At 35.9% G+C, this 72,089-nt stretch overlaps 2 protein-coding genes across 2 annotated transcripts in view; both read left to right on the top strand.

The window, feature by feature from the left end:
• Positions 1–5,516, top strand: part of LOC149169604 (NAC domain-containing protein 18-like) — a 51,996-nt gene extending 46,480 nt beyond the window's left edge. Inside the window, exon 3 of the mRNA XM_089428745.1 lies at positions 5,120–5,516. Coding sequence (XP_089284871.1) covers positions 5,120–5,236 — 117 coding nt within the window. The 3' untranslated portion in view covers positions 5,237–5,516. The remainder of the gene's footprint in view (positions 1–5,119) is intronic.
• A 17,631-nt stretch (positions 5,517–23,147) lies between these two features.
• Positions 23,148–55,792, top strand: LOC149169603 (pentatricopeptide repeat-containing protein At1g80550, mitochondrial-like). Its single transcript, XM_089425269.1, has 2 exons — positions 23,148–23,240; positions 55,178–55,792. Exons 1-2 carry the CDS (start codon positions 23,148–23,150, stop codon positions 55,790–55,792), a joined length of 708 nt encoding a protein of 235 aa, XP_089281395.1.
• Positions 55,793–72,089: the final 16,297 nt, after the last annotated feature.

The raw sequence follows: 72,089 nt of genomic DNA, 5'->3' as shown, positions 1-72,089 counted from the left end.
CAGCGGAGAAAGTAAGCAAGCTTATAAAGACAGCCCTCGGCAAGGAAGAAGGGAGACGACTATCAGACTTAATGCTTGTAGTTATTCTTAAGTAATCATTATTAGAAATACAATGCCCGCTTAATGCGAGCAAGGAAGACCTACTTTGGTCGAGACGGGCTTAACGCCCTCCTCTCGCTCGTAACCTCGGCCGAGTCCCTCACCTCTTTGGGAAGGTGAGCAATAAATCCCTCACCATCGGTTGGACTTCTCAGCTTGGTTACTCGACTAGGCGGGAAACAGTCATTGTCGGGAGATCATCGATAGCCGCCGGTCAGTGCCATACGAGATATGTCATTCTGCCTTCGCAGAGCAGCAATATCTGTGGCCCTTCCCACTTTGAGGTTCTGGGTGGGCGAATAGATAGGAAATGCTTGAATGAACTACCCTTTCACTTTGATTAAGTTCCCTACCTACTCTCACAGCCAGCATTGTTGTTTTCCCTGCCGACTAGAACAGCCAGCCAAGAATGGTGGTGGGAGGTGCATATCCTACTATCCCCATCATGCTCACTAAACCCTGAATGCTGTGCAGAAGTCCGTAGCCCCTACCCATCATGCTTACTAAAACCTGCATGCAATCGTGCCCGGGAAGTCTGCACTGCTAACGCGAAATATAAGTCTGGAGCGCTAACGTGAAAGAACGGAACTTGCTGGAGTGCGCTGGAGATAGAAAGAGAGTTACCACTGGAGGAGCATAGGGCGAGATAGTGACTGCTGGAGCGTAGAGCTCGCTGGAGATAGTGACCGCAGTCCGCGTTGTAAAGAAACCCGCGTTTACACCCTACGAAACTCAGCAGACCAACCCTGGCTGGACTGGACCGAAGAGCTAAAGCAGACCAACCCCGCCCGATACATCAAGCATGCATGCATCCTGCCTTGCTAAGACACCTGGGAGCTTGCATTGCTATCACTTACCTACCTGCTTGCTATAACTTACCTGCTTGCTATAACCTCCCTACCTACTCTCACAGCCAGCAAGGCTATCTTACAATGGATTTGATCGACGAAATCACTGATCGAATAGTTCATAGTGGGACCTAGCGAAGCGAGCCCACTGAAGTAAGTGTCAGACCTTATTTATGCGCCCCCGCCCGCGACTTGACCGTGGTAAAGTCTCAGCCCCCAACAGAAAGGTTCATTGGAAAAACACTTTGGAAATAAAGTGGTTCAACGCTGTTTCCCCGTGGTTCTGCGTTTCATGGTGGGCTTGAGTTCCCTCACTGACTAACGGTGAAGTAAGCACACCATCCGCGGAATGTGTATCAATGAAGATAGAATGGATTCTACTCCATTATCATCTAACGGGGCAGCCTTGTGGCTGTTTGATCTCACTTATGATTGGTCCAGGGGCATACCCAAGGGACGATATCTAGGGTGCTCCCCTAGGGGCCTCCTGCTGTGTGCACTTTGAGGCGTGAAAGCACTCTCTCATCGAGGATTCTGAAATGGAACGGCCCCGTTACTCGCGTGTAGGCCCGGAATGAAATGGACTCGTAGGAGGCTTTACCTATCCACTATATTCGCTTCAGGTGCCAGGTTAAATAGAGAGTTAGCTCAGAACGATCCACTGTCTCGCGGCTTCAAGTTCTTAGACACCAGGTAGCCTGGCCCCCTATAAGTATTGTATTTATCTTACAGAAGTGGTTTTATCATCGACGATCATGGGAGTGAGTGGAGCCCATGAACGGAATCAGACCGATCGATGTGTCGAAACAGGTGAATGCTCGTACTTGGATCCGCATCCTACTTCTATTATTTATGGTATGGTGTAGCGCGCACTCCCCTATCCCTTTATCCGGTAAGGGATAAATCCTGTACGGAGGACGGAGATGAGACGGAGGACGGAGATGGAGATTTATTTCAATATAGGTAGATTATACCTTTTGTTGAAAATACGATATAATTAGGCCATTCTAGAGCCTTCCTGATTCTAGCTACCTTCGGTAGTTGGAGTTCGGTGCAGTTGGAGCAAGGGGTGCCTCCTTAATTAGGTTACTGGAAGTAGACAGTTGGAGCAAGGGGTGCCTCCTTAATTAGGTTACTGGAAGTATACAGTTGGAGCAAGGGGTGCCTCCTTAATTAGGTTATTGGAGTAGAAGACACTTTGAGCAAGGGGTGCCTCCTTAATTAGGTTATTGGAGTAGAAGACAGTTGGAGCGTACGTGGCCTTATAATTTGACCTATTGCTGAGTAGAAGATTAAAATTTGATCTATAGCAACATAGAATCCAATTTTATGAGGTAACCCAGATGTTAGAATGTCATGGTTCAAATCGGCTTGACCCTTCCAAACTGAGGTAGCCACAAAATACGATGTTGAAATATTATGTGGTCCGAGGGGAGCTTTAAATGACACCCAACCACACGGCTGTCCAAATGAGTTAAACTATACCGTAGGTTATCCATATTCTCCTTACTGTTTAAGCATTATGTTAGGATGTAAAGATTAATCAGCAGCTTGACCCTTCCTAACGGAGGTTGCCACAATTGCTATTACTGACTGTAATGTGGTCCCGAGGGAGCTGCCATTACACCCAACCACACGGCTGTCCAAATACTTAAAATTGACCAGATGATATGGTTATTTCAAGGTATACTATAGAAAAGGTATAATCTATCTACTCAAACTTTAAGGGTGCCTTAAACGATCTAATTTGGCCATTCTAGAGTCTTCCTAGACCTTGATGGACAAAATAACATATCATTTTAAAAATAATGTTAGAATGTTAAGGATACATTACAACTTTGACCCTTCCTAACGGAGGTTGCCACATTTCAATACCTGTAAGACTGTAATGTGGTCCCGAGGGGAGCTGACATAACACCCAACCACACGGCTGTCCAAATACTTAAAAACTGATATGCGGTTTTCCATCAAGGTGATGGAAGACTCTAGAATGACCAAATTAGATGCTTTTTTTATAAAAGGTATAATCTATCTACTCCAACTTTAAGGGTGCCTTAAACGATATAATTTGGCCATTCTAGAATGTCCTAATTATATCCTTCAAGACTTTTTGACCAGTCTGGGAGTTGGGGAAGAATATGAGCTTAAAGTCATCAGACTTTTTGAGATCCCAAGCTTTTCAGGTTGTGAGCTGCCCCATACCCTGCCCTTTGTCCTTTGACCTTTGTCCTTTGTCCTTCTGTTGATTTAAGCTGACCTTTGGTCTTCTGTTGATTTAAGCTGACCTTTGGTCTTCTGTTGATTTAAGCTGACCTTTGGTCTTTGATCTTTGATCTTGGGTCGATGGTCTTTGGTCTTGGGTCGATGGTGATCTACCCTAAAGGGTGGTTCCATGGGGTATATGCTTTTGTAAGGGTTTTTGTGTTGCAACTTGTTGTAGTTAAAATGGTTTTTTAACTGTATATTTGGATTCAGCACCCTTGAAAACCCCTGGGACGCTTTCATTGTGCAGAAACTAGCTATCAAACTTGCGATTCCAATAAATTCCTGCCGGATTTCGACTGGAAAAACCCGCTGGAAAAACTTTCAAAAAATCGCGTTATAGACTATTTCGCAACTAATTGTATCTACTCATGATTTACCCCATTTTGAAGGTGGTGACTATAAAAAGAAGTTGCGTTACAGCGGTCACTCTCTTTGACTTCAACTCACCGCTCACTAACTTCCACTCATGCTCTTGAAAAAGGAAAATGACTTCTTTTTAATGATTTTTAAAAGGCTTTAATCTCAATTGCAACTTAATTTTGAATACCACCCAGGTTTAATACGTTCTTTGGAAAGTAAAAAAAATTGAAAATTTTGAATACCATTTTAATACAAATGTATAATATGTTATGGAGAAAGTAAAGAAAAAAATGAAAGATACTATAATTTTTTATAGCATTAATTTGTTTTTCCCAAATGTAGATTCATTAATGTATCTCATTGTCTCTTTTATTTATATATATATAATTCCATTTTTTAATTCTAATAATTTTGGGTAAGATTTAACAATTTTATGCTCATTTGAAGTAATATTATACTGCCTTTTTTTTCTCTGTTATTTAATTTAGTCCAAAATAGTGTTTAACATAATTATGCTTTAAATAAAGTAAATATTTGTTTTTATAATAGTAAAACATAAATAAATACTTGCTTATGACTATGATGATATAATATTGTAAAGGTAAATACTTTTGTTAGGATAATGATAGAATAGATTGTATTGAACATGACATGATAGATTGTTTTGTTTTTTATTTTGAAAATATAATTTATAAATTTGTTTTATTGACTAGTTTTAAAAGAAGTTTTTTTTTAACCATTTTATTGTTTTCTGATTTCGAAAATATAATTGTTTTAATTTATAACTGTTTTCATGATATAAAAAGTTTTCTATCTTTGTTTAAAATATTCTAGAAATTATAGAACATTAATGAAGATTTTCACAATATTTTAGAATATGCAATTCAATTAAAATGACTTTTAAAGTTGTTTTTCAATTTAATCTACACTAAGTCATTACACGATCTAGAAGATTCTAGAAATATATGTCACATAAGCTAATATTTTCAAAAAATTTCACAATGTACAATCACTTTAAGTTGACAATTCCTTAATCAAAGTAGTGTGTTAATTTATAATTATTTTTGTGACAATAAATACCTTTTCATTCTTAATTTTTAATTGTTTTGGGGACTAAAAAGTTTTTCATTTCTCTTTCAAATTTTAGAATATTCTAGAAATTATAAAATATTAGTGAACTTTTTTATTTTTCTTTCAAATTCTAAAATATTCTAGAAATTATAGAACATTAGTGAAGTTTTTTATTTCTCTTTCAGATTCTAGTATATTCTAGAAATTATAAAATATTAAAAAAAATCAATTTAGTGTAGATTTCCAAAATATTTTTGCATGTGCAATCTAATTAATAGCCATCAGAAAGTTCAGAATACTGTAAATATTTAAAAAATTTATAAGGCATAAGCCCAGATTTTCAAAATATTTCATATTGCAATTCCATAATTAGAGTTGGGTGTGTTTATTTATAATTAAACCTGCATATCCAATAACATTTATAGAAGTTAATTTAAGTTTTCTGGCTAATTAATTTGCTCTTTCCTTTGTATCAGTTGGACGATTGGGTGCTGTGCCGATTGTTTCAGAAACTGAATCATTCTCCGGGGATGGTCTCGTGCTCACAGCTGGAGGTCCCGTCATCGTCAGCTACTGACGTGCAGCGCACCTGACAAAAACCAGCAATGCCAAAATTCGGTTCCTTTTCGAGGCTGCCTCTGAACGAGAGACCGTCTTTGGAGAACTTACCGAGCCATGCCACGTCAGATGCCAACAACGCAGCCGTGTCTTCTGCGGAGTCCGCATCCTCGCTCCAGCTAGTTCCCCACCCGCTAAATTCCTCGGAGAGCGGCAGCGTCAATGAATTGGTCTGCGCAAAGCCTACACATTACAACCATGTGTAAATAAATCCACTTTAATACAGTGAATAATTATTTTTAAGAATTCATTGAAGATTTTCTCTATATATTCGAAGACTACAAAATTGCAAAAATTATTGAGGCAAATATAGGTGACAAGTTGAAATTGGCATTTTGAAACCAAATATAGTGTTAGGGTCAAAGTTTGAGAACCATCTCACTTTTCCTTAAAAAGTAGGAACCTTTTTCAAGAATTCCCTAATAATTAATTAAGTTTGAAAATTGAATAACAAAAAGAACTTTTGGAGCATAGGTAATACTTCATAGAGTTTTGTCTAATTTGAATAGATCTATTAGTAAAAGTCTAATGTAGGTGCTAGCCTCGATTGTTAGCTCAATTGGTCGATTTTATGTCGCTAAAACACTTCACTAATGGGAGGTTAGGAGGTCAATTCTCCTCGTTGCCTTCAAGGTTATTAGCAACGGGATGTGATCCCTTCAGGTGGATTTTCCTGGACATTTTTGCGAGAGAGAGAGAGAGAGACTAATGTAGGTGGTAAAAAATTATTTAATTTGTAAATACTGTAGATGATTCATGAAACAAGACGCAGTGGCACATCTTCTAATTTCTCCACAATAAACACATTAAGAGAGGAGGGTTGAAAGTAGCTATCCTTGAAATAAACATGTTATGAAAGAACCAATCTTTGAGGATGAAGGTGTTCCATGGCTATTTCTCTTTCACATAAGGCATAAAACTAAAGTGTGTCTTTGCATGTGTTATAGTCAAACAACATATAATGGCTATCAAGTGGTTTATCTTCAAACAAAATCCATTGCTAGTCTATACGGATACCTTGCATGAGCTCTAGTTTATGCTTTGTGTACACGAAAAAATCGATAGAATTCATTCATAAGATAAAGGATCTCACATAATTCATTCATAACGAAAAGATTTCCTATGAGAGACTTGCATCATTTGGGAACTTCTTGTGATTAGCACAACCCTCTCAAAATTAAGGCCACAAAAATAATTTTCTTGACATTAGGAATTTCATCAAGGACTTTTATTGTAGGTAATTCATCAAACATTTTTTCTACCATAGCCTGATTTTATCCTACACATGGCATGCATACTTATGAAGCTGGGAAATCTCATTGGTGGTAGTCATAGTCCACAAGGAAATATTATTTTGACTAACTCTCACACTTTCCATTGTACCACAAGTCTCATTATCCTTGTCAAATTGTTTGTTATCATAGCCTATAGAGTATTAATCCTAAGTTGATACCAATACATGATTCACACCTTGGATGTTAGCGCAAGCCAACTTTCATCCATGGGTACATGTAAGGTACTCCCACTTGGGCTCTACTGATGTTTTAATTAGTGAAAATCTTCCTTGGAGGTTAGCTGGATTCACAAAAAACATTGTTGTATAAATGTTAGAAATATTTGACCATGTTGAAGATATAGAATAACAAGAGGGCATTCCACGTGTTATCAAATTAGATTTCCTAGAGGGGTGGTTGAACTAGAATGCCTATGCATTCTCCATCAAGTGCTTCTTACCACAATCAATGGGCCTTTATATTAGTTCAACTTCATTTTTTAAGGTTCATCCTACACCATTCAATGTTCACATCTAATTTTTTTATGATAAAATGTTCATCTAAACGAAAGGGTTGACTAGTTCCTACTTTTAGTTGCCTGGTGATCAGGTGCTCAAAAATTTTCTCAAAATTCAAAGTTCTCGGATTGGTGTAGAACCTGAACGAATGTGTAGCGCTCGTCACCTTGAATCTGAGGCAACTCATTTCATGCTAAACAGACTCTGTATGCTCCCAGGAACATGTTATGTTCGTTTTTCCAAACATGCGAATTTTAAAAAAATATGCAGTCAACCCAGTCAGGAGTCCATACTACTGACATGGCGCTGACTGGGCATGCCTACATGGCAAAGTGACTGTGCTTATGATTGGGGTCCTTTGGCTAATCAAGTGACGCCAAGTGTTAGGATGTTATTTGGTTCATTGGCGTTGATGTGTCAGTTTCTGGTTGTTGGGTTGGTGGCCAACTACAAGCTGCCACATGGCCCAACCAGAGGCCACCACGTGGCAGCCCGAGGGCCACCAAAAATTGGTTAAGGGGCCAAGCGGACCGGGCGGGGGTTGAACATAGCATAAAGGTTTTATTTATGGAATTATGGGGTTGCCGGTGGGGCTAACCACCAGGCCTCTGCGCGACGGTCTCCAAACAGTTTCATGTGAATGCCGCGGGTGGGGTAAACCGCCAAGCCTCCACCCAACGGTCTCCAAACCGATGGTCCCCAAGCTTTCAATGTGTGTTAGTTCCAGTCTTTGCAGCCTGTCACCAGAGATCAACATGAGCTCTTACTATGTCTGGTTTTGTTAGATGTTTTGCACATGATGTTCAGCACAAAACATGTCACAAGTGTGTCCATAAGAAGAAACCCAGAAAAATATTTCCAACGGTATATCACGCTTCCATAACCGGTTTCTAGATTAGAAGATATGATCGAAATGAATGAGTGATTCTTGGTTATGCATGTTTTGAGGTCAGTTGCTGCACACAATGAAAAGTTTAGTACAAAATCAGTTTGTGAAATCATGGTAAGGAATTTTTCAAAAGTGAAAGAGGTTTTAGTTCATCACATACCAAATAACAAAAACCTCCTTCATTTTATTCACAGGTGCTACTATGTGGGAGATATACAGTGATATTTGGAGCCTACATTAAAACAAAGAAAATTTTTCATATTTTTTACTGTTTGAGTCATTTTAGTGCAGGGCCATTTTACAACAGATGGAAAGTAATTTTGAAAAAACCAAAGAGGTTTTTGTTAAGAACACGCCATATAACAAAAACCTCTTTCAGTCTATTCACAGGTGTCACGAATTGGGATATGTGACTAGATCTTTACAACTCATTTTCACATATTTAAATTTTTAATGATTTTGTTGTTTTAGAGATGATTTTGTGGAACAGATTGCGAGCAATTGGAAACGAATTTCCCAAATTTGAGAGAGGTTTTTCTCCAGCATGACGTTATCTACAAAAACCTCTTTCTAGTTTTTAACAGGTGCTACGGTTTAGGAGATACGAGTTCATCTTCAACACCTATTTTCAGAAGTTTGGCCCAAGTTTAATGTAACTGATTCTATTTTGAAGAAAATGGTTGAGCTCAATCCCTCAGTACAAGGATGAGAAAATGTATATATTTTATGGATTTCATAGTGTAGGGGTTGGAATTTGGCAGAAGGTTGGACTCTTGAGAAAGAAAAGAACTTGATTGTACACTCATAATTTCATTTTGGCTAAGGAATTGAGACCAGGATTTGCAACACTCTTTGCGATCCATGTGGCAATTTGTCTTGGTACAGTGCTTTTCTCTGTAATTGTGAATTTTCTTTACGTGTTATGTATGCCATTCTTTATCTTGTTTCTTCTGAACTAAACAAACAAGAGTGCAAGTAGAATCCATTGAAATTGCAGTGCTCTACTTGAAGTTTGCTTTAGTTATTTGATGTTTTCAGCTGTTTGGGGAGGATCCATGATTGATCTTGCCATCTTCAGGTCCTCACCTGTCTAATCCTTCCATTTCATTCAATTTCAAGTGCCAAAAACAATTGCCTAGCTTGCCCTATTGAGATCTCTGTAAGACTGAGCCTCAATCCCCACACCCAAAATTGGCCTTTCCGTCTGAGCCAACAAGATCATCATTTTATTCAACCAAATTGTCTTGCACATATACCTAGCCTAAGATCAGAAGATATTTCAGTCATATCAAGCCCTCATCGATTATAATTTGCTGAGATTGACCCGGAGAGAGCTCTCTCCTGACCTGGTAGGGCTAGCTACCAGGCTGAGCGTGGTTTGATGTTGGCCCTGGATCCTACCTTTTCAGCCTGAGGTAAATCTAGGCACTAACATAGTGGCAACCATAATGGGGAAGATATTGTTTGTTTGTTAGTGTTCTTCATTTTATAAACTACAGGCGGAGTCTGAAGATTATCTAGGTAGCCTTCAAAATGCTTTTGCTTTGCATTAGCGCAAGTAGATAAAAGCTAGTTCAGTCAATCTCCGATCTAGTCTTATAAACGGAACATCTGAATTGCAAATTGCCCCAGTAAAATTTTGTAATCAAGTTCAGATCTAATTGCTGATGGTGGACAACAGTCAGACACATATGAAGGCTGAAATCATCTACCTGGCGACTCCACTGTTCGAAGTCCCAAGTTTCAAAGTATTGATGGTGGCTCCACTGGCTAAATGAAGGACTCAGATGTTGCTTCTATTTGTTCAAGGTATTCATGTATCGATTTTTCTAATCTTCCTGGTTTTCCTAATCAATTACCAAAGGATGCATACATTTTGAGTAATGGCCCTAAATTCAATGGAGAAGATCTGACTTTGACTCTAGAACATATAGAAAATCTTAAAACATTTGTGGACATTCTTAGAGTTAAAAAAGAAGATGTCTTCATCAGATTGTTTTTTGATTCGTTTCAAGGCAAATGTAGAAAATGGATTGAAGGTTTTCCTATCAGATCTATTAAGTCATTTGCAGATTTTTGGCATATCTTTCTTGAAACATGGATGGAGAAAGAGGAAGAATTCAAAATAGAGGTACCCTCTATTCAAGGTTTTAGAGAATGGGAAGATATGTGCATGGATGATGAGGTAGATGAGAACTTTGCTTCATCTCTTTCTTCTTATCTGAAATCCTGTCGATGCAACCATGAAGTTAAGCTCATTTTTTTGCAAGAGTTTGCCATCAAAATTGAAGGAGATCTAATTGAATTGGAGACCCAAATACAGTCCCAAGATCTAGACTGTCGAGTCCCATTCTTTGGGGACCTTTTTCAGCAGAAGGCTCTTTGCTGTGTACACAAATGTTAATGAATGAATTAATTAACATTATTTAACATAATGGATTGAAGTTCTCAGTGCTAAAACCTGGCTCGTTGTTGGAGAAAAGTTAATTCCACGTTCCAATTATCAAGTGCAATCTTTACATTTCTCCCTCTATATATAACCCTTAGTGTTTTTTGAACTCACTATGTGATAATTAAAAGGAAGGGTTATTTTTCTTCTTTATCACCTCATATATAACCTCTACAAAAAGGTGTTGTATTGTATAATATGTTGATATCACCTTGATAACACATAATTCCACATACCCAACATTGTTGTACACTATAAACACATAATACCTTATCCCTGTAACTTGTTATAAGGCATAACTTATGAGAATCAATATATATCTTAGCCCCTCACTAGCATATTACATGTGATATTTTATTTACATATCAGCATAAAGGTGCTCATACTTAGTTTACAAAATTTATATTAATAGTTTTCGTTGTTCTCTCACGATTCTTGATCCTTCAATCTAGTTGGTAACAACTATAGTTTCATTAATGACCATCCCTCATATCCATGTGGAGTTGGTCTCACTGGAATTCTCAACATCGTAGAGCTTTTATTAGAAAAGATGGTCGAGATTTCTTGACTAGGGGTTAGAAAAATTACCCCACCCCACCCTGTCTTCACCACCTCATTAATTTTGTGTCTGTTTAAGAAAGAGTATGTATTTGCACTGAGCACAAACCCTACTATACATTTGACTTATTTTGGTTAATTGGCTATCTTTTCACTAGTGAACCCCTTCAAGCTTTGCAAAGCTTTGTTGCAGAGAGGTGTCCACGTAATTTAGTAGTAAAAATTTAGGTATGAATCTTATTCATGTGTCTTCTAGCTCAATTTGATTGCTTTTACGATGCATATTTTTACTTTCCCATCTTTAATCTCTCATCTTTACAATTTTTCTAGGGTCGACCCATTTCCTTTTAAAGAATGTGGCATGGATTCTAAAATAACCTTTGATACCACTTTGTAGCCACTATTGGAAACTATTCAAGGTTTCCATCAGGGATTCGAGGTAAGTCTTTGGTATATTGACAGAACTATTGTTATTAACATATCTTTCTCTTAACCTACCACAACTTTCTTCTAATTGAAAACCTTCATTTTCTTTTGAAATATTACCCATGGAAATGCCTCTTGTCCTCGGCTATCATAGGTAAGGGATACCCCAAGCCCCAATATTTTATTATCTCTTTGGTAACATGTCTCTTTATGAGTTCCACTAACAAACCCTAGTCTCTCTGAACTCAAGTATGCTAGAATTTTGCATTGGCTTATCATGTGAGAGGGTTTACCAAGACTTTGCACTTTATTTTTCTTTGAATTCAAGCCTAAAAGCTAGGTTCTAAATTCTTATTTCCACTTGCCACAAGATTATCTACAACCAAGCCACAATTTCCATTCTCGTGTGATATGGCATACTTAAAAATTTCTAGGCTTATGTTATTTCTTTGGCCGCTTGTATATAGAGTATGGTTGCATAATGTTTGGAATATTAAATTGAAGGTGGTTACAACCCTCCATGGTTGCATGGAAAATTACATTAATCAAAAGAGTACTATTTGATATTCGATTATTGTATACATTCTCATTTGTCTAAAATGCTACAAGGTTAGAATTACATAACAATTATAGAGCAATTTCTTGTTTTTCTTTAGTTAAGTTGGAACTTGTCCTTCGACATGAGTCTGTATATTTTTTTTTGTTGCTTCATTATTGGAATAAGTAATGAGTTAAACACTTTTTGTTTCCTAAGAAATTTCTCCTTGGAAAATTAATGTAATAATTACCTCACTCCTGCCTGTTTACTCTTATTCACAAAATATATACAATACATATTTTGTTTCTAGCTTACTTATTCATTCATGAAAAATGTTTCTTTCTACAACATATACATATATTTTTTACATTAATGGATGTTGATTGCCTTTATTTCTCTTTTCTTTATATTACTGAGCATGCACAATTAGAAAAGCTTGATACAATTTTATTTTGGTAGCTTTCTTTTGCATCATCTTAGCACAATATATTTTCTAATGCATGGAGTACTTACATGTATATCTATATAGTATAGCCAATGTATAAGTAGTTTACAATGTTTATAATCTATATGTATTTATATATTCTCTTATTTGTCTAGCCCATGGCACCAATGGCACCTATAACCCAGAAATATTGCTAGTCCCTATGACCTATCTATTTAACCACAAAGTTCTACTTACCTCTAAGTTGAACTACTTTTCTAGGTATTCCTTGAACTACTTTTCGAGGTATTCCTTAAGAATTATGTCAAAGACTTCCAAGTTCCTCCCAACCTTTAACTTTCCTCTGCAAGTAGTTCCCCTCAATTTTTCCCTCCAAATGTCAAGTAAACCGAGAGGATTTATTGAGGTATTTCCTCCTACCCTATGCAACATCCTTCAATCCATTTTTCTAGGGTTAGATAGATATTGTCTTTATCTCCCACAATATTTATAATAGAATCCACCACATGGTATTTCTCTTCCACCCTACAACTATTGAGGTGGTTTGGATTACCTTTCTTTCTTTTTTCTATGAAAGTCTCAATTCTTCTTTCCCCATTGGAAAAAATAGTAAGTTCATACTAGTCATACATACCCACACACAAAACTAGAATAAGAGAGTTATCACTTTTATTTTTCTTTTTCTCCTCCCTTCTTTTATTGGAGAAACCAATTTGTTAATTTCTTACTCTAACTGCTATAGGTTAATCTCTCATGTTAGGATCTAAGATAATCCTGAGAGAATTTAACTCTTTTAACATGATCCCATTAATTATTTTCTTCATGTTAGAAAATAAATCAAATATCTAACACATGCTGAGTATTGCATCTCCCCTCCCCTTAAAATGGGACACCGTCATGGATCTTCATTCAACATCAACAACTAAATAAACAAGATAAGACTTCTTCATTTCTTCTTCCATGTCTTAGGTGGCATCTTCAGGACCAAAGTGCTCTCATTTCCCTTTAACCTAGATAGTGACTTAATTCGAGAGTATAATATCCCTCTGGTCCAAAAATTACAGCGGTTCAAACTATACCACACATTAGCCAATTACATGAGTTAGATCATGTACATATTTCTTTAAAACATATACATGAAATACATTGTGAGTTTTAATATAAGATGGAAATGCTAGTTGATAAACTATTGGCCCAACTCTCACTAATATTTCAAAATGTCAACAAAATCAAGGGCCTAACTTAGAATAGTTCCCCAAATTTAAGGAACTATTTTTGGGTCTCACTTAGACTTATACATGTTCTCCTACTTGGAGCTCTTTGATTGTCCTCTTTAAATTTGCATAGCTTTTTTTACGGATCACGGGATGCTTTTAAATTCTCTCTAGTTTTTTTAACCATATCTTCCATATCCTTTGTTTGATATCACCCTAACATGAGTCTGTCTTTTGGTCAACACAAGTTTGGAGGAATATGAGACTTCCTCCCATATAATACTTCAAAATGGCTCATCATAAGAGAATCTTGATACCCATTATTGTAGGAAAATTCCACTAAGTGTAAATAGTACCCCCATCTATATGGTTGATTCATGACATAGATTCGGAACATGTCATCCATCACCTAACTAACTTTTTTTGTTTATCCATCCATTAGAGGGTACCCATTCTCGCAAAACAGGGCCTTTCAAAAGTTTGTAGTAAACTTTGGATCCCTATTTGATATTATTGTTCTATATATGGAAAATATTTTTCATAAACATTTATGCCACTTAGGAGGCCTTGTAAGTGGACTATACTAGAATAAAGTGTGCACTTTTTTCGTTTTTCCACTACTACCATGACTGAGTCATGCTGCTTCTTGTTCCTCAAAAAAGGGTTAATAAAGTCTAGCATTACCACTTCCCACTTCCACTCAAGTCTAGCATTACCACTTCCCACTTCCACTCAGGTATGGGTAAAGGATTCAACAATATTGTGGGTGTTGATGTTCTACTTTCACCACATTCTTGACATCTAAGTATTTTGCTATATTCATTTTCATTCCATTGAATGCATTACAATGTTAATAGCTAAGTTAGATAATCACAACTGTTCAAATTCATTGCATAAGTTTTTATACAATGTTAATAGCTAAGATTACTTAATTGCAAGATGAAATTAGAGGCCACTTCGCCCTTAAAAATTCTTCAATAATGCTCAAATTATTGTACCAAACAGTAGAAGACAGTGTTGAGAGATTGGAAATACAAATATGCAAAAGCACCGAAATGCGGACTGCGCCCTACCCTCGCATTCCAAAGTACCAATAGTGGATTGCAGGACAATGCAAGCAAACAGAATAGTAGATAAACGAACCATCACATTAAATATATCCCAATCATCCAGCAAACTCCAAGAGTGGTCTGAAAATAGATTCCTGGACAATGTAAACAAACAGAGCCATCATTGAATACTTATAATCAAATTTTGATGGTTTACTGTAAATGTGCCACTACCCGTATTGATATCCATAACCATATGGGTATCCATTATTAGGTCCATGTCCATATGCGACTCCTTGCTGCTGCGGTGGTTGTGTCACCATCACCATATTGGTGTTAAATCCATGTCCATTTGAGGCCCCTTGCTGCTGCTGTGGTTGTGTCATCATCGCCATATTGTTGTTTGTACCGATTCCAACGTTGATACTGGGATTTGAACTCGTTCCAACATTAGTGTTTGTACCAACACTTGGTGCTGGTTGATTTTCCATTTCAGATATGTTTCTCAATAACAGCTTTATCTTAAAAGTTTACTTTGAACTACCTTCTTGAAACCAAGGTTTTAGAGTTGAGCCTGAGTAATAACAATGATTAGTGTAAGCTTAATCAATGCAGTTTAAGGAAACACCTATTCAAAATATGCCACCCATGTACTATCGGAAAGAGAAAGACACAGTATTGTTTAAGAAATACTGCCAAGGAAGCGAAAATAAATAAATAGAAAATAGTCTCCATACCTGCAACGTTATTGCGTTAACGGAGAGTCTGTGAAGTGATGAGTATGTCGTTCACTACAATAAAACCTTCTGACCGAAAATGCGAATAGCTCTGAGCGTCAGTAAGTGAAATCGAACTTTCCTGGCTGGAATTGTCAATAATCATCTATCAAAAGTCTCCGTTTATATCTACAATGTATTCGAGATTGAAGATTATTCCAATTTCCACACATACATTTTGTGTCGGCTTAAAAGGAAATATTCAATATCATCAAAAATTTCGGGCCGGAACGTTTTTTTTATTCCGATATTGGTGGTCATTTTAAAGAAATATTTAATCTAAATTTCCCTCACCTTTGGTTAATTTTTCATTAAAAAAAATTTAAGTCTTTTGGTACTTAAGAAAGAGCTGATTAAAATTTTTCCAAACTAATTTGTAATAAAAACAATTAGTATAAGTTTCTCAGTGGAACATTGTGCTTTAGGTTTACATGACAAGCACCAACTATTTAAGCTCCATTACGTTAAAATTAATATAAATTGCAAAGTCAACATTGGTAACCTAAATCAATGTTAAGATTTAAATCAATATTAAGGTTTCACAATTAAAAGTGTTTGGGTAAATATGTTAGTTTTTTTTCTTCTGAATAAGACTACTCTTATATTGATACAAAATATTTTTACAAAGAGGCAGCGGCCTCAAGAGGTCTAGCTCTGGAAGGCGGCTTACTCACATTACAATTCTGAAAATTGACTCAAGAAAATTAGCAGAAGACCAACTAGAACTCGGACCATGACTGGTATATAGAGACAGGAACCACATTGTCCAAAAAAATAGACTAACTGGAGTACCGAAACTGCTTGACTGAGCTGATACATATGACCCGAACTGAAAACTTAGTCAAAAAACAACTAAACCTTTAGCCTTGAACAGACACGGAAACTGCAATAGAGAATGACAACCTGATTATGCATTTTGAGCGGTGGAAGGAACTTCTTCCACAATCCGACATCCAAAAATGGAGGAATCATCATCATCTGAGGGATTGCCCTCTTCTCTTGGCGAACCACCTTCAATTAGAACACTCGAACGCGCCAGAGTTGGCTTATCCTAGGAGGCATAACCACTTGGGACTTTGTTTTGCTGGCTATGATACTGAGAGGTACCTGGCAACTCTTCCACCCTCGATTCTGTAGTCACATTTGGAGTTGCCGACACCAAGCCAACTGCGCCTTCGCTCAGCTGAATAGTAACCAAAGCAATGAAAGAGTGATTGCTAAGAGTGCAGGGGATTTGAAAGCGGGCTATATGAGCATGAGAATGGAGGGAGTTCGACAGTAAGGCCTGGTTCCCCCGACCTCGAGCACAACCTCGCCTAGTGGCTGGATGGCTTTCTGTGCCGAAACCTGATGAGTAAGAAGAAGTATCCGAGGAAGAGGAAGATGCCTGGCAAATGGGTCGGCCATGGGAGCCTCCCCTTCTGCAACCCATTCTTTGGCGCAGAATAGGCATGCTGATCAGAACAAAAGGAATAGTGCAAGCAGCAAATATTTGCGGACCAGGAGAGACTGGAAGGGGGAGAGTAATCACGCTCGAAGGAGACCTAAAAAAGCAGGAGGACAAACGACAAATGAAAATGTTGGTAGGACTTTGGAAAACTAGGAGTTCCAGCTAACAATCTACCCCGTGTTCCTGAGCACAATGGGTCCTTGGATTAACCCAAGAGCAGAGCACTGTAGCTACGAGGAGACCAGACATTCATAGAGGAGGAACATAGCTAAATTGGAGGAGCGCCATAAAATAAGAGCAAAGATGCCAGTATAGAATGTCGCGCTGCATTAACGCAAAAATGAATAAGCTTACCAGGAGATTGAAGTCTGACAGCGAGTGAGGCCAGATGGCATTAAATGTGCTCCACGCGCCGGCCCATCCCGCCGTCTTTGTACCCCTAACTGTACTGTTCACCCGCATCCGAGAGGGATAGATCTTGTTGCACCAGAAGAGTGCAGTCTTGTTTAAGTTTCTCATCATTAGAACTGCTCAGTGGACCAGAGAAGAAAGGGAGTTGCTGATCAGACCCTTGATTTGCCAATCTATCCGCTACCTTGTTGGCTGATCGCCGAACATGCTGGAAGGTAACGCTGCGAGGAGACTTGAGCCATTCTTCAATTTGCTCCAGTCTACTTAGGAGTCGCCAGCTAGAAGCGATCTTTCCAGCTGATGTGCCTGATTGGATCCGAGTAGCTGCCTCAATTAAGATTTGTGAGTCCCCTTCTACCACCAGAGGGAAAAAAAATTCAGTTACTGCAGTGTGGGTGCCCTTCCATAAGCCTTCAAGTCCGGCAGCATTGTTGGTATCTCTTCCTAGCGACCCATGATATATATGCAGAACCGAGCCCTCAGCATTTTTGAAAATGCCACCATAACTAGCCGGCCTCGGATTTCCCTTGGTAGCACCGTAGAAATTTAACTTAATAAACTGGGAGGCAAGAGGAGACTAGAATTGGGGGGAATCAGAATGAATGGAGGGATTGAGATTGGCATGAGCGGAGAAAGTGAGGTTCAGATTCCAATTTTCCAGAATGAGGCATTCCTGAGGAGAGGCTGGCAAATCCGAATTTTTCCATTGTTTCAGAGCAAGAGTTTCTTGAAGGTTCTGTTTGAGAAGAAGCCAAAGGGAGTCCAGGGGCGAATGGAGATTTTTAAAGATCCTATTGTTTCTCTCCTTCCAGATGATCCAATAGACGAAGCCCGGAAGAAGGTTCCAGAGGGAGTTGAGGACTAGACTTTGGAAGGGATGTTGAGGCCAGTTCCTGATTGTATTTGTGATGTCTCCCACTCGTCTGCCCATTCTCCTATTGCACTATGCAATTCTCTCCTAGAGTTCTACTGCTAACGGACAGGTATCCAAAAGATGCAAGATGGTCTCTAAGTGGAGGTTGCAATTGGGACATCTGGAAGGCCTAATAAAACCTCGCTTTTGAAGATTGTCCCAAGTGAGGATCCGATGTTTGCTTAAAAGCCACAGGAAAGTAGAGACTTTTGGCCAAATGCTTGGTTGCTAGACCTTATCCCATAGCTGGTCCTTAATTATCTGCGCTGGATGATAGAGAAGTTGGTATGCTTCCTTGGTGGTGAATGTCCCTTTTGTAGTGTATCCCCATCGAGTTTTGTCCCTCTGATCCGAGACCTTAATTTTCCTTAGTTTGAGCTCTTGATCAATCTCTTCAAAGGTTTCCTCTTGCTAGTTGGCTTGCCAAGTATCTACTGATCTCCATAGTTTAAATCCATGAGGGGATTGCTACTACCAAAATTGATAAACATGGGTTTGATCATTGTGCTACATGGTAGCCTGCCATTTGGGTTTGTGGAAGAGAGCAGCTAGTTTGGGAAGCTGCTACTAGGAGTCTTCCCAAAATCTTGCTATGGTGCCTGAATGTATTTCCCAAAAGCTATGCGCTTTCTGGCTACATTCCAAATTAACGATCCAGGGGTGGTGATTCTTATACAGATGAGCTCCTCCAGGGGACTTCCTGGAGCATATTTGGCTTGCCAGATACGAGCCCAAGGAGAGTGCGGATTGGAGACCCATTTCCACCAGATTCGGGCACCCATGGTGTTATTACTGTGAAGGGGATCCCTTAGACCAAGCCCACGAGCTGACTTCGGAAGACAAACTTCAATCCATTTGACGAGTGCCCATTTTCTATTGAGACCTGAGGAGCCCCATAAGAAATTTCTCTGAAGATTGTGAATTCTCTTAAGAACCCATTTGGGAGCTGCCAATATGGAGAATAAATACAGAGGCATGGCTTGGAGAACGAATTTAATAAGAATGAGCCTGATGGCAATATTGAGAGAGCAGAAGGTCCAGGAGGAGAGCCTGGTTTCTAGATTGTCAAGGAGGGCTCTCCAGGAGGCATGTTTGATGGCTGAGTCTATTAGGGGAGCTCCAAGGTATTTCAAGGGAAGCACAGCTATAGGATAACCCAAGATCCTGGCTATATTCTTCTGAGTGAGAATGGGGGTGTGGAAGAAGAAGAGTTGGGATTTGGAGGCATTGATGGAGGTGCCTGAAGCTTCTAAGAAGATACTAAGCAGGGCTAGGAGGGCAGAGGCCTCTTGAACTGATGGATGGCCAAAAAGCATAGTGTCATCAACAAACTGTTGGTGAGAGATGGGAGATTGACCATGAAGAACAATGCCCTTTAACAAGTGAGAAGAGATAGCAGAATGAAGGAGACGACTGGGACCTTCGGCCATGAGTACAAAAAGGAACGGAGAGAGAGGGTCACCTTGACGAATACCCCGGGAAGGTCGAAAAGGCGAGGAAGGAGAACCATTCAGAAGGATGGAGTAACAAGGGGAGGTAATAAGATTCATGAGCCAACGCATCCATGTAGCACTGAATCCAAAGGCTAAAAGCATTTGATTAATATAGTTCCAACTGAGTTTATCGAAAGCTTTAGAAAGATCTAGCTTGAGAATCATACCTGGCTTTTTAAGAACGTTGAGAGAATGAATCACTTCATGTGAAAGAATGATACCATCCAGAATCTGGCACCCTTCTACATAGCATGTCTGGTCTGGAGAGATGAGGAGAGGGAGAAGAGGTTTGAGCCTATTTTCCAAGACTTTTGAAATGAGTTTGTAGATTATATTACATAGAGCGATGGGCCTGTATTTGTCCGGAGTGCTGGATTCTTCCACCTTAGGCACTAGCGCTATGAAGGTCGTATTGAGGGAGGGGAGGATCCAGTGCATCGATCTTGCTTCTTCCACAAGTTCCCAAACCTCTGTTTTGATGTGCTCCCAGAAGGCGTGGAAAAAATTGGCTGTAAAGCCATCAGGTCCCGGCGCTTTTCCATCCTTCAGTTGGGCCAACACATCCTCCACTTCCTGCATAGAGATTGGTTGGAGTAACATATTGTTGTGGTCCTCTGTGATGATCTTTGGAATATGATGCATGATAGAACATATTGCATGAGTTCTGTAGCCTGGAGGCTCTCTAAGAATGTCCTGAAAGTACTCTTTTAATTCTTGTTCCATTTCTTCATGCACTTCCAGATGCTCTCCTCACCTATTGTTTATGAAGGCAATGTAATTGTGCATTCTCCTTTGAACTGTGGTCCTGTGAAAGAATTTGGTATTTTTCTCTCCATCCTTGAGCCATCTGAGCCTGGATTTTTGACGCCACAGTGTCTCTTCTTGTTTCCAACGTGTTTCAATCTTGGTTAGGAGTGACTTCTCTTGTTGCGCATAGTCTTCAATTCTTCCTTCAGAGATGATGCATTGTTGCAATGTGTATTTGCTTCTCTAGCATTTTCTGATGATTGAAAATATTTCCAAACTGTGAGCAATTCTAGGATTTGAGCGCTTGTTTGAGATGTTTTAAATTTTACTGGAACAGGAACATCTTGGCTCCTGCTGGAGGATTGAAAGATTTCCATGCATCGATCACAACATCTTTGAAGTTGGGATGTGAAAACCAAAATGATTTGAAGCGAAAGGATCTATTACTCCTAACACCCGGACGCGACCATTGTAACATTATGGGCCAGTGATCAGAACCCACTTGAGGCATGATGGAGGCATGAAAGTCCCCCCCCATATGAATAGCGTTGTCCGACATGAGAAATCAATCCAGTCTGGAGGCTATCTGCTGTGAACCGCTTCTTTTATTGGTCCATGTATATGTGTCATTGGAAGTCTGTAGGTCCATTAACTAGTTTCTGTAAATGAAGTCTTTGAAGCCATTACTGTCTTCATCCAGCCTCGATCATCCACCAGAATTTTCCTCCAAAGTGGTAATGATATTGAAATCCCCACCACAGATCCAAAGGGGGAAGCACCTGCTAGAGTTGAGCTCTGAAATGGTATGAAGCAGATCCAATTTTTTTGTATTTCTTGTGGAAAATACACATTAGATAGATTTCTATGGATATTGGTCCCGATTAGGTGGAAGGTAGTCTGAATGAAGAAGTGAGAGGCATGGAAGTCATGAAGGTAGATCACTTGAGGATTCCATATGATTGCGAGCCCTCCAGCAGCTCCAGAAGCATCCACCAAGACTGAACGACACCCCGGCCAGGCTTTATTTAGTATTTTTTCCAGAACTGTACTATTGCATTTTGTTTCTTGAAGGTAAATTAATGAAGGCTTGTCTTGTAGGATCATATTTTTAATCATTCTGTGTTTTGCGGGGCCATTAAGCCCTCGCACATTCCATGAGACTAGCTTCATGGGGAACAATGGGGTAGAGTTTTGAAAAACTTGGTCAGCTTGGGGAATCTTCCAGAGTCCACCACCATTTCTCCAATAATGATAGTCCTCTGCAGATCCATTTTGTGTCCACGCTTCTTCGTCTCCTTTAGATTTTTTTTTCCATCCCAAGGACTGCCAGCCTGAATATCAAGATATTTGTTGTGTTGTGCTCTGGTTAAAACTTCTTCGAGTCTTTCAATTTCCCGAGGGGGTATAGCACCAAATTCCTTCTGTTTGCACGCTACCTCCAGCCTGAGAATGTCCAGACCTGCCAGATCTACACTTTCTGATTTCTCCTCCATGTGTATCGGTGTATTCTGTTCTTCCTCCTTTGATTGATGTTGCATGCTTAGAGCTAGAGCTACATCTATCTCCATGTTGGAAGATTGTAGGGCTATATCTTTATCTTTATTTGCAGAGGAGGTGGAGACGGGGATGATGATGGGTTCGGAGGCCGAGAGGGGATCTGAAGATTTGGGTGTAGGAGGGGGAGACGAAGGAGATGGATCTGAGGGGGGGATTGAGAGGTTGTCCTCCATGTTATTTTGGGAAGTCAGGATTTCAAAACTGTTCCGAGTTACGGGTTTCTTGAGATTTTCAGGATTAACTAGGGATTTCTTAGCATGTCTTCTTCTACTTGAAATTTTTGTAAAACCCTCAGCATCTTTTCTTGCCTCTGTGACAGGGGTTTTTGATTGCAGATTCATAGGGAAATCCCTGAAAAGGTGGCCATGTTCATGGCACTTCCTACAATGAAAGGGAACATGCTCGTAGTCTACTGTTTGAACCCATTCAAAATCATCATGAAATAAGCTTACCAATTCCGTTAGATCTTTGGCTAGATGCATGTGAACATAGATCCTGGCATATGAGGTATATCTTTGGCATTTTGTTTCCTCAATGACCTTGATGAAGACCCCCAGGCTATTACCTATGTCCTTTAGGGTTTCCTCGTTCCAGTATTCCAGGGGAAGAGAGTACATTCAGATCCATACTGGAGCCCAGTTGAAGTCTTCCTTATCTGGATTGAACCTCTCAATCCATTCCCGCAGGTACAGGCCGACAGAGTTGAAAAAGTACGGGCCACCCTCGAAGATACGCGTTTTGTCCTCCAGACAATTGAAGGTAGCGGTGAAGAAGCCTTTAGGTCTGAGCTGCAGGGTAACTTGACCTTTAGGCTTCCACTTGGAGGCAATCCAACCTTGCAAGGCTTTTTCAGTAGGCCAGAATCCAAGAAACTTGCCTATGAGGGCATGATCCCTCATATATTGGATCTGGCTATTGATGCGATGACTAGGGAGATCTATTTTGATTCTTTCAGCAGATTTGGGGATGCATGTTGCAGAGGACGCTTTGGGTCTTGACGTCGAGGCATTATGGTCAGAACCTTTATCTTTGGCGGTTGATGGGCTAGCATCAAAGTCACCGTCACTATTTACGGTAGGATCAGTATCATTCTCTGCTAGTGGAGCAGAACCGGGATAGGCCTGACTTGATGTGCTTGCCGACTTGTCAGGAGAGGGATCAGAGGGGGGAGAGGGGGTCATGCCCGCCCCTCCGGAAAGCGGATTCATGAAGGCGGTGTCAACAGAGACTCCAGTTTCACGAGACAGAGAGCGCCTTGGGGGAGGATACCAGGTATTGCAGGAACCCTAGCTGCGTCATTCGGCCTTGAGCTCCCAGGTAAATATGTTAGTTACTAATTAATTAATTATTTATTTATTTTTAATTTTTGGGTATGTTTTGGATATTAAATTAAAAAGTGACTTGGTAAATTAAATGGTATGAAGATATAGTTAATTGGTTTTCGTGAATTTTATATAAATTTAATATTTAATAAATTAATGTTAAGGTTATTATAAAATTAATATTAATGATAAAGTTATTATTAAATAAAATGTAAAGTTAATATTTGTAAAACAATTTTGTTTAAATTAATATTAAATTTTATTAGATTAAATTTTCTACTTTAATTAATTAGTATAAGATGTTTTGTTTTCACTAGATTAAGATTATTTTTTTTTATAAAATAATTGTGTTTTAGTATATTTTCTTTTATTATCATAACTCTAGTAGAATATTTATTTTTATTTTCTTGCTTTCATCAAAGTTAAAGTGTGTGCATTTCATTTAGATTTTATCTCATAAGTAGAATCTTATTGCATTCATAGACTTTCATATTTTAAGATTTAATTGCTTTCTAGATTAAGACTCCATTATCATTTAACATTGTATTTCATTTGAATTATTTGATCAATCATTTTTAATAGACTAGAATCTTCCTTTTGGAGCTTGAAAGTTGATCTCCTAGCATATATAGTGTAGTGTACCTCACAAGTCTTGAAACTTATATTGACATTTTATTGTAAGTAATTTAAGGAACAATTAAATTACCCAACACACGATTCACCAAAATCATGAATAGAGTACACCTTTTTTTACCAAGCTTCTTTTCATATAATGTTGAAATATATCTAATATAAATAGATTTATTCTTTCCTTGCAACATTCTTCACTTGCCTCCATCATCAAGGCATTCCAATGACTTTATGTAACAATCATGTGTTGTCTTCATCTTCTACCTCATGCTAATAACTTCTTGTTCTATCTCTTTTAGCATATGAGGTATGAGAGTTAACTTATTCATTAAATCATCCTAGCTAATGGGTGTATTACACTTTCTACCATATAGAGCTTCAAAGGGGCTCATATTTATTGATTCTTGATATCCATTGTTATATGAAAATTCAACTAAAGGTAAAATTTCCTCCCACTTCTTTGGCTGATGCATAACACACATTCTCAGCATGCCCTCTAATACTTTATTCACTCTCTTACTTTTCCCATCCATCTAAGGATGGTACGTTGTATTGAATTCCAATTGAGTTCCAAAACCAATCAATAGTGCTTTCCGAAATATGGATATGAATTTGGCATCCCAATATGAGATTATTGTCTTAGGTATGTTATGTAGCCCAAATATTTCTTTCATTAATATTTGCACAATATCAATGGCCTTGTGGGTGGTTTTATGGCTTTAAAGTGACCTTCCTCTCTTAACTTGTCGACCACCACCATGATGAAACCATGTTTTCTTGGCATCTTTGGGAGTCCTTTGATTGATTAGATGGACATGACTTCCCACTTCCACTCCACGACTTCCTTTTTCATACCAAACCAATAATACGTCTTCTTAATAGTGGTAATCATATTCTAATATCTTGGATGACCTAATTACAGTCTTTTATAAAAATCATCCAAAATGAGCTTCTTCAAGTTGTCTATTCTGGGTATATTCCATCAATCTTTGAATTCTAGCATCCCATCATCTGTGAGTGTGCAGTTCTTACTCAAAGGTAAAGTTGGCTCTTTTCACAAACAATCTTGTACATACTGGAAATGTTCCTCATGTACCAAATCTTCCTTGACATTTTCTTGATGCTAAATTTATAGGAGCTTATGGCTACCAAGTGGTTTAATTATGGACTTCTTCTAAGTGCATCATCCACCATGTTCCCCTTACCCTTGCACTTGATCTTGAAGTCAAATTCCTGATGAGAGTTAACCATATGTCTTATGTCATATTCAATTCGATCAATTTGAGGGTGCTCGTGTGATAAGGTGTCTTAGAGACTAGCACCAAACCAAGAATTAGATTGATATAGATAGAAATGTCTCTCCTAAGAGGTAACCTAGGTATTTCATCTGAAAATACATCATTGTACTACTCTAAAATGGGATGATTCTCAAGTTCAGTTTTGTTGTCCTCTACTACACTATTGACCCAAATCATGAATAAAGTACACTCTTTATTACTAAACTTCTTTGCATGTAATGTTGAAATATGTCTATTAGAAATAGGTTTATTATTTAATTTGAACACTCTTCACTCGCCTTCATCATCAAGGAATTTTAATGACTTATTGTAACAATCCACCTTAGTCTTATGGCTTGCTATTCAGTCCATAACAATTAATAAATTATATAAAACTAAAGGAAGGATGTTGAGTTTCATTGTTGTAGTCATGCCATCTAATTCGAAGTGGCATGACTCCATTATTTCCCTTACTTTCTTCTTGGCTCTATCACTTGGTTCTAGAGCATGGTATTCCTATTGTCTATCACACACATAATTTTGGGCTGGAACTCCCCCTCCAAATCCACTTATATCACATACCAATCAAGCACATGCTTATAATCATGTACATACTTTTTCAATAAGGATATGTGGAACACATTGTGTGCCTTTATGGTAGGCGTAATAGCTAGTCTATTAGCCATTGGTTCCACCTGCTCCAAAATATGAAATGGTCCACAAAACTTGGGTGCTAGCTTAGAGTAGGACCCCATTTTCAGTGAGCTTGTCCTTGGTTTAATTAAAATATACATGTGATATCTCACTTGAAATTCCCTATGTGTTTTTTTGACCTACATAGGTCTTATCTTTATCCTATGTTTCCTTCATCTTTTTCCTCATACTAATAACTTCTTGTTCCATCTCTTTTAGCATATCAAGTATGAGAGTTAGCATTTTCATTTGATCATCCCATCTAATGGGTGTATAATACTTTCTACCATATAAAGGGCTCATCTTAAATGACTCTTGATATCCACTATTATATGAAAATTCAACTAAAGGGAGAATTTCTTCCAACTTATTTGGTTGGCGTAGAACATACATTCTCAACATGTCCTCCAATACTCTATCCACTCTCTTGGTTTTCCCATCCATCTAATGGTGGTATGCATTACTAAATTCCAATTGAGTTCCAAATCCATTGGATAGTTCTTTCCAAAAGTTGGATGTGAATTTGCATCCTCATCTAAGATTATTTTGTTAGGCATGTTATGCAGCCTAAGTATTTCCTTCATGAAGGTATGCAGAATGTCAATGGCCTTATGGGTGGACTTAATGGGTTTGAAGTGAGTTTCGCTCCTCAGCTTCTCTACCACCACCATAATGACATCATGTTGTCTTGGCACCTTTGGGACTCTCGTGATGCATTCCATGGATATGACTTCCCACTTCCACTTTAGGATTGGGATTGATTATAAGTATCTTTGTATGTATACATTCCACCTTAACTCGTTGATACTCCAAACACTTTGAAATGTATTCCACAACTTCCTTTCTCATACCCAACCAATAATATATCTTATTAACATTGATAATCATTTTCTGATATCGAGGATGACATCATTACAATATTTTATAAAAATGGTCCATAATGAGCTTCTTCAAGTTGTCCATGCAAGGTATATACCATCAATATTTGAATTTTAGCATCCCATCATCTGTGAGTGTGTACTTCTTTCTTAAAGGTAATTTGACTCTTTTTACAAACAATCTTGTACATATTGGAAGTGCTTATCTTGTACCATATATTCCTTGATCATTTTGTTAATGCTAAGGTTGCAAGAACTTATGGCTTCCAAGTGGCTTACTTCTAGACTTATGTTAAGCATGTCAACCACCTTTTCCTCCTTATGCTTGGTGTACTTGATCTCAAAGTAAAATTCACTAATGAGGGTTAACTATCTAGCTCATATTGCATTAAATTTAGGTGGTTGAATAAATATTGTAGTTCCATAATGGTCTGAAATCAACACAAAATTTTGCCCTATTAAGAAATGCCTCCAATTTTTTAATGCATGAATGTTGGTTGTGAGTTCTATGTAATGGGTGACATAATTTATTTGACAGTCATTTAACTTACTTGATTCATAGCAAGTTACATGTCCCTCCTACATTATTACTCCAACCAATCCTTCCTTACAAGCATTTGTGCAAACTAAAATGTCTTTCTTCGAATCAACAATCTTTAGGATGGGTGCATGCTTAAGTAGATACTTCAGTTGTTGGAAGCTAGTTACGCCCTCTAATTTCCATTGAAAATTGACCCCTTTTCTAAATAGAGATGTGATTGGATGTCCAATTTTTAGAAATTCCTAGATGAATCTCCGATAATATTCTTCCATTCCCATAAATGGTCTAGCTTCTATTACATTCATGAGGGTGGGTCATTCCATGATGGCCTTGATTTTCTTGGGGCCCACATCCACTCCTTCTGAGATCATGTGACCTAAATATTGAACATGAGTCTTAAAGAACTCACACTTACTGAGCTTGGAATATAAATTTTGTTCCGTCATTAAATGTAATTACTCCTTCAAGTGCTCTTCCTGCTCGTATCTAGGTATTGAGTGGACCAGAATATCATCCACAAATACTAAAACAAATGTGTTCAGGTATTGGTTGAGCACATTGTTCATTAGGCACATAAATGTGGGTAGTGCATTTGGAAGTCTAAATGGAACCACCACAAGCTCATAGTTCTTGTATCTTGTTCTAAATGTTGTCATATGAATATATTCATCCTTTATCCTATCTAGGTGATAGCTAAACCTTAAGTAAATTTTTGAAAACATGGTAGCTTTTATTAGCTAGTTAAATAATTCATCAATTATTGGAAGTTGATATTTATCCTTTATTGTTTCTTTATTCAACTATTGGTAATTTATGCATAGCCATAATGTACCATCCTTCTTCATAACAAATATAAATGGTGCTCCCCAAGGTGACACACTAGGTATGATGTAACCCTTATTGAATAGCTCCTTTACATGTAATTTCAATTCCATCAATTCAAGGATGATCATGTGATAAGGTGTCTTAGAGACTAGCACCAAGCTAGGAACTAGATCAATAGAGATATCGATGTCTCTCCTAGATGGTAACCTTGGTATTTCATCTAGAAGTACATCATTGTACTGTTTTAAAATGGGATGATTCTCAAGTTTAGTTTTTTTTTCCTCTAATACACTATTCGCCCGAATCATGAATAGAGTACACCCTTTTTACTGCACTTATTTTCATGTAATATTGAAATTTGTCTAATAGAAATAGGTTTGTTCTTTCCTTGCAACATTCTTCACTCGCCTTCATAATCAAGGAATTCCAATGACTTATTGCAAGAATCCACCTTAGTATTGTGGCATGTTATTCAGTACATACTAATTAATACATCATGTGAACCCAATGGAAGGATGTTGAGGTTCATTGTTGTATCCATGCCATCGAATTCTAAGTGGCATGACTCCACTAACTCTATTACTTTCTTCCTCCCCCCATGGTAAGCTAAACCGTCCATGACTTGGTAATTTTTTCTTTTACATGGTGTAATATTTTACAACTTCAGGGCTAATATAGCTAAGGATATATCCTTGATTAATTAAAATTGAAATTAAATGGTTAATGATTTTACCTTCCATCTCCATCACTAAGGCCTAATGATCTACTTGTTGATTTTCTAATGTAGCATGAATCTAACAAATACTCTATGTCACATCGTTAACCATAATTTCCTCTTCCACATTGTTTAACCTTTTTCATTCTACTTCTATGGTTAAGGGAAATCCCTTAATCGGTGGTTCCCTCCATAGTTCTAAAAATGAAGTTTCTTGTACCTCTTAGATATTTCTCTTGTCGGTTTGGACAACTTATCTATGTTACTGGGATGTGTCCATTGGAATTCAAATTTCACATGAGTTGTTAATTTTCTTGTTTTTCCCATTTGTCTAGATGCTTGATGGGTTTTAATCATTTCCCTTTAAAGTTTCCCCAATATTTTTTCTTATAATTTATTTTGTTCTCTGTCTTGTGTTTGGATTATTTGTAGTAGTAACTAGTCTTCCAAATAGTATCTCACAATGTTTTTGGTTCATGAAAATTGAGTTGACCTCTAAATGATTAAGGCAACCCACTGAGTTATCATTGTGTTTTTACGATTTATTCCTTGATATAAGGTATATACCTTAGTAGTTCTAAAAATTTATGTGTATGCTCATTTGCAGATGTTGACCAAACTTGAGTTCATGAAGCTCTTTGACCTTAGCATCATAATACCTCACTGATATATAGTTCTCCCATAAATATTTTTCAAATTCACTCCATGATGACTCCCTTCCTCAAATGGCATTAATGATGCTTAAGTATTGTCGCCATATATTTTCCTTTCCTTTTAATTTGAATATTTATACCTTAGCCTTCATGTTTTCAGAGCAGTTGTGTACTCTAAAATACTTCTTCATTTGCAACAACTAGGCTTCTGCATCTTCGTATTTCTTATTCCATTCATTGAAGGTGGGGGGATATTCTTTCTTAAATTCCACTAGTATTTGAATTTTGTCATTCCTTCCATGTCAATAATATATCTGAGTTGTCATTCTTTTATAATTGATCAAGGTTGTATGCTCTTCTCTCTAGGGTGTTCAATGGACTTTCTCCACTCAAAGTATCTTCACTAGATTTCTTGTGCCTTTTTTATTTAGTATCTCCCACTCTATTAGCTCCAAACTCATGCTTATCTATTTCAATGTGGCTTTGCCTAGATTTGTGTTTGTCCGAGTAGCTAGCACCAGGTTCATATGATTTGTTTCTCTATATGTATGAAAATCTCTATGAGATCATAACATTCACTTTTGCTTGCTTCTTTTGAGCTCTCATGATTCTTTCATTATCTTCCTTGAAAATTCTTAACTCATCCTTCATACTTTGAAGGCTTTCCATCCAATTAAGAGAGTATTCCTCTACCCTCTTCCTCTTGGATTCCTCCTCTTGATAATATGCGGCTCTATCTATAGTGTATTACACCATCTTATTGCTCATATTTTAATTTATGGTTGGGATGTGTGTTGCCTTATTGATCTCTCCTCTCCCTATGTTATTACACTCATGCAATCATCAATCAAATCTGATATAATATATGAGCATGCTAATAGAGCATTCATTCATATAATAATCATGACTGAATTTTCTATGATATATTTAATTTTTATCTGTGAATCATTAATTTTTAAGGACCATTCAATCGAAGTGTTGAACCCAAGATCTGATACACATCTGATACCACTTTGTATCAATACCTACCACTCTCTTACAATGATAGGGGTCATGGAAGGGTGTTATTGACATTATTAAATCAATGTTTCAACATCGAACAATGTATTGGTCATAAATATGCCATAATTTTCTAAAGACTTGTGGAATTGAATCATCAAGTAATTAACATCATTGAAAAACTCTCATCGAGTTGGGCACTTTGAAAGTGACAATTATATGACAATCTATCTTTATTAATGTGGTTATGTTAACCCCTAGCATTTCACATGGTTCCTCATTTTAATTTTGGTTTCCTTGTGGCTAAATGATTCTATTATATTAAACTCATCAACGGTACACACACACACACACACACACACACACACATATGAGAACACATATAGTGGAAGATAAAGTTGATTCTCTCCAAGGAATTCTTTATGACCATAAACTCAACACGACAAGCCTCTCGGATCATGCTATGGATGTCTCTGCCAAACCTGATATCAACCTCAACAAGCCAACTCTAGAATAAGATTTAATTTCATGTTTTCTTTTGGGTTTCAGCTTTTTGTGTCTATATTTTGTAGTGAACAATAAAGTCTAGTCTTGTAATGCCTAGCCACTGTTACCAAAGGTGTGGCATAACTTCTTCTCTTTATCTAGTTAGGTGTTATATGTAAACAAGTTGATAGATGGTGTCCTATTTGGATTCGGTGTGATAGTCAGTTGGACTATGTGGATTTCGAAGTTGTACTCCCTGTGTACTTGCTGCAACCAGGTGCATAATTACTAATATAATTACTCATTTATGTTTAAAAATAAAAATAAAAAATTATAATTATTATTTTTATGTTCCCTGGCCAATAGATAGAGGAGGGGGAAAGGATGTAATTTCCCCACCTGAGCAATAGGTAGGGGGACGTGAAAGAATTCCCCCTGAAAAATGTCGAGAGCCATGCCTTACCACATTAAAATTGACTTGGGCTTGATGACAGGAAAAGTAACGAAGAATGATTGTACTATGATGGATGCAAAGAGGATGGACCATTCACGGGGAGTGCAAGCACGAATGCGTAGAGGTGATATAGTGGATAGAGGAGTTGTCCTGAGTAATAGATTTCAACTACCTAGGACATTAATATTGACAAAAATTCATTATAGGAGGTGATGTCAAACAAGGGAAAGATAAGACATAACTCATGTGAGGGTGGGGGGGTCATTTATGCGAGGCATATTGATAATTATTATAATGGCAGATGTTATAGCTTGGAGTGCTCCAGTGGGAATATGGTTACTTGAGAATGGTCAGGAGGAATTTAAATATGTTAAGAAGAATGACTTTGAGGCTAATTATAGTATGCAAAGGTTTTTCTCATTCATGAATGTTGAGACTGAAATGGAAGCATCAAATCTCGGGGTGAAGTATAAGGATGGCCAATCTTACCTTTAGAGGAAGAAAGGAACTCGAGGAACACTCTAAGATGGATTTGGCATGCTCTTATCTAAGAAATTTGCAGAAGAAGTGAGGAAAGGGACGTTGTATCGGTGGCTTAGGCACACATCTTGCAACACTTTCATGTCCCCTCTAACTAATCTCTATTCAAAATTCAAGTTTCTCTTTGTTGTGACCGTTTATAACACTAGTAGAAAATCACTAATTAAGTACTAAAAAAACGACTATCTTTCGGTCGATGACCAATAGTAGGTAATTTACAGTATCTTATAACGCGACCAACTTTTAGTCGTTTTTAGCTTAGTCATTAATTGGTTGTCTCAATTTTATTATCTAGTAGTATATTTAGTCATTAATTTAGATATTAATTTAGTCATTAATTTGGTTGTTAATATAGTCATGAATGTTGTCATTACTTTAGTCATTGATTTGGTCATTGATTTAATCATTGATTTGGTCATTAATTGTCACAATTAATGACCAAATATACAAAAAATATATTACTAAAATATCAACTGGGAAAACCAATTAACGACCAAAATGTTGGTCGTGTTATAAGATACTGTAAATTAGATACTAATAGTCATATATATGAAAATTTTAGTCATCGTTTGAAACCAATTAATGACCAAAGATATATGACTAAATTTTAGTCATGTTATAAGATACTGTAAATTAGCTACTAATAGTCGTATATATGCAAAATTTAGTTGTCATTTGTGATCACAGATTTATCATTTTCATTAGTCATTTATATTTTTCGGTAGTATCATATTCATTATATAAATTACTACTTTAGTAGTTTATATTCATTTCATTTATTTTCATTGACAACTGTTATAAGCAACTAATTTAGTTTTATATTCATTTTATGTGTTCATCATTAATAAACATAATCTACTAATTTAGTAATTTTAGATTGATTTTATGTTTTCATTATTAATTAGCATAATTAATTAGTATGATTTTGCAACTAAATTAGAAAAAATGGCATACAATGTACATGTTCATATAATTTGAAAACGCAAAGTTACATATTTTTATTTTTTTTTATGCTAAAGGAAAAAACCTGTGAGCAATTTATGAAACCAACGTTTCGGACTAGCTAGGTGAGTCCATCATCAGGGCAATGAGATCTATATTTTGAGAAGAGAGAGTCGAGAAAATTATGAAGCTATTAATAGATGAATAGAAAGATATCTTTTAGCTTATGATGTCGGCCTGATTGATTTACACTTATTAATTAATTAATTAATTAATTTTTAATTAGTTTTTATTTATTTATTTATTTATTTATTTTATATATATATATATATATATATATATATATATATATATATATATATATATATCAAAATTAAATTAAATTATTTAATAAATTTTATTTAATAGACAGTTTGATATTAATTATATTTTATTATTATTATTATTATTATTATTATTTTATTTTATTTTTATTTATTTTTTAATTGGTTTTAATTAATTAATTAATTTATTTTTATTTAATGTTTTTATTATTATTATTATTTTTTAATTAATTAATTTATTATTATAAATATTATTTATATCCTCTCTTTTTATTTGATTATTTTTTTTATTTTTTCCTTCCTTCTCTTTAATACAATTAACTCATTATTCTTATTATTAGTTATTTATCAGTGATTTTATTATTGTTATACATATTATTATTACTAATAATATCATCATCATTATTATTATTATTATAATTAATATTATAATTATTATTCCTATTATAATTATTATTCTTATTCTTTATGATTATCAAAATTGTTATTATAAAGATATTATAATTATATATTTTTTATGTTATTTAAATTATGTGATATGTTATATAAATGAGTTATTTGTTCTGAAATAATTTAAATTGAAGAAATTATTATTTGCATTTATTTATTTAATTAATTATATAAATTTTGAATTGTCAAATGTTGTCACAAGGGAGTATTAGATTAGTTTAAAGTTTTTTTCATTTTATTTAATAAGGGTTTCCAGGTACTACTTAGTTTAAGACCATCATCCCTATTCATATTATTGGAGGATTTCTCAATTTCAATTGCCTCTTTAATTCTTCTTTTTAAATAATGGTCTTCCTTATGGATTAATTTAGCTTGTTCCATACATATATAGTGAGAAGAGGAACAAGCGTGCTCTGCTAGACCTGATTTATCCGACCTATTTCTAGTAATATCATTAATGTGTTCTTTTAATCTTACTCCAAAGGATCTCCCTGTTTCACCTATATAAACTTTACCGCAAGAACAGGGAATTGGATAAACTCCTTTGTGATTTTTTGGGTGTATTGAGTCCTTAGCAGACTCAAGCATGTTTTTTATGGTGTTAGGGGGCGTGAAAGCAACCATAATGTTATGCTTAGCGAGAACTCTGGCAATTTTATCTGTGGTTCCTTTAATATAGGGTAAGGAGATTCTAGGGTTTTCAAGAGATTTTCTTTTTTGTTTATTGGTTATGGAATCTTTAATTATTTTATGGATAGTGTGATTTTGATAGCCATTGTTTAAAAAGACTTCATGGAGATGGATAAGTTCTTCTTCTAAATGTTCAGGGTCAGAGATTCTAGAGGCTCTAGTGGCTAGGGTTTTGATGACACCAACTTTTTGCTTCGGATGGTGGTGGGAGTTTGAATGAAGATACCTGTCAGTGTGTGTCTGCTTTCTGAAGACCTGGTGGCTTAGCTTGCCATTTTTCTTGGTAAGGAGGACATCTAAGAAGGGGAGCTGGTTGTCTTTTTCAATTTCAATGGTGAATTTTATGTGTTTAGAGAGGCTATTTATATGAGATAAAAATTCCTTCAGCTTGTCCAAACCATGGCTCCATTTAGCAAAAATGTCATCTACATATCGTTTCCATTCTTCAGGGGTAAAGGGGAAAGACCTAAGGGCCATTTGCTCAAAGTGTTCCATGTAAAGATTGGCAATCAATGGTGATAATGGAGAACCCATTGCAACGCCATGAGTTTGCTCATAGATTTTTCCCTTAAAACTGAAGTATGAAGATTTAAGGCAAATGCTTATTAGTTCCACTGTTTCAAGGTCTGTAATTTTCTTCAAAACTTCTAAGGCTTCATCCACTGGAATCATAGTGTAGAGAGACACTACGTCAAAGCTAACCATTAGGTCATTGTCATTAAATTCTAGGTTTTTGATCCATTCTATGAAGGAAGCGGAATCTTTGATGTAAGAGGGAGTGTTACCGGATAAAGGTCTAAGTTTTCTCGCTAGATATTTAGCTAACCAATAAGTGGGATATCCTATAGTGTTTACTATAGGTCTTAATGGAACACCAGTTTTTGTTGGAAATAATACTGAGAGGGGGGGTGAATCAGTATTATCTAGCAATTTACCAAATCTTCCTTATTTGATTCTTTTGAAATATTCTTGTATATCAGTACCATAAAACAATGAGCATGAATAAAGAAAATAGACAGTCACACCAAAGAACACAAGATGTAAGGTGGAAACCCAATGCGGGAGAAAAACCACCTGCTGCAATATGTCTCTATCTTCTTTCAAGAAATTCTTTTTACAATGATCTTGTACTGGTGCAGTCCTTTACCAGCACGCAGGCTGCAACCTGCAGAGAGCTACAACTCTCTCTCGTTTTCCAGACTCTCCTGGAAGGGAGCTACAACCCCCTACTTCTTTTCATGAAGAATCAAATGATCAACAAGTATACAACAGATACAGTCTACGACAGATATCAGATCAGTAATTACAGAAACAACCCAGAACACCTTATGAACAGAAATATACAGTCAACAGATCATCTTAAGACAGGGACGCATATTTTCTTTCTGTGGCCTGCGACTGGACGCAGTGTACCTTATGCTGTTCTGCGTGCAGACGCACTGTTCCTCTTTGCTTTTCTGCGACCGACGCACACAGAAACACTATCGCGCCGCGTCTTTCGCTTCAGAGACGCACCCAATACCACAGTCGCGCCGCGCCCTTTGCCTCAGAGACGCACCTGAGCCTTTACTGTACTGCGTCCCGGCGCACTTTCCCTTCACTGAATCTGCGTCCCTTCAGATATAGAAGATAAGAGGACTTCAGAACCAACCCAAACACTCAGATCCACAGATCTGATCATGCGCCATATAGATCGTAGTCCATTAGAAGATTCGCCCTTATAGATTTGGACTAGATCTCACCAAGAGATATTCAACCAAGATGATCCTTAATCCAAATGAACTCCTTTGCTTTATATAGGCAAGCTTCTCCCCAAAGCGTGGAACAATACCACGAGCCGACACCATAGAAACACAAAAAACGTCGGCTAGATACCACACAAGAAACCCCCACGTGCTTTTCTCTGCCTTGAAATGTGTGCACTGGGCGGACGCACCTCCTGAACGGCTGGCCTGCGTCCCTGGATGCGGGTTCTGTATGGTATACCTGCGGGGACGCACTTGCTGAACATATTTCCTGCGTCCTTCTTGATTTACCACCTGAATGAGTTTGCCATCAAGGACAACACCTGAATCATAATGCCAACAAACTCCCCCTTTGGACTTGATGGCAACCACATAATCTTCAGCGTCATCATTCATCATTCTCCCCCTTTGACATCAAGGGCAAAGGGTATGCTCCCCCTATGCTCATGCTTCTCCAGATCTGTAACCAGAAATCCATCATGAAGGAGACAGAGACATATTGCAACTATTTCCAAGATCTCCTTCTCCATAATGCCAACAATGCATTATGTGCTCCCCCTGAGCCTATACCATCAATAGGAAGATGATCAACAGTGAGATGATGCATCAACAACCCCCAGCTTTTGCCTGAGGTATTCAAAAGTGTCCCTGGGCAACGGTTTGGTGAAAATATCAGCAACTTGTTCCTTAGAAGGAACATACTCCAACTTGACCTTCTGTTCAAGTACTTGTTCCCGGAGAAAATGGTACTTGATTGGTATGTGCTTGGTTTTTGAATGCATAACCGGATTCTTTGAGATGTTGATTGCACTTGTGTTGTCACATAAGATAGGAATAGGAGGTGTACAAGTGATTTGATAATCCTGCAAAGTCTGCATCATCCAAAGAAGTTGGGTGCAACAAGATGCGGCAGCAACATATTCCGCTTCAGCTGTAGACAAGGCAATTGAACTCTGTTTCTTGCTGAACCAAGATACCAGTCTGGAACCCATAAAGAATGCACCACCACTTGTGCTTTTCCTGTCATCCACGCTTCCGGCCCAATCTGCATCTGTATAAGCATGAAGAGTGAGATCTGTATCTCTAGGATACCATAGGCCATAATTTTGAGTCCCTTGAAGATATTTGAAGATTCTCTTCACTGCTTGAAGATGAGTCTCCTTTGGATTTGCCTGAAATCTTCCAACTATTCCAACTGCATGCATGATGTCTGGTCGGGTACCTGTCAAATATAGTAGACTTCCAATCATAGATCTGTAGGTTGGTTGATGTACTGCTGCAGATTCATCATTTGCACTGAGACTACATCCTGTGACCATGGGTGTACATACTGGTTTTGCATCTTCCATGCCATATTTCTTCAAAATCTGCTTGAGATACTTGGTTTGAGATAAAAGGATTCCTCCTTTCTTTTGTTGGATTTGCAAACCAAGGAAGTATGTCAGTTCTCCTAGCAAGGACATCTCAAATTCTTTCTGCATGACCGAGGCAAAGCTTTGACTCATAGCTTCTTCATTACTGCCAAAAATAATGTCATCTACATACACAACAAGTATTAGTAATTTGTCATTTTCAACTTTTATATAAAGATTGCTATCTGCTGAACCTTTTGAAAAACCTTGTTGATGAAGATATTTGTCCAACCGGTAGTACCAAGCCCTTGGAGCTTGTTTGAGACCATAGAGAGCCTTTTTTAATCGGCATACAAGATTTGGATCGTTTCCAAGAATGAAACCATCTGGCTGTTCAATGTACACTTCTTCATCCAAGTCTCCATTCAGAAAGGCTGATTTCACATCCATTTGAAATACTTTGAAGTTCTGACAACTTGAGAGAGCAAGAAACATTCGAATGGCCTCAAGTCTTGCAACAGGAGCAAAAGTTTCTTCAAAGTCTATTCCTTCTTGCTGTGCATACCCTTTACAAACAAGTCTGGCTTTGTTTCTAATTACTTCTCCATTTTCATTCAATTTATTTTTGAAAACCCATTTTGTTCCGATAACATTCTTATCCTTTGGTCTAGGAACCAGCTCCCAAGTGTTGTTCTTTTCGATTTGCTCAAGTTCTTCATCCATTGCTTTCACCCAACATTCATCTTTGCAAGCCTCTTTCACATTTTGTGGTTCAGTAGAGGAGAGTAATGCCAAATAACTTGAAGCTTCTGCAACTGTTCTTCTAGTTTGTATACCTGCTTCTTTTTGTCCCATGATCTGAGATTCTGGATGGTTCTTTTGAACATATCTGGATGGAGTCTTTTCTTCTATTCTTGTTCTTTCTTCTGCTTCTTCGTGAGGTCCGTCTTGAGATTGTTCTTGCGGTTCTTCTTCTTCATCATTCTGTCTTTGAGGGTAGCTTTCATCTTCTTCAATGTCTTCACGATGTATTTGCCTAGGAATGTATCCTTTCTCATCAACCACTACATCAATGCTGTCAACAATTCTGCCAAGTCTTTTATTGTAGCATTTGTATGCTTTGCTATGTGGAGAGTAGCCAAGAAGAATTCCTTCATCTGCTCTAGGATCAAGTTTGCCAAGCTGCTCCTCAGTATTCTTGATATAGCATTTGCTCCCAAAGATTTTGAAGTGCTTTACCGAAGGAGTTTTACCACTCCAGAGCTCATGAGGAGTTTGAGTGCTGTTCACTCGGACATTTGTCTTGTTGAGAATAATAACTGCCGCATGTGCAGCTTCACCCCAGAAGGTTGCAGGAGTTCCTGATTCATCAAGCATAGCACGAGCCATTTGCTGAATTGTTCTGTTCATTCTTTCCACTACTCCATTTTGCTGAGGAGTTCTAGCTGTAGAAAATTCTCTCCTTATCCCATGTTCATCACAGAAATCGAAAAATTCATTTGAAGTAAATTCTCCACCTCTGTCGGATCTGAGGCACTTAATTTTGTGACCTGATTCATTTTCAACCAAAGCTTTGAAGGATTTGAATTTTTCGAAGGCTTCATCTTTGTGCTTCATAAGTCCTAACCAAACAAACCTGGAGAAATCGTCAATAAATAATATCAAGTATTCCTCTCCTCTAGGTGTTCTTTTTCTGAATGGTCCACATACATCTGTATGTACTAGCTCAAGAGGCATGCTGGCTGATCCTTCTTTCTCTGGAAAGTTAGTTCTGGTTTGTTTTCCAAACTGACATGATCTGCATATGGTGTTGTCAGGAATTTTGATATCTGGAAGATCGCGAACTGCCTGATATTTGCAAGCTTTCCTTATTTGTGAGAAGCTTAGATGTCCCAACCTTCGATGCCATAACCAGTGCTCTTCATCCTTGCTTAGATAGCATTGTTGTTGTCCTTCATCAAATATGTATAGATTATTTGGAGTTCTTTTTCCTTTGAGAACTGTTTTACCTGTATCAAGATCACGAACAAGACATCCATTTGATCTGAATATAACCTCGGTTCTTTGATCACACATTTGGCTTACACTTAGAAGATTATGCTTTAGTCCATCAACAAACAAAACATTTCCAGCCTTAACATCTTCTTTTAAAGGAGCAATACCTTTTCCTTTTATAGTTGCAGGAGTATCATTTCCAAAAGAGACTTTCTTTCCCTTTTCTAAATTAGAATAAGATTCAAGTTTTTCTTTATCACCTGTCATATGCTTTGAACATCCACTGTCAATGTACCATAGATTTTCTTGTCCTTCTGCATAGAATGCTATCCCACATCTTTCTGTTTGAGGTTCCTTTATTTTCCATGTTTTGGTGCCTGAGGCTTGTTCTTTTTTTTGTTCTTGTACCTTTCTTTCCGGAAACCTGCTTCTGCATTCAAAGTCTTCATGTCCAAAATTATTGCAAATAGAGCATTCAACTTCATTTTCAAGAGCTGAAAAGTTGTTATAGGTCCTTTTTGTAATCCCTGTCATACTTCTTTGTTTTTGAGCTTCCCTAGTCATGATTGTTTTATACGCAACACATTGAGCTGCTTTGTGACCAAAGTTATGGCAAGAAAAGCATTGTCCATTGAAGAAGCTTCTGCGATTATTGAATCTACCAGCCAACTGATTGTAATTTCTATTTTCATCTATTCTTGAACCAAATTGGGAAGATTTTACCTGTGGCTGGTTGTGGCTTTTGTTCACCCTTAAGCTGGATTGCCCCTGATAGTTTCTGTTTGACGTTTGTCCCTGCTTTACCTGATGATCTTCCTTGTGCTCTTGCTCATTTCTTCTTGCTGCATCAAGATAACTTTTTGAAGTGGATGCTTGAGAAGTTTCTCCATTATAGCCCAGACCTGTCTTATTTAGTGGAGACCGCTGCACACTGATAATCTCATTCAAAGTTTCAGATCCTTTGACAAACTTGAGATTAATAGTTTTTGTTTTCTCAATTTCTTTTCTAAGACCAACAATTTCACCTTCTAATTTTTCAAGATGTTTTTCCTTTTCATCAATTTGAAATTGTAGAGTATCAATAATCATGTTCTTTTCTTCTATACATCTCTTGAGTCTAGTAATTTCATCATAAAGGTTATCCACATCTACAGCATCCTCATAATCATCATCTTCAAATGCCATTAACAATCTGTATTTGTTACCTTGTTCATCTTCATCACTGTTTGATAAGCCATCACTATCTTCATGGGTGTAGTAGCTTTTCTTATTTGCACTCTGTTTCTTGTTCCATCTAACTGGTTCCTTTCCTTTATCCTTATAAGAGCATTTTGCAGCATAATGACCTACTCTTCCACAAGCAAAGCATTTGAAAGGTAGCTTACCTCTGAACCTTCCAGAACCCCTTTGAAGATTTCTGACAAAATTTGATTCTTCTTCCTCTTCTTCTGGAACATGACTTGCTTCATAGTGATCTTCTTTGCCTGATGCTTTAAAAGCAGCTTCCCTTCTGTCTGATGGACCTCCCTTTCTCATTTCATAAGCAGTTAGAATTCCATGTAGCTGAGACATAGTGAGAACACGGAGATTTTCCTTTTCCTCTACTGCAGATACTTTAGATTCAAACTTGGGGGATAAAGATCTTAGAATCTTTTGAACTACTATAGTCTCTTTTATTTCTTCACCCAAATTTTTCATACAATTAACAATCTCATCTACCCGAAGAAAATAATTAGCCACACTTTCATCATTATACATCTTGAGAGTCTCATATTGAATCCTGAGAGTTTGAAGTTTAGCTTCTTTTACCTGTTCATCTCCTTCATAGCTAGTGATCATTTTGTCCCATATCTCTTTTGCTGATTTGAAGTGCATGACCTTCATGAACTCTGTTTGGGATATACTTCCTAATAGAGTACTGACTGCTTTTGCATTTGTTTCATACTGCTTTTTCTCAGCTGGATCTGTAGGAGTAGCTGAAGGAAAGGCATAGCCTGATTCTACAATGTTCCAAACTTCTGTACCAAGAGATTGAAGATATGCAGTAACTCTTACCTTCCAATAATTGAAGTTTGTCCCATCGAAGACGGGTGGCCTGATTGATGCTTCTCTCTCGTAGTTGCTCATGATGAACGATCTACCTTCAAGCGATCAAGCTTTTCAGAAGGACCTGCTCTGATACCAATTGTTGGAAATAATACTGAGAGGGGGGGTGAATCAGTATTATCTAGCAATTTACCAAATCTTCCTTATTTGATTCTTTTGAAATATTCTTGTATATCAGTACCATAAAACAATGAGCATGAATAAAGAAAATAGACAGTCACACCAAAGAACACAAGATGTAAGGTGGAAACCCAATGCGGGAGAAAAACCACCTGCTGCAATATGTCTCTATCTTCTTTCAAGAAATTCTTTTTACAATGATCTTGTACTGGTGCAGTCCTTTACCAGCACGCAGGCTGCAACCTGCAGAGAGCTACAACTCTCTCTCGTTTTCCAGACTCTCCTGGAAGGGAGCTACAACCCCCTACTTCTTTTCATGAAGAATCAAATGATCAACAAGTATACAACAGATACAGTCTACGACAGATATCAGATCAGTAATTACAGAAACAACCCAGAACACCTTATGAACAGAAATATACAGTCAACAGATCATCTTAAGACAGGGACGCATATTTTCTTTCTGTGGCCTGCGACTGGACGCAGTGTACCTTATGCTGTTCTGTGTGCAGACGCACTGTTCCTCTTTGCTTTTCTGCGACCGACGCACACAGAAACACTATCGCGCCGCGTCTTTCGCTTCAGAGACGCACCCAATACCACAGTCGCGCCGCGCCCTTTGCCTCAGAGACGCACCTGAGCCTTTACTGTACTGCGTCCCGGCGCACTTTCCCTTCACTGAATCTGCGTCCCTTCAGATATAGAAGATAAGAGGACTTCAGAACCAACCCAAACACTCAGATCCACAGATCTGATCATGCGCCATATAGATCGTAGTCCATTAGAAGATTCGCCCTTATAGATTTGGACTAGATCTCACCAAGAGATATTCAACCAAGATGATCCTTAATCCAAATGAACTCCTTTGCTTTATATAGGCAAGCTTCTCCCCAAAGCGTGGAACAATACCACGAGCCGACACCATAGAAACACAAAAAACGTCGGCTAGATACCACACAAGAAACCCCCACGTGCTTTTCTCTGCCTTGAAATGTGTGCACTGGGCGGACGCACCTCCTGAACGGCTGGCCTGCGTCCCTGGACGCGGGTTCTGTATGGTATACCTGCGGGGACGCACTTGCTGAACATATTTCCTGCGTCCTTCTTGATTTACCACCTGAATGAGTTTGCCATCAAGGACAACACCTGAATCATAATGCCAACAGTTTTATGGATTTTAGGCACTCCATAAATTCTAGGGATAATGGCATTGTTAGGTATTAATCTTTTCTTAATGGTGGCATCAAGAGAGGAGCTTTTAATTTTGTCACTTACATGGCGAAGAATTTTGCTGCTAGGATCTTTGTTCAAAACTCTATAACAGCCACTATTGTTTAAGTGTTCTTCCATTTTATGCTCATAATCAGTCCTATTCATGATAACAGTGGCATTACCTTTGTTGGCTTTCAAGATTATAATGTTTTTGTTATTCTTGATGTTTTTTAGGGCTATGGCTTCTTCTTTGGATATGTTGCTCGGGGGAGGTCTGGCATTTCTAAGAATTCTAGAAATATCCTGTCTTATTTCTTCCGCTGTATTTTGGTCATTGTTTTTTATAATGACTTCAATGTTACTTATGATGTCAGTTATAGGAATTTTGGCTGGGGATAATGCAAAATTTAAACCTTTTTCAAGAAGCAGTTTTAAGTTGTCATCTAACACTAGTTGAGAAAGATTAACTACTATTGATTTTTTGCTAAGGTAGTTAAGCGAATTCGAGGAGTTCTTGATAAGGCCGCAGGCAGCAGCATGAGAAGCATCGCTATTTTGCTGAGTTGAGCTAATAGAAAGGGTGCTGGAATTATTACAGGTAGCTACATCTTTAGCTGTCCCAAGAAATTCCAGCAATTCTTTGTTAGGCACATGCTCAAGCTCTTGCTGCGTGGAGACAAGCTCTTGAACCTTCTGCGTAGGAACGAGACCAATGTTGTCAAACTGTGTAGATACGTTAAGATTCTCCTACGTATTGCATATGTTAATTACAATACTAAGTAATATCAATTGCAACTATGAATAATTCCAACCACATAAATTATATTATATAAAATGTCAAGTATTATAAAGAGTTTCCAACTTAATATTGGTTGGAGTACAATTTACACATGAAATATTGTTTCATCACTTCAAAACATTATCATTGTGTTGCCAAGGCATTGCAGGTGAATTCACCAACTCTGAAAATTTGACCATTAGTCTTTATGTGTGTCTTATGCGAGATATTGGCTCTATGGATACCACTAGACCAGTGCTTTTCTCTTTCTCTTTAATTTGCATTTTGTCTCTCTAGTGCTATTGTTCTCCTCTGTCTTCAATTCCTACTACGTACCATCAATATTGAGTTCCTTTCCTGAAAAAAGAGATGCAATGCAAAATATAAGACATGAAAGTCGATGAACACTGGAATATAAACTAAAGTAGACTATAAAAGATTTATATGATATATACCTCAACATCAACAATATTTTTAATGTCATTTTTCCCTATAAAAGCAAGAAACTCAAACAAGTTTTCTTTAGTTCGGCAATAGTGACCAGTATGTGACAAATGACCTATATAAACAAAGAAAATAAAACGTCACCATAAAATAATTTTTTTAACTACTATGTTCTGAGTGTACAACATTTGTTCATGAAATTCTATCTTCAGCTAAAGTAATAAATGCAAATAGACGCACACATTTCTATTCTACTATTTTGAATTCCCATGCTTATGGTACATTGCAATTTTGATTTTATCCAACATAATCAAACACACTGGAGCTAGCAATTTCTATTAAGAATGTTTCATGCTTCAATTTTGTAGTTGTATCGTTTTCTCTAGTTATCTTTAAGAAGCAGTGACACTTCAACAATAAAACTGGTCAGTAGAAATCTAATGGGTGGAGCAAAGTATTGCTGACACAGGATTACAACAATAAACTAGAAAATAATAAGACAAAACTTTGTAGATAGTGATACTATCCGGGAATATAGATTCAACGTAGTAATCTTCAATTGTCAACATACCATTCCGGGAGAAAAGGAATCCAATTCCCAGAAGCCAACAAATTATGTATGCCCCTTGTTTTCCCTGTAATTAATTGAGCAAGATTAGCACATGAAAATTCCATTTAGAATCTCTGAAATGATTCTATAAATATTCAAATCAAACTTAATGTTACTCATTCATTTCTCTCTAATGTAGAAAAAACTGAATATTCTAACATTTGTTTGAGCTGGACAATTATGTGATTCATTGTGTCCAAAATCATTGCTTATTGTCATCACTATTTTTTTTAATGATCATGCAATGGGCCTATATAATATTTGATAAAAAAACATATTTTTCAAAATATATTCCATTTTTCTAATTCAAAGCTAAATTTCCTTCCAGTTTATGGCATTCAAACAAACCGAAATCTTTTTCCTTTAACAATTTACTGTTGTAATATATTACTAAACGAGCAGCTACGTAATGAAGTTATTAGTGGTTGAATACTAATAAATCACAAATACATGCAAGAAATAACACCAATATGTCCTGGGCATGCCAAGTATTTATCCTCTTCGTTGGAAATATTACTTCATGAAAACAACATATTTGACAAAGAACTTTTCTAAAACTAACCAATGCCAGTGTATCCAACAACAACGACATTTCTATTGGCATGCCCTCAAAATGTGTCGAAGTATCAAACACGTGTCTTGCACTTCCCTATACACACTCCTCTTTCTTCACGTCTTCATAGGAAGCCCTCAAGTTCGATACTCTTGCAAGTACTACTACAAAGTTCTAGCTCTAAAGGCACTCGTATTTCAAATAGATGAATGTATTGTATCTTGGTTCTAAATGATATACAAAGTGATGGACGCATAACGGAAAAATGGATGCAATTTATGGTCATCAATTGGAAAATGAATTAATTACTCTTAATCCTAGTAATTTTGACACTACTTAAGGTTTCATTTCCAAGTTCTATCTCTCTGACCGCAATTAAAAGATTGTAAAATTGAGAAAAGTGATGAACAACTCATTTTGGCAGTGCTCTCTAAGTTGGGTAAGTTTTATTCAGTGTTTGTTTCCACATTTATATTGAACTCAAGATGCCTTGGGCCAAGCTTTTGTGAGTCTGCCTACTTTTGATGCTTTTATTGAACAACTACTTGCGAGCGGTATAAACTCATCGAAATGGGTGCTCTTGTATGTGTAATTTTATAGCTATCTCACCTTCAAATTCAAGGATACAATATAAAAAGGCATCTAAGGGAAACAAATGAAAAGTACAAAGGAGTGTTAACTTTTCAAATCCCTCACTGAAACAAGATTTTAAAGGAAAGAATAGACCTCTTAAATGTGCTTTTTATGGAAAGGTAATTCAAAATCTTGTTTGTAGAGATTGGTTGCCTTCGCTTCAAAAATGAAGAAACACAATTTAATTGTCAATCTATCTTCTTTTGGCAATCATACAAGAAATGCTAAATCGATCTCTTCTATTGCAAGTTTCTTCTTACCTAAATGGATAATTGATTATGGAGCAACCCATCACATGGTTGCACCTAAGAATTTGTTTTCTTCCATTAATTCATGCAATACAGGGCATATCTTTATGGGAAATGGGCCTATATAATATTTGATCAAAAAACATATTTTTCAAAATATATTCCATTTTTCTAATTCAAAGTTAAATTTCCTTCCAGTTTATGGCATTCAAACAAACCAAAATATTTTTCCTTTAACAAGTCACTGTTGTAATATATTACTAAACGAGCAGCTACATTGGTGGAATACTAATAAATCACAAATACATGAAATAAATAACAACACTATGTCATAGGCATGCCAAGTCTTTATCCTCTTGGTTGGAAATATTACTTCGTGAAAACAACATATTTGACAGAGAACTTTTCTGAAAATAACCACCGCCAGTGTATCCAACAACAATGATATTTATATTGGCATGCCCTCAAAATGTGTGGAAGTATCAACCACATGTCCTGCACTTCCCTATACACACTCCTCTTTCTTCGTGTCTTCATAGGAAGCCCTCAAGTTCGATACTCTTGCAAGTACTGCTACAAAGTTCTAGCTCTAAAGGCACTCAGATTTCAAATAGATGAATGTATTGTATCTTGGTTCTAAATGATAGACACAGTCATGGAAGTTTCATGGAAAAACGGATGTAATTCGTGGTCATCAATTCGAAAATGAATTTATTATTCTCAATCCTAGTAATTTTGATACTACTTAAGATTTCATTTCCAATTTCTATCTCTCTAGCCTCAATTAAAAGATTGTAAAATTGAGAAAAGTGATGAACAACTCATTTTGGTAGTGCTCTCTAAGTTAGGTGAGTTTTATTCAGTGTTTGTTTCCACATTTATATTGAACTCAAGGTGCCTTGGGCCAATATTTTGTGAGTCTACCTGCTTTTGATGCTTTTATTAAACAACTACTTGCGAGCAAGATAAACACATCGAAATGGGTGCTCTTGGATGTGGAATTTTTATAGTTATCTCACCTTAAAATTCAAGGATACAACATAAAAAGGAATCTAAGGGAAACAAATGAAAAGTACAAAGGAGTGTTAACGTTTCAAATCCCTCACTGAAACAATATTTTAAAGGAAATAATAGACCTCGTAAATGTGCCTTTTATGGAAAGGTAATTCAAAATCTTGTTTGTAGAAATTGGTTGCCTTCGCTTCAGAAAGAAGAAACACAATTTAATTGTAAATCTATCTTCTTTTGGCAATCATACAAGAAATGCTAAACCGATCTCTACTATTGCAAGTCTCTTCTTACCTAAATGGATAATTGATTATGGAGAAAACCATCACATGGCTGCACCTAAGAATTTGTTTTCTTTCATTAATTCATGCAATACAAAGCATATATTTATGGGCAACTCTTCACCTTTACCTCTTCAAGGGAAATGTTCCATTGAGATGATAGATGACATGATCAACAATTGTTCTATATGTTTCTAATATTTCAATTAATTTGCTCTCAATCTATCAGATTACAAATTTTGTTTCAAGGAAAACAATCTTGTTTACTCTTTATTTTCATTTCATGAAATTGAGGACCCTTCACAAATTATTGCCATAGGGAAAGTGGATCATCATGCACACTTGAACTTATTTTCTCATTTTGTAGTGGAGCCTCCTATCAATGTATTACTTGGTCACTCAAATGAGTTACCTAAACTATGACATGAGATTTGATCACTTAAACTCTTGCTATGATTATCAACTAAGTAAACTTTGGTCACTAATCTTATGTTTATTTCTCTTTTTGATGGTGTTTTTACTGGGTGTGTTCTTGGCAAGAATCCTCAAGGTACTTTTTAAGGACAAATCTTGGAGAGCTTCTAAAGGTCTTCAACTTGTTCACAATGATGTTGCAAGTCTTATTCCTAACTCGTCATTTCAAAGGGCCCGTTATCTCCTTACATCCATTGATGACATCTCCAAACAAACTTGGGTTTACTTTTTAAAGAACAAAAGTGAGTCTTTTGACACTTTTCTTGAAGCAATTTGGAAATGTTTATCAAATGTTTGCAGAGAGTCAGAGACATAATGGTAATGAACATGTCAACCTCAAATTTGAAGACTATTCTGCACTGATTGTATTCAGTTGCAACATATGGTGCTCTATTGTCCACAACAAAATGATCCTCCCTCTCTTTTTCAACTGTTATAAGCATTTTGTACATGGGTACCTATCATGGCCATGTAGCCAAGACCCATTTTTGGAATTTAGCCTCCTTTTTAATACTCGCCTAAGTTTCACTTAAGGGGTTTGTTAGTGTACAAACAGTTGTAAGTTAACTTGGGTAAATCATTAAATACTTGTATACTTGCCAACTATCCTTCTTAAATTCTGGACTCCTCCCAGGTTGCTATAAATAGAGGGATTCCCCTTGTATTTCTCAGCAGCAGATCTAATAGATGTAGTAATTATCTTGTTCCTTCTATTGGCTTTGAGTCTATGTTAATATTTTTATGTTCTGTTGTTTGTATCGAGTTTGACCATGTTATGATCTTGTTGTATCTGGTTTGATTCCACATTAGTGGAGGCTACTGCACTTTCAGGTTTTTAGATTTCTCTATTTGTCTCACATTACTTTTTTCATATATTCTAGAAATATTTCGAGCAGGCTAGCAGGTGCTAACCTGAGCCCTCTGAGACAATTCAACATTGCTCTTGTATTTGGGCTGAAGTCATTCCATTTTTCAAACTCTTTGTTAGGCTTGCCACTGTAGATTCACCAACTGATACATGAAATCCAAGGAAAATTACAGAGAATATTGATAATGAAGTGGGTGTTATACAAGGAAAAAATGGAAGGAATCTGATATTCATTTTTTGGTACTTCCACTCTACCTACATTGGCAACAACAATGCTTATCATCATCTTCATTGATTGGTTACTTGAATTGGTTATCTTTTAGGTGCTACATCCATCTTCGTCTTTTCTAGATTTCGATCCCCATTCATATTTTATTCTCTTCGAAGTTATGAGATTTAGACTCATGCCTTTGAATCTTGAGACCCTGAATATGCAAGTCAATCTTTGAGTTTTTGTTTGCAGTTAGAACTTACAGGATTTCTTAAAGCTCATGCTCCTAATGTTCACATCTGAAATTCAATATTCAAGCATACAAACCTTGTATTTTAGAGCTAAGACTTGCTCAAGCAAAATTACCAATTGGGTTCTCTCCTATTTTGCAACCATTACTCTCACGGAAGTATTTGAGTGGTGGAAATGAATGAGAAAGAGATCTTTCTCTAACCACACACCCACTTTTTTCAATTTGAATGCTTTCAAATCCTTGCCATATCAGCTTATAAAGAGGGGAGACATATCAGACTGTCTTAACTTTCAATGAATTTGAAGCCAAATCAGCTCCCTCATTTGCAAAAATCCCAGTCACCTTAAACAAATGCCTAGTGGGTGAGAATACAATCCCATCAAAAAAAAAAAAATTGCCATCAAGTAGTGCCTTTAGTTTCCTAATTTGGATGGACTATGTGCTACTACTAACAACATTGTCTATAAGCCTAGGGTGAGCTTGTAATCCCCATATCATTTTGCCATGACTAAGTCCAAAGTTTTTTTTTTTTTAATTTAATTTCTAGAGATAACATATAGTGGATTTAATGGAAAATTTTGGTCATCGACAGTTAATTATTGTCCAAGCACCCCACTTAAAGATTATTTTATTAATTTGGTTAAATTGGCCCATCACTAGTTTCGAAATTCCATCAAATAATCTAGGGTATTTTCCCATGGTAATCAACAAATCGACTTGGTTAAATACGCAAGGTGATTAGACAATTGGGAGTGCACTTTAGGCTGATCAATCTGAGCATTTTGAAGACTACCTTTTCTGTGGATCAGTCTTGCTCTAAAGATGGATCATTCTAACTTCTAGCTGCTGTGACATAGGCACATATATTTTCTGTTTTGGTTTCTTTTGATTTTTTTTGCCTCGGGGATAAAGGATAAAGGCATGATTGTCAAAGCATATTATGATGGTGTGTATGCAGTCTCTAAGACACTTGTGTGCATCGAATCCAGTGAGAATGCAGTGTGAGAACATTATTTGAGTTTGGAGTGGAATTAGCAAAGATTGACTTGAGCCAAAAGGAACTTGTGTGCATGGAAAAATTAAATCTACCTATGATGGAAAAGTGATCATACAAATTATTTTCCAATGAATGGATTATGGCACCTGTAGCATGAGATTGTTAGACAATGCATGGTAAGTGTAACTATGTGCATGATCATGTGTATTGGAATGAGTTATTGGTGCAAATGAAGCTCCATTATTCCAGAACTAATGACTGAGACAATTACTAGTGTGCATGACAGATATTAAAGACATATGAAGCAAATATAATAAGTAGAGCATAGAGTCAAAGGATTGCTACTATTGTGTATTCCTTGTGCTAACAATATGCTTGCAGGGATCATGCTACCATAGATGATATTGTAGCTCTCATTTTATTGATATATTGCTATGGTGTGTCCTTTTGCCAGTATAGTAGAATTGTTGTGTTTTAGCTAAGTGTGAGCCATGTTGAGATATATGCTACTAAGGGCAGAGTATAAGTCTATTAATATGTACGGCCGAGGGATGAGGTGTTGGATGATTTTCTTGAGGGTTGAATAAAACTTGTTTGATGGAAAGACATTATTCATGGTACTAACTAATGTGGTTATAGGAACAAACTATTGTATGACAGTTTGATATAGTTCATATATATGTTGTTGACCTAAGAGAGGATGTAATGTATGGGTTTAATACCTTGATGAGTGGTTGGCTGCCTTATGGTTTGTAATGATATTGTTCTGTAGTTAATGAATTGTGCAACTATCTATTGTATGGTACTAATACAAAGAGTTTGTCAGAGAACATGGGTATGGTTGAGTAAATTTATAACATATTAATGCCTACGTATTTCAGTGTATGTTGATGGTTAACATAACAATTAGGTGCATGGTAAGAGTATGATTGCTGCTAGGGTTTTATGAATTTATGCTGCTAGGGCTTGTCACAATCGATGGGGAAAAAGGTTTTATGATGCAGAGAAATGTGGTATTATTGTGAGCAGAGAGTATGCTATTGTTGTTGGGGTAATGAGGTAGGGCTTGCAACAGAAATGATGATGAGCTACGGCTTTGCCACTGTATGAATGCTAGTAATTGTTGCTTATATGGTTAAAGTTTTTGTTGCTAGGGTATTGCACAATTTTTATTGAGTTGTTGTAATTGAGGCGGAGATCATTGTGTTGGTGATTATATATGCCAAAGTTTGTGATGTACTAATCTACATAGTTGTTGTGTTATTATCTTGGTGGTATACTGCTAGATAAGTCTTGTATTGATGCCATTATGGTTTGACGTTGTATTGATGTTCTAGCTGAGTGACATTGGTGATGCAACAATTTGTTGAATCTATTGAGTCACAAATTTTAACAGTGCTTAAGCAGGTAGTGATGGAAATCATCCACCACATAGGGAAAGAGGCTACAATAAGGGTATTGGTTGCTGAGAGAAAGGCTACTCTTCTTGAACAAGAATGTATTAATACCAAGCAAGAGGCATTAGCTATGCCTTTGTGGTTGAAACACAACATGGATGCTCATTGTGTTATTAGTGTTTATTAGAAGTTCTATAATTTTGAGGTGATAACAAGGCCTCTCTGGCTTTGTTCTGCCAGGGTTAGTTCTAGCCACTCCATATTCATCATGCCTCATTACAACATTTTTAACAATATTTTTTGTATGATTTAAGATTTGTGTTATCAAATTCCCCAATACAGTCATTAGATTCTTAAAAGGTGTTCCTTGTTCTTTCATTCCTATCTTCTGACAGAAATTAGCTTCTCTGGAAGAGATAGAATGAATAAATGCCTCGCAGTGATTTAATCAAAAAACATAGGATGATTTAACAAGTCCACAAACTTCAGGTGAATCATATTTCTTGTGTGGCTCCAAATGATGAGAACCATTGAATGGAAGATGTGAAAAAATATTTTTAATCCAATCTCTAGGAAACGTTTTCCTCCCTCAAAACATATGAAGCCCTATGAAGACAAGTTGTTGAACCACTTAGGAGATCTTGCATTTACACTGTCAACCATCAGAAAAAAGGAACTTGAAGAAGAAACAGCCTTGGTAACATTTTCCTGCACTCCAAGTAGATGCTTATCCACTTGGGAAATGATGGAATTATCATATCTTCCTCCCCTCACATGCTTCATAAGCCTAGAAATTTCAGTAAGTTCATTTCCTAGATCTTCCGTAAATATCTTTCTCTGAGAAACACAGTGAGCAAGAACCAAATCATCCAAACCTACACTAAAACCATCTAAGGATAATAAAAAAATGTTAAACTAAATTCAAGCACTTCACTGCCACTCATAGACCTTTACACTTAACAATTGCATTAAAAATTTTAGTCAAAGAACTCAATAATTGGGTTTTATCACCATTGAATAATATTATTTCACTATTGCTTATGAGAAGCCCATTCTTCTCACATTTCAATTCCATACATAAACCCATATGAAGAAGTTGTCTAGTTGTCCAAAAAGGCCCTCCATCATGCACTTTAGTTATTGTTGGTTCAGGAAATTGTTTAGAAGTCTACATTCATAATTGATTCAGTCTGGTTTTACCAGTATAGATTTTCTGGATAGAAGCTTGGAAGCCAACAATGTATCTACTATCAACACTCAGTGTTGTTTGCCTCTCCACAATGGGAACTAAACATTTTTTGATCCACATTTAGAAGCTGAGAAAGCTCAGCTTGATATTTTAAAGATTGGGGATAAAAAACATAAATGCCATCCCCATCAAAATCTGCACCAAATGGCCAACATATGATAGGGTTAATGATCATTGTAAAGCCCGGATGTACGTATGCTTTTAATGCCTCCAATGAATGTTTGTGGACACTTGGAGGACGATTAATCAAAACAAAATCCCCGTCATGAAGTCCACGATTATTCACTTCACTGATTTCAAATTTATTCATTGTTTTTCCAAATGCATTTGAACAAAACTTAGGTCCTTAGTCAACATAGGTTCTACACTGTCCCTTTTGTACAATTTTATGCAATTTTTCCCTATTTAAACATTTACACGCTCCACAAATGTTCCTCTCTTGGCTATTTCTATAGACATACCAATTTCAATTATCCGTCTATTTGCATTTCCAATGACAACACATCGATATCATATATTACAAATCTTAAACAATAAACAGTTAACACTAAATCTCAAAGGGACTCACCTATAATAGTTGTTGAGCAACAAGGACAATAATCAAAATGTTTTAGCTTGCTAACATTATAAAACTTCCACCTTGTCCATGTACTTTTTCCAAACCATGAAAGGAATATAATGCAAATAGAGGAATGAATAATCTAATTTACATAGAAGGGAACCCATATTACCTGAATGTTTCAAGAAGCCTCAATGGTATCTTGGAAGTACATCCTTGAAGAATATAACATCCTATTGAATCCAATACTTTCTCACTATAGCATAAAGGAACTCACCTGAAACAGTTGCAGCTGCACCATGAGGAATATCATTGAAAAGAAGTTCCTTGCTACCACTACTAAAAAAATTCTCATCCTCGTACTTTCCTATAACCATGAACATGATGCAAATGGAAAATTGACTGAAACTAACATAAATGGGTACTTCATATTACTTGAATGTTTCAATATGCCTCAATGGTATTTTCGAAGTATTCTTATCCAAAGAGAGATGTTCCACCATCGTAACAGATTCTTGTTGTAGAATCCAAGGAATCATGATTATCAAAATCTATAATGAGTTTAACTGATTTCCACCTAACCTCATAATTGAAATCAAACTGGATTTAGGCTAACAATAGATTCTTGCACTAAACTTCTGAAAACAAAAATCAATTTGTAGTCTTGTACATAAAAAGAAAAGGTACTTGTAACTTAAAGGAAGATGTGGTTGAGAAAATCAATTTCTTCTTCATGAAACATTCTCAATAGGTAGAAGGTAAAACGATTGTTTCTTATACTGGTGAATGCTATGTGAAATAAGTCCATGTCTACCATGAATAAATCTTACTTTTCCTTATAGAAGATGAAAAGTAGTTTATCACATATGCATTTCCTATTGTGTTTTCTTTAAAATTTAAAATACAAAAGAACAGAGAGAATCAAAGCAAAAACTAATGCATTTTTGATCAATTATCATGGATTTGGTATTGGGATTTCCAAATTGGGTTTAGACTGACAATAGATTCTTGCACTAAACATCCACAAATAATAATATATTTGCAGCCTTGTACTTTAGATGTAAAGGCATTTGTGACTTGAAGAGGGATGTGGTTGAGCAACTCAATTTCTTAATGAAACATTCTCAAAAAGTCGAAGGTGAAATGATTGTTTCTTATACTAGTGTGAATGTTGTGTGAAGGAAACTCATGTCTACCACGGATAAATCTTTTTTTTTGCATGTAGAAGATCAAAACTAGTTTATAATGCATGCATTTTCTATTGCATTTGCATTAAAAGATAAAAGATAAAAGAACAAAGAGAATCAAAACATAAATTACTACATTTTGTGTCAATTATCATGGATTTGATATTCATATTTAGTTTGAAATTTTGAACTACACAATTTTTAAAGAGATCTCATTAAACATGAGAACATTGCATATTGAAGATTCTAGGGTGTATTTTTCTTTAATATTAATGTTGAAGACAATTATCAACTAGAAACTTTGAAACAACAAGCAGTTCATTCATAATTTTTTATTAGGGTCAACCTTCAAATACAAAAATGCATTCTGAATCAGATTGGTTAGATGATTGACCTGGAGAGTAAGACACCTTTATGATTATGTGTAACACTACTATTGTCCTATGGTTCCCAACTAGGTGTAGGGGACATTCATACAAAGAAAAAAGGTAAAAAGCATAAAGTTTCTCAGAATGATGATGGTACTGCAAAGGCCTTGGAAAATATCAATGGGATTCTCAGAAATGTTGTTGAGTCCGAGGAAGAAATGGAGTCTGCTCTACAAAAAACTGTGTCGGCTATTGATCCTTATTTGGTAGAAAAAGTTCTCTGTATGCATGTGAACAATTGGAAAATTGCATATGGTTTCTTTGTTTGGGCTGGTAGGCAACCTGGATATCAACATACCACAGAGGTGTGCAATGCCATGGTAAACATACTCGGTAAAGTTAAACAATTTGATATAGCTTGGGAAGTGATTGAACAGATGAGTAAAGGTGAAAAGGAAGGCTCTTTGGTTACTGCAAAAACTTTTGGAATCATGCTCAGGAGGTACGCTGCAGCCCATATGGTGAAGGAAGCTGTGGAGACATTTCATAGGATGGGAGATTTTAATCTTGAACCAGACAGGACTGCTTTTCACAGTCTTATCAATTTTTTGTGTGAGCACAATCATGTTGAAGAGGCAGAACACATGTCTATTGGGAAGGATTTGAAATTCTCTCCAGATACGAAGACCTTCAACATTCTTCTCACGAGATGGTGTAAGAGAAAAGCCTGGAAAGAATATAAAATTTTTTGGAAATAAGCAAATGAGATTGATAGCTTTTGCCCAAACCTCTTTTCTTATTCAATATTTATGGATGTACTGGCCAAGTTTGGGAATCCGAAGAAGGCACTCAGGTTATTTCAGGAAATGGAGGAAAGAGGGATTCAGCCAGATGTCACAGTCTATAATATTCTGATTCATGTTCTTGGCCAAGTAAATTGTGTTAACGAATCATTGCAGGTCATGCATAAGATGCTGGAGATAGGATGTCGTCCCAATGTTATGACATACAATTCATTAATAAGGAATCTCTGCATAGCTGGCAGAATGCATAAAGCTTACCGGATATTGGAACATATGGTTGAACAACGGTGCATTCCCAATGCCACCACTTATCACTTTTTTTCAGTAAACTGAGAAGGCCGAAGGAGACACTGGAACTTTTTGACAGAATGATTAATGAATTAGAAGAAAACGTAACATGAATTATATCCAGAGGTACTATATTATGGTGACTTCCCTGTGCCTCAACTAGGATATAATTAGGTCTTTATTCAATCCCGTAGACTTCAGACTATGCAATGGAGAAATCAAGGGCAATGGTTTGGAACTCCATGTGAGAGAAATCTTCTCATGAATTTTCCAACAAACCATCGTTATATTTTATATAAAGATGAATTGTGTCATTGAAGGTATCTTTCACAAGATGAATAATTCATATGATCCACCATTGAATTACTTTTCATTTCATTGCAACATATCTATCAAATTTACAGAAACCTGTTGGACGGATTTCATCTCTAGTTTTTTATCAGACTCCCAGCTTGTTTGAGTTGATTTCCTCAATGCTTTTAAGTTCCATTTCATAGCTTGCAATGATTTGCAAAACGAGCATAATCTTAACTTCATAATTTCCAGAGTCCATAGTTTTGACTAGAATTTATGTTTTCTGGACTGTATACCCCCGTTATGTTTTTGAGGTCCATTACCTCATTTCCTATAAATTTACAAAACCCCCGATGAATAATCTATTTCTAAAACTACTAGTTCTGGTCAAGACCTACATAGCCAACCCTGATCTGAAAATCGTTATAACATCTCACTAATAGATTGGATAACTCTCCTCGTGAAATGTTGCTCAACACCAATGATTTCCATAAGCAAATACCTGTGAGTATGATAATATCCCACATGGTATTGCTCGGCTACTGGATCATTTCATTAAGAGAAAACTCAGCAGCAATCCATTATTGCACATGCTTTTATTGTTCAGTAGTCAAACGTAAAATGTTTACTAGGAAAATAAGGTGAAAAAACATAATCTGTATTGGACACTATAAATAATATTGATGAGAATTCATGGTTGTTTTGGGGTCATATAACCCTTTTGTTCCAATAATTTTCAGGTCCATTGTATCACTCTGAATGAATATTAAAACTACCCATATTCTTTAATGTCTATAAAACATATGAATTAGATCCAAGGCCATGATTTTCAGAATCTGCATGTCTCTTTGAATTGTTTTTCAGGTAGTGCCAGGTTGTGATGTGGCCGGAGTAATAGTTGATGAAGGAGATAATGTCTCAAAATTTAGCAAGGGTGATGAAGTATATGGCAATATCCAAAATTTCAACATAGTCAGGCCAAAACAATGTGGAACTTTAACACAATACACAGCAGTGGAAGAGAGTCTGCTTGCTTTGAAGCCTGAAAACATATCCTTTGAAGAAGCAGCTAGCTTTCCTCTAGCTCTTCAAATTGCCCAGGAAGGTTTTGAAAGAGTAAATTTTCAAAGGGGTTAGAGTCTCAAACTGTGTTCGTTGTAGGTGGAGAAGGAGGTGTTGGTAGCCTAGCTATTTAGGTAAAAGTGAATACTAGATCTTTTTCCTTTAATAATGTTCTTCCTCTGCATATGATCAAGTAAGAAGTTGTACTAATACGTTGGATGTGTTCCAGCCATTGATACATATGTCTTGTTGATGAGAAAATTTGGAAGATGGGATTTGTTGAGGGTAGCTTTTATAATTTGGAATCAAATGCAGTAAAGAGGCTGCAGTCCAGATAAGTGTGCTTATGAGGCTCTAGTCTACATGCTTAATAAGCGAGGGATCTCATTAAAACCTAGGAGGGACATTTTTCGAGATATAAGTTCAGCAAAATCAGGCAATGAAGATAGTTGAAGTTGTAAAATATCAAAAGAGGCTACTCCTCAACCATAATATGGAAATCATTCACAGTAATCTCATACTCGTAATATCTAATACATATGACTTATTACCATCATGTTTTTGGAATGATAATAGTACCGGCTCCTTAATAAAAATGATAATACAAAGGCATCTTCTTTGAAAGCAAATGTTCTAATTCGTGCTTCTATTTAGGTATTTGATGTAACTCTAATGTTATTCAATATCATTGATCTTATTTTTCCTTATTCTAGTAAAGTACTTTTTACTGGATTCTGTCCACCTTCGATTTGAGATTAATCAAATATCATGTCAAGGACTTTGCATGTGGATTACCTAACACTTGTGAAATCTGCCAGAAACTTTGAACTTATCTTTGGTAAAGGTTGTATAGGTATTTTTTGGATGTTCACTTCATTCATTTCAGCAACCAACAGAAGAGCCTACTCTTACTGTTTTTTCTATCCTCAAACTCTCTTCTTTTTAATCTAGCTATCACTTATTTGCCCGAAGACCTAGAGAACCTGTTGGAAATATAATTTTGTAGATTATTACATTTTTGTTGTGGTCCCAGGGTGCAATTGCATGGTTTGGGTTCAATATTTTCAAAGTTTGTGGTAAGGTGCACACAAGTGTGCAAAATATGGATACAAAACAATATTTAAACCATAATATTTAAACAGATTATGACATCATAATACTTTAAACCAGTAGAAAAAAAATATGATTTGATAAGTTCATTAGTTCAATGACAAAGCAATTGAAAATATAGCATGTAAACGTTTGAATGGCTGAACTTATATATGCTATATTTACATTATTTAGTTCCTGTTTTCAAGGTTTGTGATAATATGTGGATTAATACAAATGCGTTAGTTCTCTTTCTACCCATTTCTACCTGGTTTTCATTAGAGCAACAATGAGATTTGAAGGATACTTCGTGGAATTATTTTAGGATTCATCCAAGGGAACCTTGGAGACTTCTCTTTGGAACTAAAGGAACCTAAACCCAAACTCATTGAAAATCATTGAGGTAGACAAACAAGGACTTAAAGTTTTCCCATCCTTGCAGCAATGACAATAATCTTTTAGGCTTCCAATCAAGCCAAAGCTTTTGGTCAAATGGAGACACAATTGGATCTGTTTTTCATTGCTTAAAGCTCTTGTTTGTTTGGTCATGGACAACAATTTGTTCTTTTCCAGTCCTGTTTTCAAATTATTTGTATTCTTATCACCTTTGGCAAGGAGAAGTTTTGATATTGGCCACTTTTACCAGGCCACGCTTTGTGAAAACTCTGTAATGTATGCCTGTTAAGTTCCCTATAATTGGTGACTAGCCATTCCAGGAATCATACTAGAATTCTACTTGTTTCATGTGGCATATATTCTAGGTTAGCTTATTCCTTAGCATCTTCTTGTGCTTGTATTTTGTGTTTTCATTGAACTGGTCCTTCTGAGAGTTGCAAGAAATAGTGAGAAAAGCAAATGGAACCAACACAAACCCAAATTTTTCCCTAAAGAGAAGAACAAATGGGCTCTAGGGAAGCACAACACTTGAAGAGAAATAAATGAAGGAGGGTTATTCAGATGTTTTGGGGACTTTGGAACTTCTTGGAAACATTTCAAAATGCTTGCATGGAGCATTCTTGGCCAGAGGAAGACTCATGATTCCCTTCATTCCTTGATTTGGAATGGATGACTACCAAAAGTGGGATTTCAATGCTCCTTGCACCTGGGTTCTGAGAGTTAATTTTTCATTGTCATTTTCCTCTTGTGACTCCTATAGCTCTTCTTCATTATCCATAGGTCCAAATTTGTTTCCCTGGGCATAATTTATCCTATCCTTGTTTAAATATGATGATTGCCTTTCTTCTAGCAGTGGGGTTACACAACTGAAACAAAAGGTGCAACGTAGAGATCCACTTACTCAACAACAAATTGGAGAGAAAAATATTTCAAAGGAATCCTCTTCAAATATTCTTGAATTCTTGCAGATTTCTCCTCAAAATGTGTTTCATCAGCACAACATCTTCTCATGTGAATAATTACCCATCTATCATTTGGTTGTAAGGTAGAATTATATCTACTCATTAACGTTTCTTGTTGTCATTGGCTTCAAATTCAGCCCTCCCACTATATACTGAAATAGAATGTTAATGACAGGTAAGGAACATGATCTCAACTACCTTAAGGATGTCCAAAGGGGAAATATGAATCAACAAGTGCTTTGTAAGTTGAGTTTGCAATTGTTGTAGCAGCCAGAGTCCCTACGTGTTCTCCTAGAGATGAATGATCCAAGCTACTCCCAGAATCCATCTTGTTTGAGGAATTACATGCTACTAAAGAGTTTATGTTCCCATATTCAAACTGAATGAGAAATTTTCCACAAGCATCTTTGACCGTCCCATCATAGAAAATTGTTAGATCAAGTAGAAATTCCATTAGATTCTTAAAAATAATTCCTAGTTCTTTCATTCCCATCTTCTGACAGAAAAGACCTTCTCTAGAAGAGATAGAATGAATAAATGCCTCACAGTGATTTAATCCACAAACATAGGATGATTTAATGAGTCCACAAACTTATAGGTGAATCATCTTTCTTGTGTGGATCCAAAGGATGAGAACCATTGAATGGAAGATGTGAATAAATATTTTTAAGCCAATCTCTAGGAAACATTTTCCTCGAAACATTTGAAGCCCTAAGAAGCCAAGTTGTTGAACCACTTTCTTAGCAGATCTTGCATTTCCACTGTCAACCATCAGAAAAAATGAACTTGAAGAATAAATAGCCTTGGTAACATTTTCCCACACTCCAAGTAGATGCTTCTCCACTTGGGAAATGATGGCATTATCATATCTTCCTCCCCTCACATGCTTCATAAGCCTAGAAATTTCAGTAAGTTCATTTCCTAGCTCTTCCGTAGATATCTTTCTCCCAAAAACACAGTGAGCAAGAACCAAATCATCCAAACATACACTAAAACCATTTAAGGTTAAAATTTCAATAAAAAAACTTTGAACTGAATTCAAACAATTCATTGTCACTCCTAGACCTTTTCATTTAACAATTGCATTAAAAATTTGAGTCAAAGAACTTAGCAATTGTGTTTTATCACCATTGAATAATATTATTTTGTTGTTGCTTATGAGAAGCCCATTGTCCTCACACTTTAATTCTGAGGTAAAGCCATCTGAAGAAGTTGGCTAGCTATCCAAAATGGCCCTCCATCATGCACTTTAGTGACTGCTGGTTCAGGCAAGGTTCCAAAAGTCCATAATGATAGCTGATTCAGTGTGGTTTTATCCAACATAGATTTTCTGGATAGAAGCTTGGCAACCAAAAATGTATATTTTTTCTTTCAACTGAAGAAATAATGTTTAGAGTAGCTCTGGGGTGTACATAGTCCTGCCTGGGATTTCTAACAACCATGGGAACCTAACCTCCCCGCCTAACTATTGGATCATATCCTCATGACTAACCAACCAACAATGTATCTACTATCAACACTCAGTGCTATGTTTGCCTCTCCACAATGGGAACTAAACATTTGTTGATCCACACTTAGAAGCTGCAAAAGCTCAACTTGATATTCTAAAGATTGGGGATAAAAAACATGAATGAAATCCCCATCAAAATCTGCACCAAGTGGCCAACTTATGAGAGGATTAATAATCACTGTAGATCCCAGATGTATGTACATTTTTAATGCCTACAATGAATGTTTTTGGACACTTGGAGGACAATTAATCGAAATAAAATCCCCATCATGGAGTCCACAGTTGGTCACTTCACCAATTTCAACTTTATTCATTGGTTTTCTGAATGCATTTGAACAATAATTACCTCCTTTGTCAACATAGTCCACAATTTTCTTCAATTTTCCCTATTGTAAACATTTACACGCTCTGCAAATGTTACTCTCTTGGCTATCTCTAGAGGAATACAAATTTAATTTATCCTTCTATATGCATCTCCAGTGACAACGCATTGAGATGATAGATTACAACTCTTACTAATAAAAAAACTATGCAGTTTTTCAAATTTTTTACTTTTTGCATTTCGAGGAAAATAGTTTGTTGGAAACTTTTTTAAGTTTCTACTACTACTCTATATACCTTTCTCCCTGCCCTTACACAGATAATCTATGAACATGAATTGTAGATCCTTTGATTTAGCTTCATGTGACATCAATTTAGTCTTGTCGTATCTTGAATCTTTGATCTCGTCAACAACACTAACAATTTTCTTCAGTGTGTGTGCAACACATTCCTAGGGCAATGAGACTAATATTGATAATCTAAATTTAATATTACCATTTAGATCTAAATTCCAATAAAACAATTGTTTATACTACAATTACAAAAATGAACTAACAATAAAAATCATGTTACTTACAGATGTCGTTAAGGGTTTTCCCCACATATCAGGAATTTGTACATAGTTAGGAGTTCAAGGTAGAAGTTAAAACAAAAAATTTCTCTTGCTTGAGGGTTAATTTCAACTAACCTCTAAGAAATTTTTCATTTGTGGAAAAATCTTCAATATCATTGAAATCGATCTAGGGTTTTCTAAGTACGACCCCTTGAATTAAATTCTGACAATGGGATTGAGCAGCAAGGATCATATTATCATTAGCATTGGTTGTTGCCTTAGTATCTTGAGTCTTGGAATCGACTCTTCATTGTAGCACTGTAAACCTTCATGTATTAACGTGGGAAAACTTGAGTTCCTGGGCTCGATCCCTACCGTTGGGAACGATTCCGATATGTCAATGATCTTTGGACGACATTTGATTTCTTGAACTTGGTTACAAATGGTTGGGTTTTCACATTCTACATCATTATTTTCATAGCCAAGAGCGAATGACCAGCGTTTCTATTCAAAATTGAGGCCTCATGAGAATGTAGGAGCTTCAAAGTCGTCCATTAGAGTAATTCAAGAAAAAATCAACGCACAAATTCAAAATGTTCTTTGAATTTAAGAAAAATAGTGCCAAATTGGTGGGATGAGGTTGCAATATTGCAGTCTATAACTCGATGGATCTAGCGTATTTTGTGACTTTTTGTTGTTGATGTTTCAAACACCTCCATTATGGTCTACAATCAATGGGATGGATTTGGCTTGGTATCTTTAACTATTAGTGTAACTATTAGTATTTACATTTTCTCAAATTTTCTCCTACTTCTTAGTATTGTAGATGGTTTGGAACAATCATTGTGCTTAGTGCTATGTGGGAGGGTGAAAGTGAAGTTGGAATCTATGATTTGCTAATATATATTTTTTTCATTTATATTATTACATTAATAATCCATAGCTTATATTGGGTGCATTAATTTAAATAATTATACAATGCAAAATGATTATATGCATTGATTTAAGAAATAGTAGTGGGAAAATTGATAAATATCGATTTCAACTCTCACATAGTGAAAATTGTCTAAGCGATTTCAACACTATTATATTACAAAACAGTTTAAAAATACATATTATAATGTTATAAAATAAATATTCTATTACATGGTAAAGACCAAAACATTGTTTATCCAATACTAATCTCTTAATATACTTTTTTGATGAAAAATGTTTAACCAATGAATGTGATTCATTGATTTTTAGTGAAAATACAATCCATTTTGTCAATCATTCAATATATGCAATGTATCAAATAAGCCTGAGAAAAATCAAGTAATTGCATTGATCTCAATAATCATATAATGTATCCCTAGATGTGTTAGCTAGCATGAGAGAGATGGGAGGAGTGGGACCATAGTCCCACTCACTACAAGAGGATGGAGACATTCCATCATTCCCCCCCAGTGAATTAAAATGCACATACAATTGCATTGTGTGATATAATTATGTTACCACCCCATCAATCATGTCACCCGTGTTTGTTTAATGACATATTTCCCTTGGCTCATTGGTATTTTAACCCCTCTTGTACTTGTAAGACTAACATGGTTTGTAAGCCTACTCTAAATTTCCAGATTAGTCATTCTAGGAGGTAAACAATTATGATGGCACCTGAGCCATCTCTCTATACATGAGGGTCAGGCTAATAGTTTATATGCAATTGTATATTGTGCAATAATGGTTTCTAGTATATTTTGTGAGTTTCAAGCCTGATCATAGGTATTTAGAAGGAACATTGGTCATTTTTGTATCATTTTTGTATCATTTTCTGTTTTTCACCCTATAATGATTCATCCCCCTCAATAAATTTGGTGGTATTTCTTACTGAACTTACTATGTTGAGACCATTCCCCCAGTCCATCAGAGCTACTTCTACTGAATTTTCCTCATTTTTTCTTGGCCTTTAGCTAATTACTTCCTCACTATATTTTCTTAGCTTGAATTCCTCTCCCCTTTTTAGGCACACAATCTCGCCCTCTAACCTCATCAGACCCCACCACTTTCACCTTCCACTTCCCACTAGCCTATCTTTGTGGAATTGTCCCTCCTATAAACTCTTTCTTTCTGATTTCTTATAGTTTCCTTCTCCTATGGAGACCATGGTGAGATAGAGAGCATAGTTCTACCATGGAATTGCCTATTATAGGGACTTTAGAAGCCCCAAAACCTAAGAATGCGTTGAAATCTTTGCTACTCCTTATCATTATTTTACTCCTAGAAGTGTTCAAGAGGGAATTTTTCAAGATAAAAGTGACATTGTAGATGAAATACAATTCATTATTAACTTTGAGGTGCATACTAAGGTGGAGAGATGGGTTGCAAGCATGGCCCACTACTAGAGTTTCCTCAATCACTATATACATATAGGCAATCTTTATTGGCACCTCAGGTTAATTTTCGGTTGCATGGAAATGGAGAAGAACACTACCTAAGAAGGTATTATTTTCAATTGGATGAATTGTTGGTGTTAATGTGCCTCATGGACAACAAACTAGGGAAAATTAAAGCCCACTTTGACTTGCCCCCTGCTCTAGGTTGTTCTCTAGGAAGTGAAAGGGTTCCTATCCCTGTGGAAGCCTTAGAAGATAGAAAATCTTAAATGTTATTTATGTTCTCTAGTTATCTACTATATCAAGTACCACTAACTTTGTTTTTTTGCTTCAATATATCCCTATAGCCCATGTATTTTTGACAAACTTGTTCATTTCTTGGTACACTATTAGTAAAAATTTTGTGTGGCTCTTAAGGAAAATGAAATTGTGTGCTTGGTTTGGTTTCTATAGTGGTAGGCCATGAAATATTTCAACCTATTTTGATGTAAAATAATTATTTGATGGAATGAAAACACTTTCACTTAAGAAAAAAATGCAATCATATAATGCAAATCAATAAGGTGTATTGATTTCACTATTGGTAAATTGAAAAATGATTTGGTGCATTCATAACAAAAAGTAATAAATTAAATGGATTCATCATGGAAAAAAATTTCAAAATATTGATTACTATGATATAACAGATGTTCTTTCTTGTAAGTTATAATACAATGCTTTCTTTGATTGAGTGTGAATTATATCCTATTAGTTTTTGCAATTAAAATCATAATGATTTGGTGCATTGATAACACAAATTATTAAATGGATTCATCATTGAAAATAATTTCAAAATACTGATTACTATATTGATATAACATATGTTATTACTTGTAAGTTATAATCCAATGCTTTCTTTCATTGAGTGTAAACTATATCCTATTAGTTTTTTCAAATTAAAATCGTTATTTTGTTTTTTATTTATAATGTTAAGATAGATATAGAGTGAACGCATATATAGAATACATTAAAAAACCAACAGCATGATAGAGAGGCTAAATATAATTATGATAGGAATATGAGAATATAGTTATTTACTACTACTTGTTAGTATTGTAGATGCCTTAGAAAATTTGTAGTGCTTGGTGCTATGTGGAGGGTGAGAGTGAATTTGGAGTTGATGATTTGCTAATATTTTTTCTCCTCTCATTCATATTACCATGTTAATAACCCATAGCCTTGATTTTTCTTAGTTGATTTGAGCATCATTCATGGTTGTGTAATATTTAGAACCAAGGATTGAGGATTCTGTGTATGTTTATTAGTGTTTCCTCTTCATTACGTGAGTTTTTGTTGGATGTTGGCATTGTTGTATTTGTCTATCAATATTTTTATATGATGTGTGGAAGTTGGGTGAGGTTGTTGTTAAAGTTGAGGGTTCACAAGGATGTTATGTGCATTCACTCTTGACAAATGATTTGAATTTAATTCCTTGTGAATGTTATCAAAGGATATAACCTTGAAGATTCTAATCAACTCCCTAATTGTAACCATCCACTAATCCAATAAAGAAGTGTTTAAGGAAGTATAACCTTTCAACCAATCTATAAAAACCTTTGAATCCCCTATCACTTATAAGTTTAGATTGAAGAAGTCACACAATTAAAATGACTAACTTAAATGTCTAATTTCTATTATTGTAGTACTTGCTAGGTAGTCATATTTTTGTTCGTAGACTAAATTAGTCATTATTTTTAGCCATTTTTATTTGTATTGCTTATTAGCTAGTCGTATATTTTAATCCGTGATTAAATTAGTCATTTATGTTAGTCGTTTTTATTTGGATCAATTGAGATTGTTTAATTTTGGTAGTATTTCACCTGGAAAAGCTACAATGACTAACTTTTTTAGTCACCTAGTCCCTATTTCATCATTTTCTACTAGTGTAAATCTTGTCCCCATGATGTAACTTAGCAAAACCCCTTTTTAATATCTAGATTGTTATTTGTAATTTGAAATGTATATATAGAAGGTATTGTCTTTATATTTTCATGTGGGAAGTGGAGAAACGATAGCACGTTAAACAGAAATTGGATTAGCACTTACCCAGTGGAGAATAGAAGAATCTAGAGAAAGGTGGTGGACTTATTCCCTGCGCTATCAAGGTCATTTATTAACCATCTATACTAAAGAGTTTCCTTAAATGCACTATTTTTTTGAGTTTGGGAAGAGTTGGTTCTAGGAGGTGATTCATTTAGGCAGCTGGAGGAGATAAATATTGAGAGAATATCCTAGGACTACGAAGGTGCAAAATTATCTCTCGGGTGGTTGGGCAGAGAGAAGAAAGAATCTTATTTGTTGTTATATGTGTGGATAGGCAGTGCATTCCATGCCCAGTCTCTAGCAAGGGGGTATCCTCAGGAAGGCGAAAGTGTTAGGAAAAAGAACCAGTGACTTAGTGTAGAGCAGAAGCAAGGAAGCACGGAAACAGGGTAGCAGAGCTAGCAGGTGCTCACCTTTCCTATAAGAGATCTGTGATGCTTGATAACAATAATATCACACAAAACTTATAGATCTTCTATCTAGGGTGTTGAATAAAATCCCACTATGCTGAGAGAGAGAGAGAGAGGGAGGGAGAGAGAGAGAGAGAGAGAGAGAGAGAGAGAGAGAGAGAGAGAGAGAGAGAGGTAATCCAAGGAGACAAGTAATGTAATACAAAGAAAGAGCCTATAGAGGAAATTCATGCCTACATAATAGAGTTGCAAGCTTTGGAGCTAGGTATCATCAAAAGATTCCTATGCATGTGTAGGAGGAATTGAGGGGATAAAAAAGAGAGGCCTCATCACAAAGAACCTCCCTCAATGATTCCAAAGTGAGAGTGCAATGGGAAGGATGGATCCCGATATTGGGAAGACAAGGAGAAGAATGAACTAGTACATGCAGGAAATAGATCTCTACTAGAAAATGAAATTTCTCCTAGGACATGCACTCCTAGACAATTAGGAATTGAGGAGGGACATACCACAGACTTTGGACCACATGCATGGCCACTTTACGTACTATTATTATAGAATGAAAACAATGGACCCTAGGTTGGTGCGAATTTGAAAACACCTCAACATTCCACTAGCAACCCCCAGACCTTCAACAACCCTAGCTGATCCTATTCCAGTAGATGGTTTAGATTCTAATCCAATTCCCTGAGTATGTTATGTTTTATGATGATGTTTATGGACTTTTCCTTTTATATATGCTTATGTCTATGACTCATCAGGTTAATATCCTAATGTACGCATGTTTAAGTTCAGTTATGTTAGACATTTTCAATGGCTCATGGCCCACTAAAGGGTCGAATTTTGGGTATGGTTTGGTCTCCAAGGTAAGATATCGAAGTGAATTATGTACTTTTTTGATATAATCTCCTAGTTTTCACATAAAAATATTCACCTCACACAAAAATACTTTATTATTTTTTTTTACCAATTCAAAATGTTACCTACATTACAACCTCTCTTCCATACGAAGCCTCTACCATAAGAGGATTATTAGTTTTATGTTTATGTTTATTTTATTTTCTATTTAATTTAATTTAATTTTTATTTTTATATTTACCTAGTAAAAATGTTCTATATTGGGTTGGAGAGCACCTATTGGAGAAATAAGTATAAGCATTTAAAATTTGGTTCAATAGGGGGGAGATGTTGTAGTGATTATAAATGAATATAAACATTTAAATCGGCACAATATGAGAGATATGATGTAGTGTGCTTAAAATGAGGCATTAGATCAAAAAATAATAGTAATAAAGTACATTGTCAGTTCAATTAAAAAAGTAATAAAAATAATAAATTCACTCTTACACCACATGCAACTCTTCAATTCAACTTTTTATATTTTGGTTTCATTTCTACATCATTTCTACACCAACTATAACTCTTACAACTTTTCATAAATGCCACTAACAGGAAAGATACAACATGTCTCCATAGACTTGAACTGACTCAGTTGGAGAAACAAATTTTTCACCATACCACTGAAGCTAAAATCCTTTAATATAAATTTAAATATTATTGATTGATATTTATTCACATTTCAAAATACATCTTCCATTGTTAAAATAAAATAAATAAAATAAAAAATATGAAATTATAACTTTATTATTTAAAAAAAAGAATTAACACACATAATATGTATATGTATATGTATATGTATATGTATATGTATATGTATATGTATATATATATATCTATATATATATATATATATATATATATATATATATATATATATATATATATATATATATATATATAAACATGTGATAAAATTCTTAAGGTCGAGATTCACTCTCAGTATGATGGGGATTTTTAATTTGTAAATAGGGTTTGTTACAATACCATGGCTTATGGATTCCTCATAATCAAGGAACCATAACTCTCATTCCATATGACACTTGTTCATATGACATTTTTTTTAATTAATCAATTTAATTAAAAAGAAAAAAATGCATCACTACTCTTGAGATAAATTTCAATCTTTCATTTGTAAATACTACTAATAATATTTTAGAATATTCTATGGAGTTTGAATCCCTACTATCCACCTAATAATTATTGATAATGAAAGTAAGTTTCTAGAAAGACCTATTCCAAAATAGACATGCCTATTGGCTTAACAAAGTTCTTAACAATGGAGATTCACCCCATGGGTTTCAGTCAATGAACCTACAATACCTTTAATTTGACTACATATCGGAAAATACTTCTAAAAATCACATTATTTAACTTCCTATCAATACAAACCAAATACACCTTCCCAATTTAAAAAACCACTACTTTCACTAGATATTGTAAGTACCCATTTTTCATTAACATTTTTAATACCCCTTTATATTTTTTCAATAAATTTGAGCTCCATTTTTTATACCTATCAATATAGAAACCCTTTGCCCCCTATTATATTCTCAATATATTATGTTATTTTCACTCAATATATATCCCCCAATATAAATGCACGTGATATGGTATTGCTCCCCTAATGAATCCTCCATGATTCACACCCACTTAACCATAGAGTTTCTTAGCCATAAATAGACGTTGTTACAATACCATGTCTTATAATATCAGATGCCCAAAAACCCATTAAAAAGGCAGAAAGGACATAACCACTGTAAGATAAATCTCAACAGTTGATTTGTAACTAGTATTAATAATATTCTTGAATATTCACTAGAGCGTAAATCCCTACCATTCACCTAATAATTATTGGCAATTAATTAAAATTTGAAAGCCCTATTCCAAACTAGACACACCTATTAATTTAGCATTGAAAACAAATATTTATTTTTCAATGTTATTAAAAATATTAATTTTAAAAATTTTGATTGGACCATAAATTGAAGTTATTATTAGAACCTTTGGCTAGTACAATGCCATATGGATAACTGCCTCACATATTTCCTACCATAATTTCTAGATACATTCGCAATATTCATGGCATGAACTTTTTTATTGTTAAGCTTTGCAAGAAAACCAACCAAAACAAAAAAACCTTGGAAATAACTCATATTCAAGTAAATTACATACTTATCACCAATTATTTCCCACTGCATTTGCAATATTCACGCCATGATCTTTTTTATTCTTAATCTTTTCAAGAAAACGTTTTTGCATAGAAAAATGAATGGGAATAAGAAGGAAATAAATAAATTTACCAAGAGTTACTTCTTATCATTATTCATGTTTTCCTTAGAACTTGAATAAGTAATAAGGAGTAAAACTATAAATGTGCATAGTTACTATTGATAACCCTCCAAAATTTATGTAATTCTTGAAGAGATAATTAATTTCTCATCTTCATGTATCAATTTACTATTAGTTTAGCATGGACCGATGCAATGTTTAACTTTAAAAATAAATATTTATTTTTCAATATTCATAAAAAAAAATTAGTATGTATCCATTTCATATTTCAAGTCTTCTTGGATTTCTGTTTCCCCTAACTATACCAAATTCCTACCAATTACAACTCAAACACAAATTTGCATACCTATTAAATTATTTTGTTAATTCGGATACAACATTTTATATGAAATTTTACAGAGTGAATAATTTCAAGCTTGAGTGGAAAATTTCCACTCTTCCTCTTATCTCAATTTCGCATAATGCTGCCAAATTTCTACACAGTTAATTCCTATCAATTATAGCTCAAGCTCAAATTCTAAGACCCATAAAAGATTCTAATCTTCCGCTTATATCAATTTTCCATAATGCTTGCAAATTTCTATCAATTAGAGCTGAGGCACATTTTCCCTTTCAAATTCCTATCAATTATACCTCAAGCTCAAATTTTGGGACCTATCAAATGGTTTTAATATTCCTCTTATATCAATTTTCCATAATGCTACCAAATTTTTATCAGTTAGGGCTCGTGCACATTTCCCCTTTCAAATTCCTATCAAATACACCTGAAGCTCAAATTCTCGGACTGATTCTAAGTTAATTTGGTCACAACCATCTTATATATAATTTTTCTTTGAGCATAATTTCTAACTTAAGTGGTAGGGACTAAGTTACCCTCTAGCACTTTTTATAGTTGTTGTCAAGACCAAAGAAGCTTTCCATCCTTTATTAATCATTTCTCAATGTTAGAGCTCCAATGAATCTTGTGAAGAAGGTCAACTCCAAGATATTTGTATGAATTAACTTCCTCTACATTGATAATCTCATACATAAATTTAATGTAAATGATATTCTAAAATCTAATTATCACAACCTTTATCTCGTGAATGTTTATTAGCATACATGTACAAGAATATAAATCTTGGAGAATTCTTCTTTATTTCTTGAGATAAGAGAGACACCCCATCAACCATTGATGTTATGATATTAACAATAAAATTAATTGTATTTGTATAGCAACCAACCCTCCTCCCCACCGTCCTGCCCAGCTCTAATCAACTAGGAATTCTCAAAAAAATCATTTCTAGCATGTGCATGTCAATAAACTATAACAAAACAAAGGCTATATAATCAAATAAAAAAGATCACTTACACTAACAACTTAGAGGAAGTTAATTCATACAAATATCTAGAAAATCTTCAAGCTTCAACATGATTTTAAGTGGAAATATAACAATGAGAAAATGATTAATGAATGATTGAAGGCCTATTTAAGTTTTGAGAAAATTGTAAATGAACAAATGTTTGGTTTTAGGATAAATTGAAACTCCTCTTTGACACTCTAATTGCTCTAATTATATATATGGATGTGAAGCTTAGGGTTGTAGCATCTCTAGAGAATTATAGAGAAATTGAAAAAAAGAGAAATGTTTTATAACATATAATGTTGATATTAAAAGCAACATGCCATATCTCATTACCTCGTAGAGGTTGTTATTTCCTCCATTGAGAGCATGGTTGTGATT

This window comes from Pinus tabuliformis, chromosome 4_2, assembly GCF_031772625.1.
Source record: "Pinus tabuliformis cultivar Carrire ecotype Pingquan chromosome 4_2, CPIR1, whole genome shotgun sequence".
NCBI lineage: Eukaryota > Viridiplantae > Streptophyta > Pinopsida > Pinales > Pinaceae > Pinus > Pinus tabuliformis.
Note: the sequence above shows the minus strand (reverse complement) of the source record. Positions and strands in the feature narration are given on the sequence as shown.

What these genes read in the sequence shown, in the direction of transcription:
- LOC149169603 (XM_089425269.1), top strand. Translation starts at nt 23,148, where the DNA reads ATGCCCGCCCCTCCGGAAAGCGGATTCATGAAGGCGGTGTCAACAGAG. An exon ending in GCCTTGGGGGAGGATACCAG is followed by an intron (nt 23,241 to 55,177) that starts GTATTGCAGGAA and finishes AAAGTTTCTCAG; the next exon opens with AATGATGATGGTACTGCAAA.